This window comes from Python bivittatus, unplaced genomic scaffold (genome assembly GCF_059951505.1).
Source record: "Python bivittatus isolate LINGU-HERP-01145 unplaced genomic scaffold, Pbiv_v1 ctg000330_np1212, whole genome shotgun sequence".
In the NCBI taxonomy this organism is placed as follows: Eukaryota; Metazoa; Chordata; class Lepidosauria; order Squamata; family Pythonidae; genus Python; species Python bivittatus.
Window position 1 is genome coordinate 27,534,579 of NW_028277058.1, and position 72,089 is coordinate 27,606,667.

At 37.1% G+C, this 72,089-nt stretch overlaps 1 pseudogene; it reads left to right on the plus strand.

Annotated features, from left to right (window-relative positions):
* The first annotated feature begins 32,091 nt into the window (after window positions 1-32,091).
* On the plus strand, window positions 32,092-46,001 carry LOC148215921 (uncharacterized; annotated as a pseudogene).
* Window positions 46,002-72,089: the final 26,088 nt, after the last annotated feature.

Here is a 72,089-nt window from a genome sequence, read left to right on the forward strand (position 1 = left end):
AGAAAAATTCCCAGGACAGCCAATAGGAATTTAGAGTAGTACAGTCTGCAGACTTGTTGGTGTGTGTATGTGGGTGTTTATGTTTGCTGACAGTGCACTTTGTGGTAGTGTAAGAGCTTCAGACCAATAATAAACAATTCAGAGTATTTTATCTGCAACCATGCTGCAATAAAGTGCTATCATCATTCAATCAATAAAGGGTTACTTACTTAACATTTTCTCTAGCGTATTTGGATCACCAGCCCTTGAGATCATTTTCTGATATATGCCATAATTAATGAATGGAAGAGCAACTACTTACCTTCAGGAAGAAGCTGCCTGATAACAATAATCCATTAGGAAACTGACAATATCCTCTGATCTATTGCCTGCAAACGAGGGACTTGATGAGAGTTTCATTCCTTCTTCTCAGATCCCAGAAGAAAATCAGCACGATTTGAATATCTCTTAAGCTGTGACACTCAAGAGCTCTGGTTGCATTCTATTTCCCAGAGGACAGCCATCTAGTATTCCAGTGTAGGCACAGGGCTGAAGATAAATGGGAAAAGCTTGAGATAAATTAAGGATAGCTAAGTTAAAATTGTCTCTCTGCTTCTGACTCTCTCATCTGCAGTCTGAAAGTCTGTTTTGCTGTAGAAAAGCTAGATGGCAGGCTGCCTCAGCAAGTTCTTTGGAAGCTACAGAGAGAATTTCCAATGAAGATTTCTTCTTCTCCTTCTTTTTTTTCCCCCTTTTTCATTATCTAAGCTAATGTGACTGGAGCAAAGTCTAGTTTTTCAAAAAGTGCCTGCTGGCATGGAAGTCATTTCATTGTTGCTTTGTTTCAGTTATAAAACACAAAAAGCATGCCACTAGGCTCCATGTTTCCATCTGAATGGAACACTCCAACTTTTCAGATAAAGAAGCTAAGGAGTCACTAATATCTTGTTCTGTTCAGTACCTTCCTGATAGACAATTTTCCAACTTGCCAATAAGTGTATATTTCATGCTGTCAGCTCCCTATTCCTAAATATCATTTCTCACTACATTTGCACATCTCTCTTATACTATTAAAGCAGTCTCTGATTTTTAATGTAATGTTAAACCTCTTCAAAATGAATTTATTTTTTATGTTTAAATGAAACTCAGACACTAAGATGTGTAACAACATGAAGCTTCCATCCTGTTTTTTATAACCACTAGAGCAGTGTTTCTCAACCTTGACAACTTTAAGATGTGTGGACTTCAACTCCCAGAATTCCCCAGCCAGCATCAAAGACTGTGCTTTGAAAATAATGAAGCAACCCCTATGTTTAACAAAAGAACCTTATAAATCTGCATCACATTTTATATTTTTATAAAAATAAAAATGTAGAGTGGGGTGGAATGGGATGGCATCCAATTACATAAATAAACTAATATCAAAGAATTTCTATTGACTACAGCTCAGATAATACTAATATGTGAGAATTATCAGTTGAGGAGATCTCACTCACACTGGAGAACTATCAAAGGACCCTCTATCTTGGCATTAGCCTCTATCAGCAGGAAAGGCTTTCTGGAAACATGCTTATTATCAGGTGTTTGTTTATCTGGTGTGCCATAGAAAACATTCTTCAGTATTACTCCCATGCTATTGAATATACTTGATTAGGAATTGTGTTTGGTTTTGTTTGGGAATGAAGTGTGGTATATATAACTTTCTCCAACAGATTATTCTTGTATAATAACTGGAATGCTTTGCTCTCTATTAAGCAACTGCTAAAATATGTTTAAAATGTTGGTACAAGGATTGCAGAGTGTTTAGGAAAGAAATAAGAAGTTAATATCAAATTCTTAAAGGAGAAAATGAAAGGTTATTCTTTTATTATTATTATTAACAAGCAGTTGAGTAAAAACATTTTTATCAGTTTGAAGTTTTCATTTCTGTGGAGATGAACCATAATTAGCTTTTTAATATACCATAAAATGCCACAAGTGATCATTTCTACCTGGTACTGGACTAGTACATGGGCTGAATACTGTGCATGACTAATGTCACTACTATCTTCTAATATATGTTTCTTTTAAATTAACATCTAATTAAAACAAGCAAATAAATGTATGTGATTCTGAAAAGTGAAATTCAAGCTTCTTCTCTCCAGAATGTAAAGAAAGACAAGTATATTGGAAATTGGGTTGCCGTTTTAATCTCTTTTTCATATTTCTTTTTTTGCTATCAGCTAAGGGGGTCCGGGAGGTCAAAGAAATAAAGATAGCAGCCAAAACTCTGCCCTTTTTTATGTGCTTCTTGATGAATGTGAAAAGGGGCAGGGTGACACATGTTAAAAAACGGTGGGACTTCAATTGCATCAAGTAGCAATCCCCTTGACTTTTTTTACTCCCTGCAGACAATCTTGCAGATACCCCTGCTGACATCTGTTTTACCTGTTACTAGAATATCTAGTTTGAAAGTTATCTGAAATACATGTCGTTTGAAAGATTTTTCCCTATGCCTGCCTTGCATTAGGTTTTCAACTGTTTCACTAGTTAAAAGGAAAAAAAAACAATTTATTTTTGTGAGAATCTGAAGGAAAAAAAGACTACAGCTTCCTTCAAAAGTCTTGTCAAAGGATAGAAAGATGAATACTTCAAAAGCAGCTCTGGGCAAACACTGACATTAGAGATTTCTTAACTTACTTTATGAGTATATTGTAGAAACTAGGAGAAATGTTCTGAACTAATGGAGTACCTAAATTCTTCCTTGTAAATAGTTCTTCCTTTGCTTTGATTTGGAAAAATTGGAATTGAAAAATTTTGAATCATTATTTTTAATTACACAATAAATATACATTGGCCCACCAGGAAGAACAAAGCACATAGAGTACCCTCACTGACTGCTGGCTCAAATGGTCATGTTTTTTCATCAGCTATTGGTGATTTCCTTAGTGCCTTGCTGGAATGAAAATAGTACTCTTCACAACACACTGTTAGTACAATAGACACCTTCCCTTTTACTCTGCTGCCCTCCCCACCTGAAATGCTTGAATGTAGTAGACTTGAATACTTGAAAAGACAACACTACCATACAACAAAAAAATCTCAGAAGCAACCAACAGACTATTACAACCACACAACATCCCTCTGGTACAAAACCAACTAAAGCTCTCCCAAACATCTTAAGCAAACCAAACATTATTCAGATGAGCACAAACACACTGCAGCAACACAGAACAGCAGAAAAAGGAAACAGACCACCTATACAACATCTTCCAACAAAATGGATACCAACACAACTTTATCAAAAAGTTCCTGATCACTCAACCCGCTACAGCACAACCAATACAAGCTATGAAAAGGATAACACCGCCATGCATCAGAAATGTCTCAGAAACAACTAACAGACTGTTAAAATCACATGGCATCACCGTAGCATACAAACCAACTAAAGCCCTCCAAACATCTTAAGTAAACAAAAAACCCAGTAGCCCAAGAAGAAAAAGCAGAAGTCATCTACAACATACAGTGTAAGAACTGTAACAGCCACTATGTAGGACAGACAGGCAGAAGACCAGCAGAGCACATCCATAAACACCAACTAGCAATCAGAAGACACAATGAAAACTCCTTAATCTCACAACACATGGACAGACTCAACCACAGTTTCAACTGGGAAACGGTGAGCATCCTAGACCAACCCAAATCCCAAAATGCTAGGGAATTCCTAGAAGCTTGGGATTCAGACAAATCAGCCATCAATAGACACATAGAGATAAACCACATTTACACACCATTCGAAAGAAACAGTAAAAAAGCTAAGAAGGAAACAAAAAGATCAGAATACATTCTCACCAGCAGCCAACACCCAGATAAGCAATGATTAACACCAAACAAACAGTCAGGCAGAAAACAATCCCTTAATCAAGGAACTACCAAGGAGAAAAACAGACCACCACCAAACTAGCATGGCAAGGTACTGTATATAACAAGGGAACAAACCCCACATTTACTCTCACTGATGATGTTACCTAGTTGGGTAATGGAACATTGGCAAACAACTAACCAAGCTCAGAGAGCACCAAGGACTCCACCTTCACATCTGCACAGCTTTCACATCACTAATTCAGCATTTCTAACCTCACCTTCAAAATCAATAAGTATCTACTGTTGGGGAGATCACAGCCTAGCTGCAAAACACCTTTGGATGTAATTCCTGTCAATGTCATGGTCAGTATATACTAAGAGTATGTGCTAAGACATTACTCCATATACTTAGAAATGAAATGCATCCTTTCATGATGGGAAAACAGGTAAAATAAGACACAATAAGATAACTGTCTCTAGAATTCTCCCATTGTTAGTGCCTCATATGAATTCAACATCTTGCTATTCAAGTCCATTTCCTTGCAACTAAAAAATAACCCGTGAAAATGCGGGATATAACTTTTAGAAAGAAAATAAAATATGAAGTAGGGATGGCTGTATTTGTTAAATTCCATTTTTCCAGATCATATCCATAAAACTACGTTGCTCCAAGATAAGTGCTGTGCCTCTGTATTCCCATACCCCTATCACTCTGCAGCAACTAACTTCTGGTTCAGAAGTTAGTTAACCACAGTGGGTGGTTAACAGTGAGTTAAAACCAAAACAACCAACAATAACACAAAATAACAACAACAAACTATAACAATAACTAATACTGTGTGCCTGAGATGCAAAGAAGCACACTAGCAATATAAATTATGCAACCATATAAATTGATTAAATAGATACATGACAAAACAAAATGGAAAATTGGTACAGATAGAAAAAAATGGATTTGTTTCCCACAAAAGAAAGGGAGATAGAGAAGTAACAGGGTGAACTTTTCCTGAAAGGGATTTCAGTACCTCCAGTTCTAAATTCTTCCTGTCAGAAGGATATTTCCATGGGTAGGCACATGCCTTAAAGACACTAATAATTCAGTGATTATTTTGGAGGGGAGTGGGGTTCAATATTAAAAGAGGAACCATGTACAACAATCTCCTTATACTAGATTGAATTAGCCCATGTCATACATAGTTTTATACTCTGTTGCTGCTGTGAAATAGATTCACAGAGTAATTTCATTCTCACCACTGGAAACAAAATTGTTTTTTAAAACGACTGGCTATATATTTAAGAAAACAAAGGGAATCTCCTAATGTATTCTGAATTGTGTATAGATTTAAATATAAATTAAATAATAACCCTCACAGATATTTGGCACATTTAAAAAACCAACTTTTAAGTAAAAAGGTTTAGTATGGTCAGAGCAGAATTTCAATATTTGAGACATTGAAAAACAAATTAAGTTGACAAAGAAGTTAGAAACAGAAAAGCTGTTTTCCTGTGCCGAACAGAAACCTCATCATCTGATTTAATGATGCTCTCACAATAGCAAATAAAAAGGGTCACCAGTTTGCATTAACACCATTAAAAGTCATTGATAATTTATTTTCCCAAGTGACAGGGTCACATAGCCACATCATCTTTTTCAGTGACTCCCGATAAACAGAAGCTTGTTGGTTTTCAATCCATCTCCTTTAATCTACAACCTATTCAGATTGCACAACTTTATAATATAGAACGTGTAATGTAAGGGAAATGTAATTTAAGGTGCAGTCCTGTGCACGCTTGCCAGGAATCAGCTTTGCTGAACACAATGGAACCTTCTTTATGGTGTGCCTACAATTATGGCATGGGAGATATGTAGAGTTTCCCAGGGCAAGAATGCTGAAAATGTCTATAAGTCATTGCCACCTATCAATAAACGTGGGAAGTATAAAGCAGGTTTTCTATTAAGCCGCAAAAAAAAAAAAAAAAACAGGAGGAAAAGGCACCAAAATTGAACCCAAGAGTTATAAAAGGGGCAGCAGTCTTAACTGTCAGAAGACAATCAACTATTGGAAATGGCTCTAATTCTGGCGTTAAAATGAATATACATTATTTAGCCATGCCTTATCAAGTTTCTCGGAATGTTTTTGGCCATGTTTAAGCCGGTGGAGAAGACCTTGAGAGCTGCTGTCCAGTTGTTGTCCACCCATACAAAGCATGGCAACAGCGATGCCAGATATAAAATCTATTCAGATTTGTCTTTCTTCTGGCACTAGCTCATAATGTTTCCCTGTACTGAGATGTGGCCATATTAATGGTGATTGATATGAGCTAGACCATTCACTGATATATTATATCCTTCTCATTCTTAAAAGGTCTAAATATTTGTATGTATTAGACATACTGTGTGCAAATGTTTGCTTGTTTGTTGTTGTTTAATCAATTTATATAGCTACCCATCTCAACAAGTGACTCAGGGTGGAGAACAACCTTAAAAATAAAAACAATGACAATAACAATGACAACTATAGAAATTAAAATACATAGCATATACATACATATTTAGACTTCATCGGCCATCTCATAAGCTCTATTCAGGCATAAATTTTAATCATATAATCAGAAATATATGAAGGCAAGTGAGGATGAGGGACTAGGTCTGTTTTTATTCATTATACTTTTTTTTATATGCCTCCCCAATCACAAGAATTTGGGACAATGCACAATAACCAAAAAGAACTTAATATAAAATCATATTTAACATAATTAATAATGATCTCCTAACTATGACCTTCAGTCATACTATGGGCTGAAGGTCCATTGGAATGAAAGTCTTCAGGGAATTTCTAAACTAAAGGAGAATTGGGGCAAACTATACTTCAGGGCGTAGAGTATTCTACAGTATGGGAGCCATTACAGAAAAGGTCTGCAATTTAGTTCCCACCCTATGTACATATCTCTTGGGGGCTGGTATTCCCAAAAGGCCTTCTCTTTACAACTGGACTGGATAGGCAGAATCATGTTTGGTAACATGGTGCCTGCTCTATCCTGGGGCCATGCTATACAGGGGCTTTACAGGATATTGGGCTCAGAAACCCACTAGCAACCAATGCAGTGACTTAAGAACTGGTATAATTCTTCCAATAGTGGGTTTCCCTGGCTAACAGTGTGGCTGCTGCCTTCTAAACCGGCTGTAGTTTCTGAGTCATTTTTAAAGAGTGCATTGCAATTATCCAGTCATGTGATGATCTGCATGAGAATCACTGTTGCCAGAGGCAGGGCCAGATAACTGTCAGCCTTCACCAGATGGAAGGTGACTTTATGCAATGTGTATGCACTTTATTGGTTTAGCTTCTCTTACGGCTATGGGTAATCAGCCTCTCATTCAGGAGTGGGCAATCTTTGGGCGCTACTTATTTTTGAAGGATATAAAGGTTGCACTGAATGAAATAGTGATGCAAATACAGTGGTGCCTCACCATAACATAGACAGGGAATGCATTTTTCCTTGTTCCTTCTTTGGAGAAGGGGGAAGGCACTGTATTATTGTTTGCTAAGACTATGTTAACTATGACATATACTGTGCTTTCTTTTTTCAGAATGGCAAGAAAAGATACTGCCAGTATTGAAGCTCTGAGATCCTCAAATAACAGGTTCAGAAGATCTAAGTGGTTGCCTATTCTTGGTCTAACTCTTGTGGGATGGAGCAAATCATTAATCAGTGATCTCCTTGACTGATAGAGGATTTTAGGCAACTAAAGCTTGAATCATGGATATAATTAGACAACGTTTTGATGTGAAATACTAACATCAACCCAGCATCCCAGGGATTCCACAAAACAGATTGTGTGTCCAATATTTACATTAAATGTAAGTATGTGGTGACAGAAAGCAGGGTGGGAAATATTTCACAGGCTCAGCCTGCTGTCTTTCATCCCTCTTAAAATCATCTCTGGTCTCTCTGAATTGCTCGAGTACTTTCTGAACTTTCTATTACTAAAATGTTAAAAATTTACCATGTGATAGGGAGGAAAACAGAATAGGTAGAATTTGTGTTGACTGATTGTATTTTTATTCCAATTCAACCTGGTTTAAGTAGTATTTTCATAAAGAGTAAGGCTAGTATTTCATAAACAGCAAGCCCAGAAAGAAAACCTTTTAATGAAAAGAACACATAACATAGAAAATAGAAAACAAAAACCCTCATTTAAACTTTTATTTTTCAAATTTTCTACTAGGCAGAGAAATGGAGTAAACTCTTCAAAGGCTTTCATTTCAAAGAACTTTGCTCAAAGCATCTCAAAACATTAGTTGCAGCAATATTCTAAGCCAATTTTAGTAAATCCAAAACGGTAGCAATGTTTTTGCAGGCATCAGCTAGAAATACAGAGAGAAGAAAGGAAGAGATCTTCCTGTATTAGTCCCAATTAGATCAGACATCCACACCCTCAGTGCCATTGCCCAATTTAGTCTAATTTGATTGTAGAAGCCTGACACCTGAGCTAAATAACCATAGTATTTCCAAGAAACAAAATTATGCATGGGGTTTCAATGTATAAAAGAAATGAATCAGGGATACATTCTTATAGTGGCTAAACGTTTGGAAATGTATTGGTATTTGGAAGTGTAAGCCAATAAGAAAACAAAAAAGATTAATTGCTGCCTAAAAGAGTGCAAAGACTCTATACATTCTGGGTGATGTGCGTGTCTGTTTATTTGGCTGATTTACATAGCTCAGGACTCATAGGGATACAGAATTAATTAAAATGTAAGGGTTCAGACTTGAAACTGTGGCCAAGTTCTGTGAGCTCTTTTATTTAGACTGCAACTCTCAAGGAATATGCAAAGCAATGCATATGATGGAATCAAACCAGAAAAGAGAATTAAGATAGTTAGTGATGGGCATATCAGAAAAAAGAATGAGAAATGGCTTACTTCAGCACATAGAAGCACTTTTTGTGTCAGAGCATGTAACCAACAAAACAAACAGAGCTTTGTTTTATCACTAAATGCAGGTGGTATGGAATCAAAAGATAGGGCTTTAATGCCAGATAGAGTGGCTTTGACAATAGAAAACACGTTCTATAGCAAACAAGCAATGTGGCAGTCTAGAAGTTACTGCTGGGACCTGAAGAAATAGCTTTGGACTTCCTTCCTTCCTTCCTTCCTTCCTTCCTTCCTTCCTTCCTTCCTTCCTTCCTTCCTTCCTTCCTTCCTCCCTCCCTCCCTCCCTCCCTCCCTCCCTCCCTTCCTTCCTTCCTTCCTTCCTTCCTTCCTTCCTTCCTTCCTTCCTTCCTCCCTTCCTTCCTTCCTTCCTTCTATATAGGAATGTCAATAGGTTGCTTTTTAAAAAGAAAATAGCCAGGATTACACATTCAGCTATGTCATATGTGACACTAATCTCTAATGCACAAAACTCCTGTATTTTCTTTTAACTGATATATTTACAGTTAGGTTTTTGTAACACTGACAAATATTCCAACAGTAAACTTTAATATGAATAATCAGTGCTATGACAAAAATCTCTTCCACATGTCTCTCTAGTTCTTTCAATAACAAAGACATTGCATTTAATTTTTTCCTATTGTATAGGGATGAAACTTTCATGTGTGTGGCATCGGGTTTTTGCATACTCCTTAGTTATAAAATGCACACACACGTGTCAATGTCTTGGGTTCATAGTGCAATCATTTCTCCAACAATCTTCAGCCTCTCTGGTTCAATTAAATCAGGAAGCATGGACACCCTGAGAGCTGAGAGTGGTGAACATAATAAGAGAATGAAACAAAAATGGAAACAGCACTGCTTATCACCTTCAAACAATAACATAAGCTGAATAAAATTATGCAAATAAATTCTAGCAAAGTTCTAAAGCATCCTGGAAATGAAGCTGTGAAGCAGGGTAATCTTTCAGATGCAAAGAAAACTTTCAAATATGGATGATGAGAATGTAAAATTCTTCTATATATTAATTGGGACAGACACAGCACTTTAATTTTCAAGAAACAATTTTCTATTATGTAATTTCCATTATGTACAGATTTGGTGACACTGCGTAGCTTCTTTGCTTTCATGTGGGCAAAATGCACATAGGAAAGCAAGTTTATAAATCCTTTCTGATGAGGTTCAGCTTAATTCCCTGTGGTCATGTTATTGCATAATTGCTCATTTCATTACTTTGCCCTTCTCTGAGAATAAGAACAGGAGGAGGCAGTGGAAACTAATTGTTAACAACTGTTGGAGAAATGATATTGAGTCACTGGACTGGCCTTTTAGTATTAGGGTGGTATTAGGACTCCCAGAAGTACCAAATTCCAGCAGAGATATAAAACAAATTTATATTAGTATGTGTATGTGCTATTATAATAGAATTATCCTCTAAGAACAAATTTTCATTCGATCCTTTTGAGTTACCAAGGGTTTTCCAGTATCCCTTAAGCATAGCCATGCCATCCAGACTACTATGAAAAGAACTGGAAAAAAATTGATTCATCTCTTTATTATCATGTAAAAATCATGTTGTTGCTATATTGGTAATAGGAAGTCATAATCCTAATTATGTAATAACTAAGCATCAGTTATTAAAACATGATCCTGATCTCCGTATGTGTCATTTTCTTTACATGTTGAATACCAACTTTGCACAAATAAAAGAATAGGCAGATGATGATGATGATGATGATGATGATGATGATGATGATGATGATGATATGATATGATATGATATAATATAATATAATATAATATAGTAAAGTAAAGTAAAGTAAAGTAAAGTAAAATAAAATAAAATAAAATAAAATAAAATAAAATAAAATAAAATAAAATAAAAATTGAGTTTTCTCTCTGAAAGGAAGGTAAGAAAAAGGTTTAGAAGTATAAATCAGTCAACCTAATCAGTTGCCTGTATCCTGAAACATCAAACTAAGTCAACCCACTCCTCTTCTCTGTCTTCCTTACATTACCAAACAGAAAAAAACAAGCCAAAGGGCTTATTCCTTCCCTGATGATCCCACATTAACAATAAGTGTTTCTCAACCTTGGCAACTTCAAGATATGTGGACTTCAATTCCCAGAATTCCCCAGCCAGGATTGCTGGCTGGGAGATTCTGGGAGCTGAAGTCCACATATCTTAAAGTTGCCAAGGTTGAGAAACACTGACTATAGGTAACAGAATGTCAGTGAAGAAAATTGGTTTCCAAGATAGATGCAGCATCACCAATTAATACCATATTTAAATAAGACAATCAGCCATTGCTGAAGATTCCATGAAAGAGACATTTCTAAAGTAAGATGAAGTATTTTGTACAATGTATCACATGAAAATGAAGTTCAAAAATAGTTTTAAAAAATCTATTTGCAAACTGTAATCCAGTAATGGATACAAAACGTCAGGAAATAAAATTTCTATTGAATTGCAATGCATCTCCCTTCCCTGGCAAAGTTTATTCAGACTTACGGTATGTATACAAGTCCTTTTTCCAAAAAGGATATGCATGAAAATAGTATTCTATTCTAACTGATATTATTAGGAAAATACTATAAAACCTGCTTAACGTTGCAAATTACAGTAACTTCCTAAATTATCTGCATATCCCTACAAGTTGACACAATGTTTTTTTATTCTCACAGGCCATAAACCCCATGAGCATCTGTCAATATTTCTTTAAATTATTGCTTTGGATGTCTAGCAAGCACTGAAACAGCACATGGAACAACTTTCTTGCATCTGTGCTCAGCTTAATGTCCTATTCCATGACTGAAATGTACTACAGCAATTAGTCAATTTGGTCATTAAAGGAATGTTTCACTTCATCAGGGGTTCAAATTGTGAAGCAATGTGGTACTCTGCTTTTAAATAATGGCATAATTGCACCATTTCACTTTGCTGTATAACCTTTGGTGAAGTGTAGTGCTTCTGTGAGAGCTGATCCACACAGGCAATTTTTGGGCAATGCCATTTGTTTCACAGATTTGACAGTTTCACATGATTTCTCAGGCAGAGGGTCTCATGGTGTAGAAGAAGAATGTATAAAGCTGCCTTCTACCAAGTCAGACCATCAGTATTAACTACACTGACTAGTATCAGCTCTCCAGGGTTTCAAAATGGAATCTTTCATGAAACTATCTGCACAAGCTAAGGGTTAAATTTGGGATTATTTACATGCAAAACAGAGGCTACATCATTTAGTTGATGCCTTGTCTTTCATCTCACAAAATATCAGTGAGCCTTCTGTATAGACTAGTAGAGTCTATAGAAAAAGTATTTTGCAATGAGAATGGTAGGAAATTGACCAGTTTTTACAGTTCATTTTATTTCATATTAGTGTGTTCTAGTCAATCAAAATTTGGAACTTAATCTGTGTAGTATCAATAAGATGCTAGACTCCTTCTCCTTCTCCTTCTCCTTCTCCTTCTCCTTCTCCTTCTCCTTCTCCTTCTCCTTCTCCTTCTCCTTCTCCTTCTCCTTCTCCTTCTCAAGGGCTAATGGTATACAAAACTGGAAGGTCCTACTAATGTCACTAATTAGAAAACCTTGGATAACACTACAATGTTTCATGGAGGTGGGACGGTTGAAGAAATTTTCACAGATTATTTCTAGCTAATGACTAATAGTGGTGATCCTCAAACAGATCCTACACTGATGAAATAGAGGAAACAATAATAGGAATTGACAAAAAAAAGGGGGAAATCTCATTCAGCAAGAAAGTGAACACAGCCCCACAGGAAATAGTTAATAGTTTCAATGGCTCCACAAACCAGAGAAATTATCATCCACCTTTTCAATAATAAACAACTTTGTTTGTAGAGGAATGTTCAGATAGGACCTTCGATAAAGAAGCATGGTGGGCTCTGCCAGAAATATCATGAAGCCAAAAATCACCAATCTATGGAAAAAATGAATACACCTTTCAGCCAATAACGTCAACATGCCATTCCTTCAGTCAGATGTTTCTCACATTTAACCCAATTCCTAACCTCCTTGGCCCCAAAAGGCACCCTACAATCCAAATCTGAATTATCCAGTGCTGATTTAGCAGCTGTGTCCACTAATTCATTCTCAAAAATACCACATGATATGGAATCCATCAAAATCTAACATGAAAATTCTGGGAAGTAGGAATATTATTCAAACTCCAAATTGCAGTTACCACTGATGCCTGTCCTCCAAACCCACCCACTTGTATAGCCTGCAAACCAGAAAGGGATCCAACAGTATCACAAAATTCCCAGGATACAAATGTAATAACCATTCCAAAGCCAAATAAGTTGCACTTAATTCAGCCATCATGATATTAATCCCACTCATCAGCCAAAAGTCCTTTTCTGCTTTCAGCCTAGGAACAACAAATGCAGCCAAAACCCTACCACCATGTGCAGCCTTTGATCCATCAGTATATATTTTACAAAAATCCTTTCTTTACCAAAAAAAGCTGATCAAAAACTAAAGACTTAATGACAAAATTCAATCATGAAACAGAATTCTTCCACACGCACCCCATAAAAACCCTAGGAAGATCTTGAAGCCAGACTAGATACAAGGACATGACAGCCTTTAAGTATCCAATTCAGGCCAAGAAGCAACTGAACAACATGAGCTCAGTGGGCATCCAAAAATGTATTAGAATCACCAAATACTCAACAGATAATGTGCATACTACCCCAAGTTCCAAAAGTCAATCACTGTAACCTATTCCAGTGATTTATTTTTCTTGATGCCAAGAAAGCCACTTGTAATTCTTCTACCACATTCCTAAACACACTACAAGGGTAGTAACAAATGCACCAGAAATAATATGAAAGGCCTCAATTTGAATTAAATCCAACATATGTAAAACTGCCTTAGAAGACATACTCCAATGAAGGGCACAATGTATCACTGAAAGACACTTTCAATCTGCCTCGCATAGAATCCCAGCAATACTATGCAATAATTGAATATGTGATTTACACTTATTCTCAACATTCTGAACATATAAAACCCAAATCAACTTGCAATAAACAATTACATCCAAAATTTTGAACTGAGAAACTAATTAAATTTGAGAACTATACAAAAACAATTTGGGATTTGCCAGAACAATCTTCTGTATATATAAAAAACAAAAACAAAAAACAAAACAAAACAAAACATCCCCACAATCTTAATTTGAAAAAAATAAGCACCCCCTCCCCCAGCCAAAACTGAAGGGCAGCTAGTGGTGAAGTAGAAGCATCTTACAGCTTTTAGATGAGGTTCTTAGTCACTAATAGGTATAGGTGGCAAGTGAATGGGGAAAGGTGGCTCTTACAAAGCTCCTAGGTCTCCAAATTCAAGAATCGCTGATGCATAGAATTAAAGACCTTTGAAAAAGCCACTTCCCTCACCCTCTTCACCTATTACCTCACATAGTCTGAGCAAGGTGAGAGAGATGAAAGGTGAAGAAGAAAGGAGCATCTATACTTGCCAGGTCTCAGACCCTATGGATCAATTATTCCATTTTGTCAAAGTCTAAACCCATTTTTTTCTTTTTTTTTTCCTTTGTATTCTTGAATATTATTTGATTGCTGTCTTGTGTTATGTTATTACCCTAGTTTCTTATGCTTCCTTGGAATAAAGTCTCAAGTATTCATAGTGAGTGGCCCTTGTTTCCAAATCCAGAAGAACCTGTGACCCAGCCTTCCTGGGCTGGGGACAGAACAATACAGACTGCTTGCACAGAAATGATTGGGTCCTACTTCTCAGCACTAAGTGTTTATATTATATATATTAGGTATTGGCAAGATGACATCCACAGGTACCAAAGCTATATTAGCACCACCAGGTTGCATCTGAAAAACCACAAAAGAGGATAAAAATGAAGCTTAAAAAATAGAATGGCAGGAATGTTAGCCTTTTCATGAGATTTTAGAGGTGATATTGCCAATATTTCACAAGATGTGATGATCTCAGAAGATTCCAGCCATACTTATTTATTTTGGCATGTGGTGCTTAGAAAGGTTGCCAGCCTCTGTTCTACATATTCACTGAGAAATAAATGCTACCCAAATCAATGGGGTATGTTCCCAGAATTGAAGCATTCCTTACCTGTAAATATGCATGGGGTTTCAGTGTTTGAATAAACTTGTTTGTGAATGTCTAGTGCTATTGGTAAAAGTTCTGCCCATCAAATTGCTTTGAGAGGCCATCAACATTGAACACCAGATGAATGAATAGCTCTTCCATTTGCTTCACTTCTACCCCACTGCTTAATTCTCAGTCTTTGCCTGTCAATTATATAAGCCTCAATTTAGAGATCCATTGCCTGCATCTTTATCTGTTTAGAGTAATGCACCAAATTGGAGAGGGGGGTGAGGTGGGAAAGTGCAGCATATCTTTTAGCTTAGTAAAAGTGACATTATTTTCACAGAACAGGCCAGTGCATGTATCTGTGGCTATTTTCTCCCTTCTTTTTAAATCTCGCTTTGCCACCTTAATAGAACACTCTTCTCCTTTGTTCACCAAGTGGAATATTAAAAAGCTTTATCTGAGATTCAGTTATATCCAAGTACAAACCATACAGCAGTAATATAAAACAGCATTTCTGTTTTGAGCTCTGCAAAACTCATTGAAATTTGAATGCCTTTCACTTCACCCTGTGCCATTATTTCACCAATACAATAATCGCTGCATTAGCATTCAGCTGGTAATTACTTAGAACCTACAAGGTCATGTGGTATGATGGTAGATATGTCCAGTGGTATTAAGTTCCACATTAATCCTGCTAATTTATTTGTAGGGGAACTGAACAAGTGCTCTTCCAGCTGTATTTGCTTTTTGCAAAAGAGGGAGGCAGAATAGAAAAATAATTATTCTGAAAACAGATCCAGAGCTACTTAAAATATACTGTGCCCATTAATAAGGCACATAACCAAAGAAAGTCAATAATGCAAGATATAAGTGGCACTAATTAGATGTATATGTAAATACAACTATCACTCATAACTTAGTATTTGCATTTTAAAAGAAAGCAGATAATTTAAAAGCTCCTCTCTCCATCAAATTGCAGAGGATATAAAGATGTTTAAATCTAAAGGTACCTTTACATGTAACATTTGCACAGCTCCTGGATAATTCCAAGCCTCTGTGATCCAGCCTGGTTGTGTTCATTAGGCAGCTGAGTTAATTAACTTCTAGTCTCTCTGTATCACAAGTGGAATTACTGTGAGGAGAGTTTTGCTTGGAGGCACCAGGATTGGGGGAGGGGGTGAGTGGTTTCGCATTGGCAGGAACTCTTACTTCAGGCTATTTCTTGGCTTGCTAGTTCTTTCCCTCCCCACAGCACTTAGATACTATACTAAACTTTCGTCAACCTTCTGATAGTCTATAGCAGTAGCTTTGCATTTCCCCCACATAGTGACTGGTTGGGGGAGTATGTGTGTGTGTGTGCTTTAAGACACTGAACAAAATGGAACAGAAGCTAAGCACAATGATACAGACTGGATAGAGTACTAACCAATTTTTGTGTGTTCCCATAAGACAGCTGGAAGAGGTGTTGGAGAATAAATTCTGTGCCCTCAACTCTTCAAGGTTGTCTATAATGAACATAATTGAAAGTTGGTCTGAAAGTGTTTGTGAGATGGAAAAATGGGAGTGGTGTGAAAATTCCCTAAAATGAACTATTAACTATATATCACGTTTGTAGCTAACTGGAGGTTCTTTCAGTTAATGTTAAGAGTATAGGGTCCTGATATTCCCTGCAACCAGCTTCAGAGGTTCCTTGCTTTATCTTGCATTTTAGAATTCTGTCCCCCGTTCTCATCTGTGGTAAATGTTCTATGTTGTTGTCCCATTTTATCTGTTAGTTTGTTTTTAAGATACAGGCAAAGGACCTTCCTAGATTCCCCTCATCAAAATTATTCAATCAAATCATAACCAGGAAAACAAGAGTCCTCTCACTACACGTTGATATTTCCTTTATACCACTTATTAGTTTACCTTAATATGTTTCCTGCCACGGTGTGCAGTGGAATTTATTTTTGTTTTAAAGGAAGAGGATGGATAAAATGCAAACGTCTGTCTGTCTTCACTGCTGTCCTACCAGCCTGCAATGGCCTAGTTTTCACCTATGTGAAGAATTCCAACTTTGAAGTGCTCTGGTGAAGCATTAGAATTGCATTGCTAAATGAATTTCTTTATATACTTTCACTATATATAAAAAGGTCCTGGTGAAAAGAAGTTTAGATGTTACTGAAATAACAATTTTGTTTTAACTGTCTTTTCATATCTTAATAACTTGAAATTTTTCACAGTGGGAAGAATACTGAACAGTTTTGTCATTTTAAAAAATATATATGCATTTTCAATGTTAGTTAGTAGTTACATTACTCCCCAATCTTTTTCCCATAAAAAGAACATGAAGGGCAAATTAAGCTGAATTCACATCACCCACAAATGCTTTGTTTACTCTAATTACTTTAAAATTATTTTCCTAAAGTGTGCTATAGTTGAGTTGCTAATTCTTTTTTTTTTTAAGGGAAAACTTAGAAAGGCCTCATTTGGAATGGTTAATAGGTTCAGATACATTTTTCAATATTAAAATATTAAAATGAAAGTTTTCAGAAGAAATAAAACTAGCAAATGAAGTACGTTCAACATTTTGCGAGATAAATTTGCAAGCTAAAGGCTGAAATTCAAGCACAGCACTTATATCTGGTTCCTCCTTCTCCAGAATATGACCTCAGTATTTAAATTTGGGAATATGTACTTGTGATGCTTCCTGTGAAACCTTGGAAAGCATTCAGTACATTTTCAAACTCACCTTACATTTTATTTATTTATATTATTTAGAGACCACCCGACTCCAGACAACTCTGAGCAGTTGACATTTTAAAAATAAGAAAAAATAAAATAAACAGATAATATATGTTCAGAAATAAAATCATACACAAAGATAATCTACAGGGGCTCAGCAGCCACCTTATTCCAAGGACTAGGGGAATAGCCAAGAATTTAGTGAACATCATCATGGTGGGGGCCATATGGATCTCTTAGGGGGATGCTGTTCCAGAGGGTAGGTGCTATGACAGAGAAGGCATGCTTCCAAGGTCCCAATAGAAGACACCATTTAATCAAGGGGACCTGTAGCCTACCCATTCTGCCAGATCTATATCAACTGATACATAACAGTGCTTTTTTTTTTTCCCCTTCAGTTAAGAACTGGACCCATTCTTGTAGCAATTCCATTTTATTGCAGGTTTACAGTAACAAGCCTCATTATAAAGAAATCTAGCCACTTCAGTAATTAAAGGTAGAGGTATAACCCTAGGTATGAGGGTACATGATGGATTGAAACAAAACATACGGACAGCCTCCAGTGAAATTTATAGTATTAGGGATGATGGTGGTAGAATGATGACGAAGTTAAAATATAATGTTGGTTTGTGATGGTTTCTAGTTTTTTATTATTTTTTATTATCTATGTGGAAACAATGTAATACTGATTAGAAGTTGTTATATTGTAAAACTTGTGTTAGAGGAATATATTGTAATAATACTAATCCCGAGGAATAGGAAATGATAATTTCACTTCTAAATCCGTACAACACAACTCCATGGACCAAATATTTCAGTCCCACCACCTATTGTGATATCATTCCGTCACTGACCACTCTCCTTGCAGGTGGAAAAAAAATGAAAGTCCATTCCCACAAAATGTTGATTCATCTATGAAGCTCACTGGGTAATTGTGGACCAGCTATTATTTCTTGCCTCATCTACTTTACCAGGTTTGTGTGAGGATAAAAGGGGGTTGAAACCATACTGTGTTAATCTGAGTTCCTAGAAGAAAGGAAAAATGTAAATATAACAAATAAGAAAGGAAGGTCAGTAAGGTTTAAAATGTCACAGAATATTAATAAAGTAATTTCATGGCCATTACAGTGTTACACAGAGAAATTCTTCACTGTTGAAAGTATTTTCCATAACTTTTTGCAAGTGTGTATACACATTCAATTTGCTCTGTTTTTTTACATGCTACTTTTCAAAGACTGGAATACTATGAATTGCTGAAAATGAAGTTCATATCTGAAACCATTACCTAGTTTTAGATACAAATACCAGAGATCAGCAACTAAAATAAGTATAATCAATTGTGAACATGAACTGACAAACACTACACAGGATAGACATTGTGTAAAAATAGAGAAATCCCCCTCCCAAGAAGGGGATGGAAGTCATGTAAAACCTCATAATATCTTTATCTCTCTGCTGTGAGAGCTTCAGGGAAGGTTGACTGTATATACTATTTTGATAGATGTGAATATTAAAGAATTCTCCATCAGTATTACTGCAGTTCAGATATTTTATTATTTAATCATTATTCATTCGTTATTTCTCAACTTTTCCCAGGAATTCTTACATGAGGCTGTCCCGCCATTTAATCCCAAAACAACAAATTTATGAGTAGTTTAGGTTGAGAACGTGTGTCTGGCCAAAGTCACCCAGTTGGTATCCAAGTGCTGGTTTGGACATCAGATGCCTCTATTTTTATATGAACATATGAACATAACTTTCTTCCTCTAAACAAGTATGCACAGTCTCTTATATTTATATAAAAATTTATATTCATAATGACTGTATATTAGATAAGAAGTACATTTCTAATATAACCAAATATAGCATTATGTTTGTCATCTTCTAATATATTTATATCTGAGAATCAAGAGCTTGTGAATATGCTGTCTGTAAGTGCCTATACGTTCTTAGTAGAAGTTATAAAAAATTAATATTTTAATACTACTAGGTTCTTTATACACAAGTATTTTGGATGCATTTTAATGTTAAAATACTACATGGATTTAAACCAGTTGCAGTTGTTAATATTCAAAATATTATATCCTTTGAAAACACATGAAATATTATATTTTTAACTGTATGCAGTTAAAGAGTTTGAAGGTGAATATAAAAGGTAAATAAAAGCAATACAATAGTTATTTTTATTAATAAAATATACGAGACATCCTATTTTACTATGCTATACAAGCTAATCCTTATTTATCAAGCAAAGACCATTTTGACTTCTACCCATCATCAATAGCCACAGCATAATGATACAGTATATTAAGTGAGGGAAGTGTATATGTCACTACTGTGCAAAGCACTTTTGCTTGCAATATTTTCCTTTTTCTTTAATTCAGTGGGATGAACCATTTATCATCATTCCTTATATCAACAATGTTTTCAAAATGATGGAACACCCAGGACAAAAACAACTGGAGATTCATGTATCATCATCATCTTGCTATTTTGATTTTTAAAAAAAATTGTTAGAAAGAGTAACAACAATTAACTATTCTTTTGCCATATTTCACATGAGGTACTAGTTTTTTATTCTTTCCAACCCAACAGAATGTTAGACAGAAGTTATAAAAAGCCATTCAGGACTCCGTCAGCAGTATAAGGCAAATCTAGGCAAACAGGACAGAACAGGATTGAACTATATTTGGTGGCAAGAGAAGCTGGCAAAGGAAATACTGAATTCAAAAATGGAAGGGAAAAAAAATCCTCCAGTGCATCTCTATGGGAAGATATAGTGGTTTGGAGTAGTTGGCAATCATTCCACTCTACAGGGTCCTTGTGCCTGGTTATGTGACCCAAAGCAATGCATATGCACCCTGGCCTACAATTCCTAGTACACACACAAACACATACAGAACTAACACATTACTTTGTTAAACATGTGTGTGTATACACACACACACACACACACATACCTTCTACAGCCACTACTGATAAAGGACTTGGAAAGAATTCAATAAATTATACTCTGAATGCTTTCCTACCTTGTATGTGTATGTATGTGGCAGGGCCAGTGGAGGCTATGAGTGCTGGGTCTTGCATGGTTATCTGGGAAGAGTTTGATCCTGTTAAGCCTGAGGCAGTAGACAGAGTTCTTGCAGCTGTTAGTTCGGCCACCTTTGCATTAGGTCCATGCCCTTCCTCTTCTGAGAGGGGACATGTGATTGGGTCCAGGCAGTGGTTAATTCCTCTTTGAGGAGGGGGTAGTCCCACCACCTCTTAAGGAAGCAGTGGTGCATCCCCTTCTCAAGGACCATCACTCAATCCAACTAGTCTGGACAATTTTTGCCCAGTTGCCAATCTTTTCTTTTTAGCTAAGGTTGTGGAGAAGATGGTCACACTGCAGCTTCAGAGGACTCTGGATGAAATGAATTATCTAGACCCTTTTCAATTAGGATTCAGACCTGGGTAAGGGACCAAGATGGCCTTGACTGCACTCCTGGATGACCTCTGGCAGGATGGGGGTGCTGCATCCATCCTTGCTGCTCTTGACCTCTCAGCAGCTTTCAATACCATCAATCATAGATCCTTCTGGACCAGTTCTGGGAGTTGGGGGTAGGAGGCACTGTGTTGTGCTAGTTCTCCTCCTTCCTCTGGAGCTGGTTTCAATTGGTGTTGATGGGGGGGGGGGAGAGGACCAGCCAATGGCCTCTACTTTGTGGGGTCCCACAGGGCTCAGTTATCTTTCCCCTCCTGTTTAACATCTACATGAAGCTGCTGGGTGAGGTCATCCAACAATTTGGAGTAAGGTATCACCAGTACGCTGATGATACCCATATTTACATCTCTACCCCAGACTGCCTGAGTGATGCTCTGGATGTCTTGTCCCAGTGCCTGGAGGTTGTAGGGGCCTGGATGGGGCACAACAGGCTTTAGCTCAACCCAAGCAAGATTGAGTGGATTTGGATGTTTGGACCTTCTAGTACCAACGATCTTCCATCTTTGGTTGTGGATGAGGTGGCACTGCCTCAGACAGACCCAGTATGCAACCTGGCAGTCCTCCTGGACTCATGGCTCCTGCTTCAACAGCAGGTGGCAGTTGTGACTAGCAGGGTCTTTGCTGGACCAGGAAGCCCTGTTCACTGTCATTCATGCCCTTGTGATCTCCAATCTGGACTACTGCAATGTGCTCTTTGTGGGGCTGCCCTTGAAGAACATTCAGAAACTTCAACTGGTGCAGAATGCGGCAGCATGGGTAATAAATGGATCTAGTTACTAAGTGCATATAACATGACTACTTTCTGAACTGCATTGGTTGCCAATGTGTGCCAATTCAAGGTGCTGGTTGTCACCTTTAAAGCCCTTCATGGCTTGCTGACTGGGTTACTTAAGATATAATCTCTCTCCGGTTGTTTCTACCTATCTGATCCAGTCTTCCAGGATGGGTATGCTCTAGGTTATGTTGCCTAATGAATGCAGGCTGGCAGGGTCCAGGAGGAGAGCCTTTTCTCTGTAGCACCCTCGCTCTGGAGATTAGATTGGCCCCAGCCGTGCTGGCCTTTTGCAAAACCCAAAAAGCCTAGTTCTGGGGCTGGGCCTGAGGCCCCAAGTGTGTGACACCAGGAGTGTGTGTCTCCTGGTTGTGTTATTGATTAATTATTGTTTCTCTCGGCTGCTATGTATTTTAATTTTTGTAGTTGTCAACGTCATTGTTTTTAATTTTAACATTGTTTGCCACCTAGAGTCACTTGTTGAGGTGGGCAGCTGTATAAATTGATTAAATAAATAAAGGTAAATAAATGTGTGTATTTAATCTATATATTTTGGCAAAGTACGTCATGAATCAATGGCTTTTTTCAAAAAAATTAAGGATATTTTATCTAACCTGTTGACTATAGGTACTATTTGGGAAACAAAATACAAAATACTTGAAGAGAGAATGCTTTAAAATTATATTTATTTCTACAGATTTGGGCTATCTAAATCATTTGGAGGGGTGTTTTGGGGGTGTTTTGGTGACAATCTCAGAGGGCAAGACTTCAAGAGAATGTGGTGCTTTCATCACTTCCCAAAGGGCTCCTCTCAATGATTCACACACAGTGAATAATTGAAACTTCAAGGAGAATATTTGCAATTTGCAAAAATCCAGAGGTATGCTTAAATCCAATGTCTTCTGTCTATTAAAAAAAAAAAAAAAACATAAAAACCCATTATTTAACCATGGCAGTATTTTAGGTGGATATATCACATTTCTATCCTGGAGGGTATCTCTGCAGGGAATTCTCTATAATGACAGCACTTGAAAGGTTAATGGCATTCATTGTTCTACTAATCTATCCTTTGAACCACTGATTAGCACTGAATTTGATTTGGAGCTACTTATAGTTGAAAATACATTAATCTAGTCTTTGCAGCTGAAATCTTATGTTACTAGATGAAGATACACTGTTAACATACACCTAAAAACAAAAACATCCATTACAAACTGCTAATGCTAATTATCCTCCTATAAAAAAATCCACACAATTGTAAAATAAAAAGTATTTACTTGAAAGTTGTTAATGCCAACAAATAATATATTCTCTCCTGTATAACGGTAGGCCTCAAGATTACAGGCTTGGATTCCCTAAAGTATTCATGGCTTATTTTGTTAGTTTGTTATTGTGTCTAAGCTAGTGTTTACAACAAATCTCCTAATGAAAATCATAGATTAGAGCATGAACCTGCATAACAAGCAATATTTGTTTAGCATAGCAAGCCATTAACCAGCTTTTCTATTTAGCTTCTGGTGGAATTAAGAATCAAACCATATCAACATAACATCTAGGATAATAGTACTTAGTTTGACTTGTTCAACAGTCATTTTCCAAGGAGAAAGTTCATGAACATTTAATGTTTTTTTTAGTTTTCAATCTCTTCTGCTGTTTGTTTTGGGGAAGGCATTCTAATCTTCCTCAGGATTTCCATAGCTGAACAAAAATCAACCTAATGAAAGACAAGCAAAAAGCCAATGCGAGATTCAAGAGGTGAGGAATATGGTTGATTGACATGTTGATAGAGTTAGCAAAGACTGGCCGCTAAACTGGACAGAACCCATTCATTTCAGTAACAGGGACTGCTACAATTCTTGAACTGAAATGAATGGAATAGCTCTGGAGATATGCAGATCACCATCAATTCATCAACAACGAACCCACTTATAATCATATATTATTCCATTCTGGGTCAGTTTCTCAATTTATCCATTCACACACACACACACACACACACACACACACACCTGGAAAATCTGTAATTGCTATCATATAGCTTTTAGATACATCTTTCCATAATATGCCATGCCAATTTTTCAATAAAATGTACCCCCAATGTATGCCTTTTCCCATAAGCACTTACCCAATTTTCCAGCATTTTCACCAAGTATATGCTGATTTTAATGTACCATTTAATGATTTTAATGCAACATTTCCAGTTGAATAAAATTTGCATGAACTTTTTGAGGATGGTGGATATTAATAGACTGTATTTACTGCCACTGAAAGTTCTGTCATGAAAACCTTTTGGATGAATTATATCATTTCAAGGTTCAAAGCAAAAAATGTTGTGACTTCCCTTAGTACAATAGAACACAGACCTTTCCATTTTTGTTAGTATGACTTCTAGCTTCCTTCATTTTGGACCAAATCATCTTATTAATGATAACATTGCTTAATTTCCAGCTAACCCAGTCTCATAGTAGCAGTGAGTCATAAGACAGTTTTGTGGACAAAAAGAGACATTTGCTATTACAGAGCAGTTGAGACAGATGGAAGACTGGATGGTGGGGGTTCTTTAATAGTGACTTTGGAAATGGATAACACACTTGCTTTTCTGTTTGTTTGTTTGTTTGTTTGTCTTTGCTTCCTTTCTCCAAAGCACCACTAACCTGCCTAAGGAGGCTAGTCTCCTTTTCAACAAATAAGCTTTGCTAATTTACAAGGCAGAGGTGCACAACCTGAGACCTAAGGCTACATCTTATCTCTGAAAATTGTGCAAGGGGTACCAAGTAACTTCCAGAAATTGTAATTCAACTGGAAATGTTAAAAGGAAAATGTTGCTAAACTGAGAGCTTATTTTTGCCTGGGTCTCAGGACTATTTACTCTCAGCATACCACTCAAAAGGCCAGAAGAAGTTGCAAACCCTGATCTCAGGGATTTTACAGTACTCTTACTGGAAGCAAAACTGCATATTATAATACCCATCATATGTATTTATACTTTTCAGGGACCCTTCTTTTCCAATAAACCTTGCTAAATTACAAATCATTATAAGTGTCTGGAGAAACTCAGAATTAGGGAGAACATAATTTGAAAACAACCATGGAACAACATCAGATATATTATTGTTAAAACACACACACACACACACAAGATGGTATTTTGATGAAGGTGGAAGAGTTTAAACTTTGAAATAATCTGAATGATGGAGGATTTTTGGAATGCTCTGATTTTAAAAATGCAGAAGATCAAAATAATCACATAGTGCTTTGTTTCACTGTTCAAATAAGTGTACCTTTTACACATAATAAACCAACTGCTCTCAGCCATGTGTCATAAAACATGAGGAAAGCTAGGTAAAATCATCTATCATAAATATTCTGAGCATTATTTTTGCAAAATACTGATTTTTGTTTTATACAACTGTCTTTTTACCAAGATAGGCAAAATCTCAAACCCACTTCCAGATCGTCAAAGCTGCAATATGCGTGAGTGATCATGACATCCAGAAATAGGTAACACTGAACTCTTAATAACCTATTTCCTTGTCTTAAAATGGGAGAAAACTAGCTTTTAGCTTTGACTGTACTGATCCTGAGATTATATTTTTACCTTGTACACATAGCTATAAATCTAATCAACATAAATAGGAACTTAAAAAATTGTATTCCTAAATTTCATCCTGATGGGTATTACCTCTGAAAACAGTTCAGAAATATTGCAGATAGACTACTGAACACAGCTGGTCATATGGAACACGTGACTTCCCTATTAAAATAGCTCCTCTGCTCTGGCTACTGTTCTGTTGCCTGGCACCATGCAAAGAATTAATATGATTTATGAATTCCTGTACAGTTTGGATTAGACTATTTGAAAGAGCACATTTTTCCCCCTTACAAACCTGCTTTAATATCTACAGGAGATATTAGTTCCCTCTATCAGAGGAATCTGTCACAATGAGTTATCAGTAAACAATTGCCATCTTGGTCCCTGTGGCAACTTTATCACTTTGAAGAAGTTTGGAACACAGTCCACACAAACACACAAACTCTCCAAGAATTTGGTATGGGTTAACATAGTTTTTAGCACTTATTGTCAACTCCCCATTCCATTGTCCCATTTTATTTCTTATTTAATAATTTAATAAGTTATTTTCTTTTAATTTGAAGCCAAGTTTTGTTCTCATGTTCCAGGCAGTTCTAAAACTTCCTCACTGCCTTGCTTTTGGATTTGCCTTATCCAATTGTATGCAAGGAAGAGCAAGAAGTCCCTCACTCCCAGGAAAGGGAGATTGAGGAAAGGTATGAGAAACCTACTAATAAAACAGAAGAATGCACAGCAGTCCTCTTATGGTATAGCTTAAAAACCACACTTTCAGGAAGTAGAACAATGGTGGGAATAAAATTAAGGGGGAGAAAGCATTGCTTAGATATCTAAATTATAGCTGTATTTGCAGCAGAGGTAGGTGAAGAAAAGCATGTAATTTGCTGTGTGACACATTATAAAGTGAAAGTAGAAAAAATAATTATGAAAATCTAAGATCGAGAGAATCTTGGTCCAAGAGAAAAGGGTAAAATAAGAAATCAGCATAAAAGGTAGAATAAAGACTAGTCCCAAGTAAATCACTCCAAAATCAGTGAGACTTTATAGTCTACATAACAATATACAACTGAGACTTTTAACAGGGAGGATGTAATAAAAGAGCAATAATAAGGAAACCTACTTCCAGAAGCCCCTTCATGCATCATTGCCTTGTCATGGTGAAGGGACTTGCGTAACTCAGTTAAGCCATGAGCTATACTGTGCAGGGCCACCCAAGACGGACAGGTCATGACAGAGAGTTCTGACAAAATGTGGTCCACCGGAGAAGGAAATGGCAACCCACTCCAGTATCCTTGCCAAGAAAACCCCATGGACAATGTCAAAAGAATAAAAGATATGATGCCGGAAGATGAGCCCCTCAGATCGGAAGGGTGTCCAATATGCTACTGGGGAAGAGCGGAGGGCAATTCCAAGTAGCTCCAGAAAGAGTGAAGTGGCTGGGCCAAAGCCGAAAGGACATTCAGTTGTGGATGTATCTGGAAGCGAAAAGAAGGTCCAATGCTGTAAAGAACAATATTGTATAGGTACCTGGAATGTAAGATCTATGAACCAAGGCAAGCTGGATGTGGTCAAAGATGAGATGACAAGATTGAACATCGACATCTTGGGAATCAGTGAATTGAAATGGATGGGAATAGGTGCCCATTATATCTACTACTGTGGGCAAGAAACCCTTAGAAGAAATGGAGTAGCATTCATAGTCAATAAGAGAGTGGAAAAGGCAGTAATGGGGTACAACCTCAAAAACGACAGAATGATCTCAGTGCGAATCCAAGGCAAACCATTCAACATTACAGTAATCCAAGTCTATGCCCCAACCACTGATGCCAAAGAAGCTGAAGTTGACCGCTTCTATGAAGACCTACAACACCTTCTAGAACTAGCACCAAAAAAAGATGTCCTTTTCATCATAGGGGATTGGAGTGCTAAAGTAGGAAGTCAAGGAATACCCGGAATAACAGGTAAGTTTGGCCTTGGAGTACAAAATGAAGCAGGGCAAAGGGTAATAGAGTTCTGTCAAGAGAACAAGCTAGTCATAGTAAACACTCTTTTCCAACAACACAAGAGACGACTCTACACATGGACATCACCAGATGGTCAATACTGAAATGAGATTGATTATATACTTTGCAGCCAAAGATGGAGAAGCTCTATACAGACAGCAAAAACAAGACCAGGAGCTGACTGTAAAATTTAGGCTTAAATTGAAGAGCGTAGGAAAAACCACTAGACCACTCAGGTATGACTTAGATCATATTCCTTGTGAGTACACAGTGAAGGTGATGAATAGATTTAGGGGATTAGATTTGGTAGATAGAGTGCCTGAAGAACTATGGATGGAGGTCTGTAACATTGTACAGGAGGCAGCAATTAAAACCGTCCCAAAGAGAAAGAAATGCAAGAAAGCAAAATGGCTGTCTGATGAGGCTTTACAAATAGCTGTGGAAAGAAGGAATGTGAAAAGCAAGGGTGAAAGGGAAAGATATAAGCAACTGAATGCAGATTCCCAGAGAATAGCAAGGAGAGATAAGAAGGCCTTCTTAAATGAACAATGCAAAGAAATTGAGGAAAACAATAGAATGGGGAAGACTAGAGAACTCTTCAAGAAAATTGGAGATATCAAAGGAACGTTTAGTGCAAAGATGGGTATGATAAAGGTCAAAAAAGGCAGGGACCTAACAGAAGCAGAAGAGATTAAGAAGAGGTGGCAAGAATACGCCGAAGAACTATACAAGAAATATCTTAATGCCCCTGATGTTCATGCTGATGTGATCACTGACCTTGAGCCAGACATCCTAGAGAGCAAAGTCAAGTGGGCCTTAGGAAGCATTACTAACAACAAAGCTAGTGGAGATGACAGTATTCCAGCTGAGTTATTTAAAATACTAAAAGTTGATGCTGTTAAAGTGCAGCACTCAATGTGCCAGCAAGTTTGGAAAACGCAACAGTGGCCACGGGATTGGAAAAGATCAGTTTACGTTCCAATTCCAAAGAAGGGCAATGCCGAAGAATGCTCAAACTATCGCACAATTGCACTCATTTCATATGCTAGCAAGGTTATGCTCAAAATCCTACAAGCTAGGCTTCAGCAGTATGTGAACCGAGAACTACCGGATGTACAAGCTGGGTTTCGAAGAGGCAGAGGAACTAGAGATCAAATTGCCAACATTCACTGGATCATGGAGAAAGCACGAGAGTTCCAGAAAAACATCTACTTCTGCTTCATTGACTATGCAAAAGCTTTGATTGTGTGGATCACAACAAACTGTGGCAAATTCTTAAAGAGATGGGGGTACCAGACCATCTTACCTGTCTCCTGAGAAATCTGTATGTGGGCCAAGAAGCAACAGTTAGAACCAGTCACGGAACAACCGATTGGTTCAAAATAGGGAAAGGAGTACAACAAGGCTGTATACTTCACCCTGCTTATTTAACCTATATGCAGAGTACATCATGAGAAATGCCAGGTTGGAAGAATCACAAGCCGGAATTAAGATTGCAGGGAGAATCATCAATAACCTCAGATATGCAGATGATACCACCCTAATGGCAGAAAGTGAAGAAGAACTAAAGAGCTTCTTGATGAGGGTGAAAGAGGAGAGTGCAAAAGCTGGCTTGAAACTCAGTGTTAAAAAAACTAAGATCATGGCATCTGGACCCATCAATTCCTGGCAAATAGAAGGGGTAGAAATGGAGGCAGTAACAAACTTCTTTTATTTGGGCTCCAAGATCACCGCAGACAGAGACTGCAGCCATACAATTAAGAGATGCTTGCTCCTTGGGAGGAAAGCTATGACAAACCTAGATAGCATATTAAAAAGCAGAGACATCACCTGGCCGACAACAATCTGCATAGTCAAAGCTATGGTTTTTCCAGTAGTAATGTATGGCTGTGAGAGCTGGACTATAAAGAAGGCTGAGCGCCGAAGAATTGATGCCTTTGAACTGTCGTGCTGGAGAAGACTCCTAAGAGTCCCCTGGACTGCTAGGAGGTCAAACCAGTCAATCTTAAAGGAAATCAACCCTGATTGCTCATTGGAAGGATTGATAATAAAGCTCAAGCTCAGATACTTTGGTCACCTAATGTGAAGAGAGGACTCTTTGGAAAAGACCCTGATGCTGGGAAAGATTGAAGGCAAAAGGAGAAGAGGACGGCAGAGGATGAGATGGTTAGATAGCATCACTGAAGCAATGAGCATGAAACTAAGCAAACTCAGGGAGGAAGTGAAGGACAGGAAGGCCTGGCGCAATATGGTTCATGGGGTCACGAAGAGTCAGACACAACTTAACTTCACAACAACAACAACAAAACTTCCAGAAGGGGGGGGGGAGAATAAAAATCTAGTATTGCCAATGTAAGCATCCTTGGACACTTGTATGTACTCAGCCAGAATAATGTTGCCAGAATAGATTATTTATAATCTTTACCCTTTATGCATATTATTTTAAAAACAACAATAACAACAATGAAACAGTTCTTGAGATAAGAATGGAAGAAATATCAAATAACTGGGATCACATGGTACTTCATTCCTGCATTAATAAGTTTGGGCAATTTTGGTAAAAAAAGGTGCAATCAGACCAGCCTAGGAGTTGATAACATGAACTGTCCAATTTAATGGCTGAGCAGTCCTGAAAAGAGCCTTCTGAATCCTACCTGGAGGGGTGATTCATCTTTTGCTAAAATGTCAATTAACACTGAAGAGCCATCATGTGTTAAATTATTTTTCATTTATCATAACTTTCTGAACCCTACCTTCATTCTTATGAAAAATTGAAAATTTTGTGCCTAAGGGTCATGCATATATCATGCTCATAGGAATTTCCTAAAAGACTTTTGTCAAAATCACAGAGGCAGAACAGGAGGTGAAGCAAATTGACCCCTCCCTTCAGTAGAACTACTACTATTCTTCTTCTGAAATGTGTCAGGTGGTCCTAGGTATAGCTACCTATCTGCTTCCTGTTCATTTTTATAATAACGGACTACCCTAATATACAGGGGGAAATGTGCAACTTTTCTTGTTGGTGGGGGTGAATTCCCAAAATATAACTGCTGTTCTTGCAAACCTAATCAAACAACAAACATATATCTCTGAATATATTAATCTGAATCATGGCAAGTTAGATTCCCCCAGAAAGAGCCACCAGTCTGCAATTTCATTATTTTTTTATTATTATTTTAAATGTAGAGCTGTCCTGATTCCAAACATCTCTGAGAGGCTTGCACTTTTTTAAAAAATAAGGAACAATAAAATATGAAAAAAGATCATGTTTATCCAAGAAAAAAGAAAGAAAAAAAATAAGAACACAAAAAATAAAAATCAATAGGAGCTCAACTGTGAAGGAATGGTTGGATGAAGGGCGTGCTCGAGGAGATAATCATCCCCTTAGCCCTCAACAGGAGTGTGGGAAGTTTAAGAAGGTGAGACTGGCACCAAAGGAATTCACAGTGTTGTGGCTTGCTGGCTTGGGAAGTTAGATTCAGTCTGGAGAGATTCTGTCTTGAGGTAGAAGCTAATAAATGCAACAGAACTCTATCTGTGCTGTCTCGGGGAGTTCTTTGGGCTGAACCTGACATCAATCTCTCCAGACTCATACTACCATCAAGAGAGGGGAATTGGAATTATGGCAACGGATCCCCAGGGGGCAAATTTGACACCCCAGTTGTTGGCGGCAGCCCTGCTACAATATCAACAGCAAGTGGAGATTTGCATAATCTCCAAAAAGCTATGGGGCAGTTAATACAACAGCTCGCATCGGGAGACCAGTTCTCACGAGAACTCCGAGGGGAAGAATGGAGATGGAGGGAGGGGTGATGTGAAGGAATGGTTGGATGAAGGGCACGCTCGAGGAGATAAGGATTCCGTTAGCCCTCAACAGGAGCGTGGGAAGTTTAAGAAGATGAGACTGGCACCACCCTAAGGAATTCACGGTGTTGTGGCTTGCTGGCTTGGGAAGTTAGATTCAATCTGGAGAGATTCTATCTGGAGGTGGAAGCTAATAAACACAACAGAACTGCATCTGCACTGTCTTGGGGAGTTCTTTGGGCTGAACCTGACATCAACTACCACCATACCGCAAGGTTTTCAGAAACTTTCGGAACATCATCAGAGTGGAAGCCATACAGATCTCTGATGTTCTAGAGAGCAAGCACCCTGATAGAGAAAGTGTGCTTCCTAGGTCCCAAAAAATGACACTGTTAATTGAGGAGACCAGTAGCATACCTACTCTGTCCAAGTTTATTGGATGAGCAGAAACTATTGGAGTTAAGCACTCCCTCAGATAACCAGGCCCTATGCCATAAAGGGCTTTATAGGTAATAATCATCACCTTGAATTGCACCTGGATCAACTGGCAAACAATGCAGCTGGTGAAGCAGCAGTGACACACAGGCATACTATGACATGCCTATCACTGCCCACGCCACCTCATTCTAGACCAGGTATACTCTGTAAGTGGCCTTCAATGCAGTCTCATGTAAAGTGCATGGCAAAAATTCTTTTGTAAAGTGACTAGGGCATGATGAGGCCCTCCTAGTTTAGGAATAGGAGCAACTGGCATACTAGATAGATCTGTGCAAAGGCTCTCCTGATCACATCTGCCACCTACTCTTCAAGCAGGAACTGAGTGTAAGACCATACCTAAATTACTCAACAGTATCGAATGGGTAAGTGCTATTCTATCTGAGACTAAAGATGAAAAGGCCACATATTCAGGAGCTGAATATATCCACAACAACTCAGTCTTGTCAGGATTGAGCTGGACTCTATTCTTCCCATCCAGACCTGATCAATCTCCAGACACTGGGACACAGCATTGACAGCATCATCTGGGCAGCCCAGAGTCAAGAAGTATAATTGATTATCATCTGCATACTCATAATACTGGACACTGAACCAATGGATTACTTTATCCAGAAGTTTCATGTAGATGTTAATTAGAATGGCCTTAACAAGCCCAAGTGAGACCAGGATCTAAAAAACAGGTGACTGAATTCACAATTTGAAGGACCTTGTGCACATCATGAGGAGTCACAGAATCAAACTCATTCTAGATAACTCCACAAGACCATGCCCCAGGAACCTTAACTAGACTTGCCCAGTTGGAATCCAACTCTCAATGGATCTGAGACACTTTATCTATTAGATAGCTTGAATATTCTATGGATATGGATATTCCTGCTGCTTGATCCTCGCCAGCAAGGCTATTGGCAGAAGCAATAAGGATGGAGAAATAACATTTTGCTGCTCTTCTTGCCACAATGTAATTCTGAATATGGGCTCTTACCCAATCATGAGTATGGCACTAAAATTTACTTCTCCTTTTGGGGGAAAAAATAAAAGCTATTCCTTTTCCATTAAATTAAGTGATTTTATATATATATATATATATATATATATATATATATATATATATATACATACATACATACATACATACACACACACACATACATACACACACACACACACATACACACATACATACACACACACACATACATACACACATACACATACATACACACACACACACATACATACTCTGTGTGTGTGTGTGTGTGTGTGTGTGTGTGTGTATAATTTAGGGGAAAATCTTATTTTTAAATATTCAAAACTCCAGCTGTAGTAAGCTTATAGAAGAGGTAAAATTTAGTTATTTGATCAATGTCTATAGAAAATGTTTCTAATGGTTACTTACTAATCTTCAACAGCATTAGGTTTAGAAGTCCAAAATAATCTAGGTATGCTGTGTATGCCTGGCTGTAGTCATTTTCTAGTGAAAACTCTTAATCAGCAAGTTCCTACATAATGTACCAAGGAGATAATTTCATTATGAGTATGAAGCTGATTACCAATGATAACTGAAGGTGAACATGATCTCATCCTAAGGTAGAAAGGTAAGAGAGAAAAAATTCTTGTCAGCTAATGGAACACCTATTTCTTACAACATGAAAAAGAAGCTACGATCCTTGAGGGGTAAGAGAGAAAAGATCTCAGCATGAAAATATCTTCTGAAGCTCCAGCAGCACATTTTAATTGCCTTCAATTCTTGTTAAGTTGAGATATTTCAGAAGCTTTTAAAATTAAGTTTTAAGTGTATAATCATAAAATATATTTTGACATTTCTGTGCCCTCATGACAGCTTTTTAAGATATATCTTAAGGGCATTAGTTACTATTTTTTTCTTCCTAACACATACACACACAAATATATTCAGCAGATGTTGTCTTGAAATTTGATAAGAAAATAATGACCTGCTTCTTAGTAAGGAGGTAAGAGGTGAAATTCCAGGAGGCTGTTATGAAAGAAATGAAAATTACCAGATGTTTTCTATTATCACCCACAGTTGAGGTGCTGCAACAGAATTATCTTATCACCAGTCAATAGTTGAAATCATAATTAGGCACTGCTTGCTTCTGATTATCGAGAAGATGAAATTCACCCTTGTTAGCAATATTAATTTTCATTATTTGGTATAGAGTGTTAGCTAAAAGCCAGATACCTTTTTCAGGGTATTTTAAACTGAATGCTGCCAGTGGTGGAAAGAAAGATAAAAATTTGGAATTAAATCACAAGAGATGATGAATCCATGTGAAAAATTGGGCCCTTATCTTCTCAATCCTGAGCTTGTTAAACGTAGCAGAAAGTGAAAGAAGGATCTGCCTGAATAGGAATAGACCTTTCTGTGTGATTAGGGTCTTGATAAAGTAAGATTCTTGACTACATAGAGGCAACTTTTTTCAGAATGTCTTTCTTAACATTGCAGGTTCAAGGACTTTTAGGATATGACTACTGGGCATCCTACTTTTTAAAAAATTCCTATTCTAACTAGTGAAAGAGAATTTGCTTTCTTTCAAAGAAAAAGCGAATTTAATGGATAGAGAGTGGTATTCCTGCACCTATCTAGCTATAAAATGGCCAAGAATGTGTGTAAATCCTGACATACATTGTATAAACAACTCCCCAGTGGCTTGTAGTCTGTTTAACTTCAATTAAATCTCAAGAAAGGACATATCAAGAGAACTCAGTTCTAATTTAGCTTTTTTCAAAATGGACAGCCAAAGAAATTTCTGAAGAACAGAGAACATCAACAGTAGTGCCCTCTGCCACATCCAAAAATAAGGTAAATTCAAAAACTACACCAAGATAAAGACAAAAATTCCTGCGCACCCTGGCAAGAAGAGAGAAAACTTTGATAAGAAGGCTTCACAGTGCCAAAATGTATTGATTTTTTCCCATTAGTTCTTTTGAGAACTTCCTAACCCTTCTTGGGTTTTGGTAGAATTTTTAAAATCTCAGACACTGGAATGATGGGGTAATCTGGTTACAAAAGATATGACATATAAGATCAATACATTCTGATAATTTATCATAACTTCTAAAGTTTACGGGAACTGAAGTTCAAAATAGGGCTGCCCATTTTTAGGGTTAGAAGATAAATTAAGTGGGAACAGAGAGAACAAAAAGGAAGCTTTTTTACACATGCTACTTTACAGAATAACAGCACTGCAATGCAAGATACTGCAGTGCTGAAATAAAGAACAGTACACAGGATTAATTTAATCATCTTCAGCAGTACAAACAAAATTGTTTAAATGTCTTATTGATCCATAATATTACAGTTGGAAAATATAAATTATGTAACTTCTATGCATCCTTTCCCCAATACAATAAATAGGACTTTTGTTTGGTGGGCTGTGGCAAAGAGGTTATTGTCAAAGAGTGCCACTGGTGAAAAAGAAATAAAATAGATTTTTTCCCCCCAGCTTAGGGCTGTTTCATTATTCCAGACAACACTTTGTATTGATCCTCCTCTATTTATTTCTAATTTTGTTGCCTTTGATTGAACTGAGCTCTAAATCTTCCCATGGCATACATGCCGTAAGGATGCAACATTGCTACAAGAAGTCCAAGGTAGCAATGTTCTCCTTTTATGCTCTAATTTAGTCTGCTTCACAGCAGATATAGGACTCTTAAAGAGCACTTTAGCAAAAAGACCAGCAATATATTATATAACTTCAATTCTTAAATAGCAAATGCTACACTAATTACTGCGTACATTTGAACTGCCACCTAGGAGTGGACCAGAAAGCTTTTTTAAGGCCTATTGTTTTTTTAGGCCTACTGCCCAGGCTTGATCCCTCCCCTAGTATAGCTCTTCCACTGCTTTGCCCTATGACTGTGGCCAAAATAAGTTGAAGAATCCTTGTCTTCCAGAGGGAGCAAATTGAAGCAACATGTGCATTATTTCTTTCTACAACAAATTCTGCACCTACAGAGCTGGCATTCCAAATTAGCTCCTGGAGCTAATGTCTGTCTGTCTGTCATGACTCCTCACAATTCTCTGATATGAACCTCCACAAGGAACCTATGCCAGCCTGTGTTTCCTCAGTTTTACCCCAACACTCTAGCTACCAGACAAAATAGCTCTTTTCAAAGGTTGCAGGTAGAATATCATCTTACAGTGTAATTTGGCATGGAGAACTTGGAAATGGAGAATATTGAGCCTATTTGTTTATGAACTTCCTATATTTCTTAGCCATCTTTCAAAACATGGTCTTCCTGAGGTAGTTTACAAAGATACTTACATTTTTTTTTACAAAAGGTTAAGCATGCCTAAATTGCTTTTGCCATAACAATTTTGCAGTTTTCTTAAAAACAAAAAAAACAAAGAGCATAGGATGTTATTAAAATGAGTTTCTTTAGTTCTTTCCAGCTCTTGCCTACTGAAGAGAAAACCAACTTTCTGATGGCCTGTGCTTGACAATAACACATTCACTTTTATTTAAACAGCCTTTGTCCCAAAAGCTGACTCATAATTATATGAATATTAACTGTTTTAATTGTTTGCTTGCAGTTTTACAGATAATTTACTTTTTTTCTTATTTTGTATTTTTTTAAAAAAAATAATTTACTCGATTTTTATAGTTGATTGCACACTATTACATGTAAATGCATGATATAAATTGAAAATCAGAGCAAACCAAAAAAAATAGAATGATTTAAAACAAACAACCCACACTTTATAGTTTTATTCTAAGTTTAATTCAGAGTTGGAAGTCAGAGTGATAGCAAAAGGTGTAGCCTTCTTCCTGTGAATATGTACCTTAAATTAACTAGCAATGTTTTGGAATTCCTATTCAATAATTGTTAAAGCCAAACATATACCTATGATTTAATGTTGCAGACATTAAATTAAGCATTAAGGAGTCATTGCAGCACAGAGTACCATCTGCTTATCTGGTTGCAATCAATTATTTTAATGTGAGATCATGTTTATTTACCTCATGCAAAAACAAGTGCTATGGAACAGTTCTAACTGATTCCCTCAAACTATTTCTGTGTTTGGAAAAAATAATGGCATTTGTTTTTCATGCCACTGCTTTGATCTGACAGCAATATTTGAAGAGAACCTTAAGAAACAGAAATATTTCAAAATGCTGCACAAACACTAGCATATACTAGAGCTTAAATCCAATTTGACAAGGTGAAAAAGTCACAACTGCTACCTTACTTAAAACATCTGTTAATTATTTCATAAATTAACCAGAAATAATTGTTACGTCCTCCAGAAATCCTCTTCTTGTTCTAAGGCAATCAAAGTCAAAATAAATTCCAATATGAACATGAAACTACAGATATATTAACAAAGTACTTGAAAATTTAACAGTGATTGCTACCTCTATAAAATAAAAGAATCCAGGTACTAGATTGGGAGGGCTGTTTGTTTTTTATTATTTATTCATTCAGATTGGACAGTACATTTTCATACAGTACACAATTCACTTACAGAGCTAACTGCCATAAGATGCATTAATGGCCCTTAGTTTAGACAGCTTTAAAAGAATTATGTGGCTTTGAAAGGAAGGATAGGAGTATCAATAGCTATTAGTTGTCATTATTAAACCTCTGAATACCAGATCCTGAGAGACAGTTAATGAAGATGGGTAGTCCCATAGCTTCCTGTTTCTGGTCTTTACAGAGATTTTTATCTTGGTGCTGTGGAAAACAGGTTGCTAGACTACATGAAGCCTTGGTTTGTCTCAAAAGACTGCCATTGTGTTCTAAATATGGTTTGCTGGATTTTCATTGCTATCTACCCCATCAAGGCTGCACAACCTCTGGCCCCAAGGTAATATGTGGCTTTCAAAAGACAAAAGGGGTAAATGATTGAATAAATATGAAATAATAAGACTAATTGGCTCACAATTAAAGTATTATAATTAAATACAAATTAAAATATATTTCAGTTAAATTAAAATTAAATCAAATTTTACTTTGTTCTGGCTTCATTCACTTTATTCTGGCCTCGCAAGCCTGGCCCTCAGCCTAGAAAAGGTTATGCACCTTAGTATTAGAGGAATTACTGGAGAAATGATTTGCTTCCAGTAGTCAAAGAATTAGTTGGGTAGCTCAAATGTACTATGAAAAGTATCTGTTTTTCTTCTGCTTCTTGATCTTCATTTTCAGTTTGCACCCTTCCTGCTAAGTAGCAACTTTATACCCATGAAATTTTCCCCAGTCCTAAATATCCTATTCAAAGAAGGCTTACTTAGTAGAGGAGCTAATGCCAGCTGCCATGTTTTGTACACATGCAGAAATGGTAGTTGGCATTTGATACATACACCAAACACTCCAAGAAGCTTTTTTGAATCTTATGCAAAATATGCCAGCTGCCATGTTTCCACATGCATCCACTTCAATCCCACCCCACTTCCATCTGCACACTATGTCTCAAACTTTTATACTGAGCAAGACTCTGCATAATGTTTATATTATTGCCATGCATTATTTTATACTTTTGCAATGTGCTTTACATGGGGCTGCCCTTGAAGACCATCAGGAAGCTACAGCTGGTTAAAATGCAATGGTACAAGTGGCCATGTGTCACTACTACTATGTGAACTGCATTGGTTGCCAATTGGCTTCCATGTGCAGTTCAAGGTGCTGGTCACCACCTATAAAGCCTTGTCTCCAACAGTTTCTCCAGTCCCCATGCCTCCCCATTGAGGTAGAGTAGATGCACTCCATGTCCTTTCTATTAAACATTGTTATCTTGTGGGACTGAAAAACCAGTGCTTGTTTGTCACTGCCCTAGCTCTCTGGAACATCTTCCCAAAGATACAGATGGCACCCACTCTTCTGGTATTCTGGGAAGTTCTTAAAACCTGGCTCTGTCCACAGGCCTGAGGTTAATGTGTTTGGGAGGCCTGCACATTTTGGTTGTGGTTGTTGTTAGTCAGGGCTGTTATGTTTTTAACTATTTTAATGGTGTATTGGATTTTGTAAGCTGCCTGGAGCAGATGATGATGATGATGATGATGATGATGATGATGATGATGATGATGATGATGATAATGCCAAATCCAGTCTAAACATCTTGCTGACTGTGTGACCAACAATAACAACAACAACCCCCAGTGAGGAACTACCTTGATGTGGTTGTGGGGCTTGAGTGCTTCAAGGAGGATAGAAGCTATGCCAGAGGTTCAACCATACTGGACAGGTCTCATCAGAGGAGCTAGATGAAGAGTGTCTCTCCCATAAACAATATGGTGAGATGTAATTTACAGAAACCTATACCGGATCAGTCATCACCTGTGTCAACAAGGACCACACTAGGTGTTCTAGTTCCTGGACGTCTGGTGACAAGTGGGCTACAGGACTCAGGACTGTTGGCTGAGCAATCAAGGCCAGCAGCTGCAGGACTACTGAAAGAAAAGTTGTTTACCTATCACAAATATATGAAGACTGAAAACAAAGAAATAATGATTTGCTATTACAAATCAAGTCCAATAAGAAGAGAATATCTGAAAAGAATGTACCTGTTCTGGAAAGAAGAACATCCAGAATCAGAAGTAACAGAACAGAAGCCAGCAGATCAATGTGAATTTATAATACAAAATAAAGTATTCACAGAAGTAGAATTAGAAGAACACCAAAGGTCTACCCAGGGCAAAGAAACTGAAGCCTCATCAGAAGTAGCTCAGACTGTAGAGGCAAACCAGGGGGAGTTGACAGTAGAGGAAGCCAGCATAGCTATTGAATCGTTTTCATTTCCAAATCCGGCATCCTCTCCTCTGCCTTCTCCTCAGAAAGAACAAAGCCCTCTAACTAAAAAACAAGAGGGCTGATTGAAACAAAGAATAACTGAGCATCTAGAACAGCACAAAAACAACAGAATAAAGTTGCCTGCATTGAAGCTTGTTACAAAGAAACAGCTAGCACAAGTATTAAAAGATGCCAATACTGTAATATCAAATATAAGCACCAGCTCACTGCAAGAAACAAACCAACCAATGTACAGTACAGCTGCAGTTATAACTAAATACCTTGGATGCAAAATCAGCAAACAAGAAAAAAAGCCAAACAGTGCACCACCAAAATGGAAGATCAGGTTGGAAAATAAGATCAGCATGCTAAGATCAGATGCAAGCAAGCTACAACAGATGAAAGAAGAAAAGCTGAAGAACAAAAAGACCAAAGAATACCTGATCAAGAAATATCACCTAGAAGCAAGGAAGATCAAAGAAGCACTTGAAATAATAAAGCAGCAAATAACAACCATTGCCAAGATGCAAAGCTCAAATTGCACACTATAGGCAGAATCTCCAATTTCAGTCAAATCAGAAATGTTCCTCCCAATCCATCAATGGAGAGCATGCAATGAACCAGTCAATACCTGACAAAGAAGAAACAGTGTAGTTCTGGGTGCAGCTGTGGGACAACCCAAAGAAATATAACAAGAATGCAGCTTGGATAAAAGGAGATGAAAAAGAAGGTGAAATTAAAGAACTTGTCATAACAGCAGAAATGGTGGAGAAAAGGACAAGGAAGATCAAGAATTGATCAGCACCAGGTGAAGATGAACTGCGTGGTTTTTGGTTGCAATATCTGACTGCTCTGCACTGACTCATTGCCAAGCAGTTTAACAACGTACTGCAAGGAGGTGAAATTGAAGGTTGGTTAACATCTGGCAAAACCTACCTGATAATGAAAGATCCAACAAAAGGAGTAGTACCAGGCAACTACAGGCCAATTATCTGCTTACCAACAACTTTCAAATTGCTAACTGGTGTTGTAGCTGATGCAGGCCAACAGCACCAAGTTGAAAACAAGCTCTTTCGACCTGAGCAGAAAGGAAACTGCCCAAACAGCAGAGGAACAAAAGATCAGCTCTTAACTGACAAGATGATTTTGAAAAACTTCAAGAGAAAGAAGACCAACTTGAATGTAGCTTGGATTGATAACAAGAAGGCATTAAACTCCCTGCCACATGACTGGATAATCAAGTGCTTAGAAATAACAGGAGTCAGTAGACACATCAGAAGCTTTGTGCAAAAATCAACGGCACAGTGGAAGACACAATTGCTGGTCAATGGTGATTGACTGGGAGAGGATATCAAGAGAGGAATCTTTCAGGGAGACTCACTATCACCACTACCATTTGTCATTATATTGATTCCTCTGTCAACAATACTGAACACATCAGGCCATGGCTATGAAACATCAAAAACATCTGCCAGGCTATCCTATCTCCTTTATATGGACAATCTGAACCTGTATGGAAAAACACCATCTGAAATAGAATCACAGCTCAACACTGTCCAAATATCCAGCCAAGATATTGCAATGGAGTTTGGACTGGACAAATATGCCACTCTGACCATCAACAGGGGAAAAATAGTGAAAACTGGAAGAATCAAGATGCCCAAGGGAAATAACATCAAGAGTCTGAATGAAGAAGTTCACTACAAATACCTGGGCATCCTTCAAGATGACAACATCAAGCACATTGAAGTCAAAAAGAAAGTAGTGAATACATCAGAAGAGTCAAAAAGATCTTAAAGTCCAAACTCAGCGGAGGAAATATCTTCATCCACACAGTGACATTGACAGACTCTACTTACCAAGGAGCATAGGTGGGTGTGGAATGTTGTGAGTACACCAGACAGCTGAAGAAGAAAAAAGGGCATTAGAAGAATATCTGAAGGGCAGTGAAGAAGATGCACTGAAGCTAGTACACCATGAAGGCTTACTGAATACCAAACAAACCAAACTGTACTATAAGAAAGACCAAATGAACAATAGAAAAGAGACATGGCAAGGGAAAATATTACATGGCCAGTACACACACACACGCACACACACACACACAATAGCAGGCAAGGCAGATAACAACAAGACCTGGCAATTGCTAAGAGCAGGAAAGTTGAAGAAAGTGACAGAGGGACTAATTCTGGCTGCACAAGACCAAGCCTTAAGAACAAATGCATATAAAGCCAGAATTGAGAAGACAACAACAGACAGTAAAGGCTGACTCTGCAGAAAAGGTGAAGAAACAGTGGACCACCTAGTCAGCTGCTGCAAGAAGATTGCACAGAGTGACTACAAACAACAGCAAGACAAAGTAGCAGCAATGGTGCATTGGAATATCTGCAAGAAATACCATTTGCCTGCAAGCAAAAACTGGTGGGACCACAAAGCAGACAAAGTAATAGAAAATGAAGGCGCTCTGGGGGTTTAGAATTCAAACAGATAAGCACTTGCCACATAACACCCCAGACTTAACAATTGTTGATAAGAAAGACAAAAAAGTCTGCATGGTGGACACTGCAATACCTGGAGAAAGCTGAATAGAACAGAAAGAACTGGAAAAAAAATACGAAATACAAAGACCTGCAAATAGAAATAGAATGACTCTGGCAAGAAAACAAAACAAAACAAAACAAAGATAGTGCCAATAGTAATAGGCGCCTTTGGTGCAATCCCAAAACATCTGGAGTACCACTTGAAGACATCGGCACTGAGAAAATCACCACCAGTCAATTGCAAAAGGCTTGGAACAGCTTACATCCTCTGCCGATACCTTTAACACCATCAAAGAACATCATCTGCCTGTCCCAGGTCCTTGGGAAGGACTCAAGAGGTGGATAAAAATGCCAAATCCAGTCTAAACGTCTGGCTGACTGTGTAACCAACAATAATAATAATCTCCTCCATGGATACCCCCTTGTGTGGGGGAGGGGCTTGTAATGTCTGATGAGGTTGAAAGCTCTGCTGGTGGTAGTGTATTCTACCAGAAGGGTCACCGTGCCAGACAGGTCTCAGCAGAAGAGCCAGGCTAAGTATATCCATCAACCCATTAACTATGGTGAAAAAACAGAAAAATAATCTTATACCAGATTGGTCGTCACCTGGGTCAACAAGGACCGCGTCAGTTCCTGGGCATCTGTCGACAAGCAGGCAACAAAACTCAGGAGCTATGGCTGGGCAACCAGGGCTTTGCCCTGTAGGGTTACTGGAAGAACAATAACCACAGACAAGACAAGACAAAAGTATATTGTGTTTGAAAATTGCACCATTGTGGCCTGCTATTATAAACAGGAACCAATGAAGTGGGGCTACTTACAGCGAATGTTTGAACTGTGGAAAGGAATTTATCCAGACTTAGATATCACTGAACAATGATTAGCAGATCAAAGGAGATTCATTAACCAGAAATAAAATATTCAGGGATGCAGAACTGGAAGAGATTCAGAAATATTTTGAAAATGGAAGACCCAAAAATTGATTAGAGAAGACCCTAATTGTTGGATAACAACAATTAGAAATATAGACGAAACAGCTGATATGAAATACAGAAATGATAACTTAGAAGAAGTAATAACAACAGAAACAGTGCAGGTCAGCACTGAAACAACCTATGAACTGACTCTTTGACAAGTAGAATTAAGAGAGAAATTTATGGCATATGCAGAATTACCAGTAGAAAAACAGACTGCCAGCACTGAAAGTAATACCCAAAAAGACCTGGCACCTACAATGAAGGATGTGGATAAGGTGCTTGCAAGGATTAAAATAACATCTATCGAACAGACCAATCAGCTTGCGTACAGTACGGCAGTGGTGATTACAGACGAACTGGGTATCAAAATTAGAAAACCAAAAGCAAAATCATATTCAATCCCAAAGTGGAATATCAGACTGGAGGCCAAGATAAAGAAATTAAGATCAGATGCAAATGATTTAAAGAACATGAAGAAATAGAAATTGAAGAATGTAAGGATCAAGACAAGCCTTATAAAAAGTATTGGCTTAGCACCAGAAAAATTGAAGAAAACATTTGTTGCTTTATGTTTGGAAAACATAAAGCAACAAATAACACCAATAGCTGGGAAAATTGAATGCTATGAGGCATGATTCATCTAATTTAAGCAAAATCATGCCTCATAGCATTCAATCTGGTCTGATTGAAATAGAAATTCTGAAAATAGAAAACCAAACAAAAAGAAAACAATCCAGTTTTGGAAAGATCTATGGGAAACTCAAAAAGACTATAATAAAAATTCTGGATAGATAAAAGAATTTGAAATGAATTTAGTAAAAATTAAATGGAAGAACTAATAATAACAGCAGAAATGGTTAAAAATTGAGTGAAAAGAATTAAAAACTGGACATCTGCTGGAAATTATCAATTGCATGGCTTTGGGCTCAAATATCTGACTAGCTTACATCCAGTTATAGCTAAACAACTTAATGAAGTATTGCATAAATGAGATATCAGTGATTGGTTAATAACTGGCAAAACTTATCTGATTCAAAAAGACCCAGTGAAAGGGACAACACCAGGAAACTATAGGCCAATAACATGCTTGCCTACAATGTTTAAATTATTCACAGGCATAATAGCAGACATCCAAGATTATTTGGAAGAAAATAACATCCTTCCAGTAGAACAGAAAGAACATAAAAGGAAAAGCAGAGGTACAAAAGATCAACTTCTGATTGATAAAATTGGTATTGGAGAATTGCAAAAGCTGCAAAACTAATTTACATGTGGTCTGGATTGATTATAAAAAGGCATTTGATTCATTACCACATAGTTGGATCATCAATTGTTTGGAAACTACTGGTGTCAGCAAAAACATTAGAATCTTTATTGAAAAAATAATGAAGCAGTGGAAGACAAAATTGGTGGTTGGAAATGAAAAATATGGGCTTGTCAACATTAGGAGAGGCATCTTCCAGGGTGACTCATTATTACCCTTACTATTTGTCGTTGCTATGATCCCACTTTCTGTGATTTTGAAGAAAACAAATCTTGGCTATCAAACAGCAAAAATGCTAATAAAATCTCACATTTGTTTTATATGGATGATCTGAAGCTTTATGAAAAAACAGAAATCGAAATTCAGTCCCTGATAAATACTGTAAGAATTTTTAGTACAGATATAGGAGTAGAATTTGCCCTAGAGAAATGTGCTACAATAGCAATAAATCGGTGTAAAGTCATGAACAATAATGGAATTGAAATGCCAAATGGCCAAACCATCAGGAGCCATAGGAATGAAGCCTACAAGTATCTGGCCATTTTACAGTTGGATAACATCAAGCATGGACAAGTTAAAAATGTAATTAGTAAAGAATATATCCAAAGAGTGAGAAAACTGCTAAAGGCAAAATTGAACCATCAAAGCCATCAGTACCTGGGCCATACCTGTTATATGATACACTGCTGGAATTATTAACTGGACACAAGCTGAACTGGACAGTTTGGACTGAAAAGCAAGAAAACACATGACTATTCACTATGCATTACATCTCATAGTAATATTGATAGATTATACCTGCCCCACAAAAATGGAGGCAGAGGTTTACTTCAGGTCAAACAAATTGTCGAAGAGGAAAAGCATGCATTGGCTGATTATGTAAAAGATAGCCAAGAACAAGCACTGATGCAAGTTAAAAATTGGAAGTTATTGAATGTACAGGAAACAAAACATGAATATCGAAATAATGTAATAAAAACATGAACAGAATGCTGGTGACGAAAAGCATTACATGGTCAATTTCGACAAAAGATCGAGGGGAAAGTGGATAAAGATAAAACCTGGCAATGACTTACAAGTGGAACATTAAAAAAACAAACAAGGCTTGATTTTGAATGGCTGCTTACGAGCAAGCTATTCAAACTAATGCAGTCAAGGCCAGAATTGAAAAATCATCAAATGATTCAAAGTGCAGATTGTGCAAAGAAGCAGAAGAAGCAGTAGATCATATACTCAGTTCGTGTAAGAAGATTACAGAAACTGACTATAAAGAATGGCATAACACAGTCACTAAAATGATTTACTGGAACATCTGTAAAAATTATCATGCGCCAGTAATGAAAAATTGGTGGGAACATATAGTTGAAAAAGTAGCTAAAAATGAGCAGGTTAAATATTGTGGGATTTGCAAATACAAGCTGATAAAGTCTTGGCGTGTAGCACAGTAGATTTAACTGTGGTTGAAAAGAAGAAAGTGTGGATAATTGATGTGGCAATACCAGGGAATAGTAGAACAGAAGACAAAGAATTGGAAAAGATCACAAAGTAGCAAGATCTGAAAATGGAAGTTGAAAGATTATGGCATAAACTGGCAGTGGTAGTCCCAGCGGTTATCAACACACTGGCTGCCATACCAAAAAACTTTGGACAAGACTTAGAAAATCTGCACATTGACAAAATTTCCATCTGTCAATTACAAAAGGCCACATTGCTTGGATCCACACATATATTACACTGATATATTATGACATCCAAGGTTCTTGGGAAGAACTCAATGCAAATGAAGGCCAACACTAGCTAAAGAACTGGCAGCCGTGATTTCATGTCGTTGTGTATATTCTTATTCTTATTATTCTTATTCTTATTCTTATTCTTATTCTTATTCTTATTCTTATTATTCTTATTCTTATTCTTATTCTTATTCTTATTCTTCTTATTCTTATTCTTATTCTTATTCTTATTCTTATTCTTATTCTTATTCTTATTCTTATTCTTATTCTTATTCTTATTTGGATGCCTCACCTACCATCCAACTCTTCTTGCCCCACCTGCTGATTTTTATTTATTTATTTAATATTAATTTCCCACGTCTGGGAAGGAAAACCTTTTTTCTATTATTATTTTCTAAATCTGGGGAGGTATAGAGAGTAAAGAGGATGACCTTGATGGAGAAATGGAAAATCCACTAGCAAAGCAACAAAAAGGGAAACATTGTTTAAGTCCAAATGATGGGGGGGGGGGAGCATTATGAAAATGTCTCAGACACCCCTCCAATTCACAGGAATATAAAAGAAAGAGGAGGGGAAGCACAATCAGGCTTGCAAGATTATGTTACTATAGCCAATCTAAATGGAAGGAATTTTGAGTCTTCCATGGAGTTTATTTCTTAGTCTAGTCTGATTCTTAAAGGCTGGCAGAAGGGGCAGGCCTTCCTTCACACCCACAAACACTCATTGAAGGACTTCTTTTTTTACAAGCTGTGAAAAATATTATTCCATCTGGTTGCATAACCTACCCTTCTTTCTCTGAAGGTAAGATTGCTTTTGACTGCCATATTTCCTGAAAAGCTGGAACATTACATTATAGATAGATGTTAGAATGCTCATTATTGAGACAAAAGCAATATTTTACTCCTCAGAATCAAACTTTTATCTTTTTTTGTCCCTCTTGGGGTTTCAGAGAAGTCCAGGTCATTGCAGCCCTTGAGGTTCCTACCCATTTTTTAAAAAGGACACACAAGAACAATTTTAATCGTAAAAAAGTGGGAGAATTTGGATATTTTAAAAATTAAATTGAATCTGTGGACTCCTTTTATATTTCAGGCCTTGATCAAATTGTCCTCTTGGCTTCTTCTCTAATTGCCTCTTCTAGTTTGAAATACTGGAATGTTTATGAGCATTAGGTTTTCTGGTGGAAATATATATTTACCTATTAGTCACTTATTTGTTCAGCTAAAGCACTGTTCCCAGAACAACTGGGAGATGGCTGAAAAGTACAGCTGACTGTTCTTTGCCCTCTCTTTTGGTACAAAAAAAAAACACCAAATGCATCAGTGGATTATAACAAGCATTAAGGTCCATTCTAATCCCAGCTCTCATTTGGTTTATTCTTTTTTCTGCATGTATTGGTCTTGACAATGAAAGCAAGAGTCCCTGTTCAATAATAACAGTTACAAGGGTAAGCAAAATTTAAGACTTCAGGGCCCACAATTCTGCCTCATGACCTTCAATCAGGCCATCTGGTGCTGTGATAATGAATGGGAAGTGCTTAATATTTTAGGTCCATTTTTGGCATTTTTTTCAGGTTTAATGAATAGGAATGGGAGACCTCTGGGAAGCAAATCACTCCCATCCCGACTCTTAAACAAATCCAACCCCCAACCCCCACCCAGTCCCTGCTGGATTTACAAATTAAACCAGTTTTCTTTACATTAACATCTTCCTGACATGTAGATGTCAACTCCCAGACTTTAGCAATGATCATGTTATCTGCAGAATCTAGAAATGAAATATACAGAACTGAGGGACACAAAGTATTACCCCAATAGATGGACCGGACCAGGAAATCAACACCACAAGAAGGCTAACACTACTTTTATTGAGATTGGCTATCATAATGGTATCTTACAAGTCTGATGGTGCTATACCTGCTCCTCCTCCTTATAGTTCTGTGAATTAGGGGATCATCTGTCTGAGTCACTTCCAAATGTTATCTGGCTGTCCTGAACTTTAAAAATGCCTCAGCCTCTTTCATCTAGGCAACAACTCCTGCTTATCTCTATCAGGGTCATCTTCCTTACTCTACACAAGGTTAGGGAAGGCTGAATTAAACCACTGGCAAATGTCTCACCTCCTTATTCACAGACTGGTCGCAAATACTCAGTATGCTACTAAAATGTATCAATATTCTTTGTATGCTACTAAAATGTATCAGTCCCATAAGACCTGATCTAAAGTAATGAGCAAGACTCAACGCAAGAGTCTTTACAGGGCTGTATCACAATAGCAAATTTACCAAGACAGACACTCTTTGGTACAGTGCCAGACTAAATCTACAGTTCCAGTTCCCTCCCAGGTTAAGGGCTATTTCCTCATCTTTTGAGTGCTTTATTACTTAATTTGCTAGTGGAAAGCTCCTTTATGGAGAAACTTGTAAGTGAATTTTTTTTCACCACAGCTGGAATACAAGCTTTGAAAATGAAACTGCTTATCATGTTGTTTCTCTTTCTATTCAATATAAATACTGAATCCTGTTGTGAGATCATATTCTGCACTCATTTCAACAACAGGATGCTTAAAATGGAATACAAAGAAGAGTATGATTTTTCCAATGTACAGTTCAAATGCAAAAATCACTTAATAATGCTTATTTGACAGCTGAATGGAATGTAATTAGTCCCTCCCCCCCAGCAATTTTTTGTTTAGTCTTGGATTCTGCTGTGAGGAAGTTATTTTGATCCAAATCCAATAAAGAATTTTATTGTTCTGGAACATTTGAAGAAAAAAAGGAACAGACATTTTAATATTTAATATTTGAGTTTTTAAAAATACATTTGTTAGAGGGAGATGGGCTATCTTGGCTTGGGATGAAGTTCTTGTATTGTATTTTCAGTGACTGTTAGCCAAAAGTCCTTGTAGTACTAGGTTTTGGAGAGTTCATTGAAATCAGTTTTCTTTTTAGCTTTTGCTTTGCATATTTCTTCTGAACTCTAAAGTCTTATTTTACTGTGGCCAGTATGCTATTGGTGAAGGACTTATGAAATGCTCCCCTTTCAGGTTGCTGTGAAATGTTTGCAAATCATTTTCACTGATAAAATCATTTATGGTCACACGGACTAGACTCCACATGGACAAGATGAAATCATGTGACTGTGGCAAAGTTTTGCAAAGATAACTGGGATTTGTTTGGTACTGCAGACTCTTAAGGAAGTGGACACAGTTGACTACTAATAAATCTTTGTTCTACCTGGCTCCTTTAAGTAGTTGTATGTATGGTTGGATTCAAGAAGTTTAATGCTTCTTGGGGGAGGCCTAGTTCCTTCTGCATTGAAAGAGACAGTAGATCCTCCAGAAGAAGTCATTTCTTGATCAAATCAACTTCTGCCTGCTCTCAATTCTGCTGTTTTCAAGGAAGATTTTGAAAGGGTGATCAGACTGCAGTTGAAGAACATTCTGGAAGAAGCTTATTCCTTTTCAGACCTGGCTATGGGATGGAAACTGCATTGGTGGCTTTTGTGGATAATCTCCACCAGGACTTGAAAAAGTAAGGTGAGCCCTTTTAGTTCTATTAGATTTTTCACTAGTATTTAACGCCATGATCATGGTATCTTCTGGGACACCCTCACAATTGCTATTTTGCAATGGCTCCAGGCAGTAATGATGTGGATGGGCATTTGAACCCTTGGCCACTCCTGTATGAGGTACTTCAGGCCTCAACTCTATCCTCTACACTTTGACATTTATTTGATACTATTGGGGAAGGTCATTCATTGATGTGGGGTGGGTATCATTAGTATACTGATAATATTAATTTATATAGCTTAACCCTGGGCTGAGCAGGAGATATAATCGATGTGTGTATCTAGATTTTGCAGGCAGTAATGAATTGGATGGGATGAAACAAGCTGAAATGAAACTAGCAAAATGCTTGTTTAAAATCCATCTGACTCCTTTTTGACCCTTACACTGGTTCTGAATAGAGTTATACATCCCCTGAAGGAACAGATGCCCAATTTTGGGTTCTTCTAAAGGTATGAATTCTGTTTGATCAGCAGGTAGAATGTAAAGCCAGGAATGCTTTTGCCCTGTTTTGACTGATGCACAAATTGCAGCTCTTTTTGGAGCAAATGGTCTTAACCAGTAACTCATGCTCCAACATTTTGAGACTGGGTGACTGGTTTAACCTACAAAGTTGCATGAACTTTGAGTTCTTGATACCTACAGGACCATCTTCTTGTAACAGAAACTTCCTTCCTATGTGGATTATCAGCCCATGAGGGCATGCTTTGGATTCTGTTTCCTTTGAAGGAAAATGTGCTGAATTGATCCCAAAATTTGTTGAATAGAGAAGAAATGCATATTATGTAATAAATAAATGAGTAAACAAACAATTACTATAGCCCTATTGGAAACCATCCAGATGGTTTATATAGACAGTTTGAATATCTTTTTTATTTTATATGTGGGATCAGATGATTAGGCTGGATATTTTAATCAAGTGTTGCATCCCTTTTTAGATTGTAATATTGTTCCAGCTATATTTAATTCCTCTACAAGGATGAGGTTACAAGCTTATATGTTGGAGTTTAATTTGGTTAATACATGGCAACTTTTAAATCCTTTATAGCAAGAATATCCTTTTTTTTTTTTTTTTTTTTTTTTTTTGCAGCTTCACATCAGATTTGTTTCTGACTTAATATTGGGAGCCAGGGGGATAAATCTGGTAAATAATTAACCCCTGGATTAAATTATTTAATCCAAAGTAATAACATTTCTGTCATGGAGTCTGAAGAAAATTTTTCCTTCCTTCCTTCCTTCCTTCCTTCCTTCCTTCCTTCCTTCCCTCCCTCCCTCCCTCCCTTGAAAGTTGGAAGGAAGAAGCTCTCTTGTTCTCTCTCTGCTGGAGAAACAGAAATTCTTGGAAGTAAATTTTCTCCTTTCATTTCTCTGGGAGACAAATCTACTCAGGAGTAATGCTGCTTTTGCTGTTCTTCTCTATGTCTTAGGAAAACAGAGTTTGGCTTACTTTTACAATCCCTCCCTGCATGAAAGGGTCACATTCCTTTTCTCTCAGCCTAGGATTTACAGTCAGTTTTTGCATCACTTAAAGTGTCTGCCTATCCCAGCCATTCTCTCTTCCCTTCCCTCTAGCCAAGTCCAACCAGAGCACATAATCATCCCTTCATTGGCAACTGGGGATTGCAGGCCTTTGGCCAGGTTCTAATTCTTCTTTTCCTCTTCAGTTACTCCTTTCCTTGCCTTTTCCTTCCATCCAGCTGGAGTTTCCTTTACACATGTGCCACTGGTGTGAAGCCCTCTGGATCAATTCTTACTGCTGTCCTGTTTCTCTTTCCCCTTTCTTCTGCTATTGTCTCTGCTCACACCTTCAGTCCTCTTTTTTAGGCTTCACTGTAGGTTCTTCTATTGGGTTAGTCATAAAGTTACCTTACTGAGTCATGTTCCTCTTATTCAGCATGTCAGCTATGTCAATGGACCAATTCCTCAGGGTAAGGAAGTTGAAGTAGGGGATTAGCCTGTAAATTAATCAAGCCTTTTAATCCCTTGAACTATTACAAGATTTTGGATTGTCTAAAATTGTAAAATGGCAACATGCTCAGTTAAAACTTATTTTGATTTCACCAGATGCTTTAGCAGCACCAAAAGCTCCTGAACTAATATTAGCATTGAAATGTGTTTTGGACTACTCCAGATCTATAGTATTTTAAATAGCCTATTAAATAGGTTAAAGTTATTTACAGGAATAGTGGAATAAGAAGTTTTAATACCCCATATTAACAAATCGATGACAAAGGGTCTTAAAGAACATTAAATAAGTTTCTCATGTTCTTATAAGGAGGCTGATTCAACAACACCCATGTCTGAAAAGGGCTGGTTGACAATTTCCTTATGCTGTAAAATGTAACATGACATAAAGGGCACTTATAATATGTGCTTGCATCTCCACTACTTCATTTTGGTTTAATATCCACACATTTGTTAATATGATTTGGTGGAAAATAATATGATATAAAAATCTAGATGTGATTTCTATACCAATAATTTGGAATTTATCATCATATGAAGAACTATGGATTTACTGATCATGGGACATAGCAAATCATTATTTTATGATGGAAAATGCCACCCCTAGTGTACACTCTTGGATGGATGGTATGTGTTTGCTCCCTGCTTATGAATGAGCTCCTGACTGATATAATGAAAAGATTTATCAATATTATTCTGGGTTGTCAAGGTTTAATGCAGTGTGTAAAAACTGGGCTATCTTTTATATGTATTGAAATGGCTTTGTTTTGTTTTATTTTTTATTTTTATTTTTTTCTTTTAATGATTTTGGTTCTTTTCTTCTTTTTGTCTACTGAGCAATGAAAATACATACATACATTAAATAGAAAAGTCTATCACACTCTCTTTTAAGAAATCACTCCCTCCTATATGCTTTCATGGCTCCACAGAATTTAAAGGAGACATAAAATGGGCAGGAAGAGATAATTCTGTAAATTCACATTTCACCCCAAAAACTTCCTCCAGCTGCTCCTTTTGCCAAGATTGTGTATATCTCAATGATGTTTTTACTTGATTTCATTGCCATAAAAAGCCTATGGATCCAACAGATTCCTTTTTTTCCCCCCTCACCTCCAGATTCCTGATTATTTTTTTCCATTTCAGCAAAAGCAGATAAAATCACAAACAGAAAATAACTGGCAGACTTGTTGAAAGCTCTTGCTTTCTTTTCTAATATACTTTGATGGGATTAAAGAAGAAATTAGCTGACTAATTTAAGGATGTAATGGGGCCTTTGAAACTTCCTTTCCCATTAAAAGAGAAGTTGCTATTGAAAATTGCAATGGAGAAATCTGTCTCTGAGGCCTTTTTCATTTTAAAATTAATTAGTTAGTGTACCATGAATAAAATTTGTTATAATTTGTGTGCCTCAGTGGCTTGTAGATTAAACCTTGATTCAGTAATTCTTCTACAGTACATTGGATGCATACGTTTGTAAAATCCCATGTGAATCCTAGTGGAAGCAGTGCAGTTTTGAAAACCCAAACATTATATGACATAATATATTGCCCTATACTAAAGATGATCTGGCATTTCTCCAAAATATCTGTCTAAGGAAAAGGGTGTTTTGTTTCTCTCATATTCCACCAGCCCAAAAATAGAGAGCCACTCAAAATATTCTCCATTGTATCTGTGTGCACCCGCATGTGCACGCACACACACGGGGGGAATTACCATTTGCACTCTACAACATACTGAGTTGTAAAAGATACAGGCTGACAACATAGTTATTACACTGGCAATGGTAACAAAAAAGCAAAGGGAAGAGAAACCAGAGGAAGGACAATATGTCATAACCATTGCTAATGATGAGCCCTGGTATAGTTTGCAGACTCCTTTCCTAAGTTTCTCTTTCCACATCCCAACTTTACTCTTTTGAGAAACTATTTGTTTAAAATTAAAGCTGATACCCCAAAGATAGTATAACTCTGCTTTTGATAGTTCCAATCCCCAAACCCTCAGGAATGGTTGAAAAGCAATTCATGATTGCCTTTGTTCCTGCTGATTTGAAATGCCAAGAATAAGAAATGAAATTCACTATCCTTGACTTCCCAGATATAAGATTTTCACATCGCTTGTTATCTGACTTCTTTAAAGGTACACATGCCAAATAAAAACCCAATAATATTTCTCCCTAGTTCAGCCACATGGCTCCTTTCTAATTCTTTATTCATATGGAAGCCTCTTTCTGTTTTTCAAACCATGTGACTGTCAGCAGCTTCACATATAAATGGTACGTATCTTACTCATGGGCCATTTCTCTATTAGTAATGGATTAGTAATTATTATTATTTAATTAGTAATTAATAAATTATTATTAGTAATTTCTATATAGCAACTCCTAGCACCACCGAGCCATTCTTGAAGCAATACAAGGCCTGGGTATTATGATTATGGTTGCATGATTCTGGAAGATCCTCTAAATGTCTAGTGGGGATCCTGCCTTAGAAATGTAGGAATTTGCAAAGTTCTGAGATGTGGAGATACAATAGAACTAGAATGATTATTTTCTTAGGTTATCACAACATTAGAATATAACCTTAAAGCTGAATTGTCCTTTTGAGAGACAGAGAAAATGTAAGACTAAGATTACACCTGTGGTTTTGATCTTTAATAAAATTACTTTAGAAAAGGAACACAAGGATTCAAATTCAAGAGAATAATATATACTAAGTCTTATTTTCTGCTTCCAATAAAGTTTTTATTAAATTTAGGGCTTCTATATTACCAAGTGGATTAGTCATTTTTATTAAGCTGTTATTATTCAAATAAAATAACTCAACAAAGCATTATACAAATTTCTCTAGGTATGGGGATTTTCTGTCCCAATTACTGCTATTTATTCATTTCCATGGTTGTTTGTTTATACTTAATTTCTATCCAACACTCTCTGGGTGGTTGAAAAATAAAGGTTAAAACCAGAAAATATACAACTATAATTAAAACTGATATTAAATCAAACTGGAAAGAATCAAAATACTGTAGAATGCTAAAAAGACCACAATATAGTAGCTAGAAAATTCCAGTTGGTCTCTGTTCACAATGTCTCCATAACACATGGAGACTCTGTATATATTTCCCCTAATTTACATAACTGTTGAATTATATTAGCCAAAAATCTATTTAAAAAAAAAAACATAAATCACCCTGCTTTCTTCCTTTGACATACAAATTTCTCCAACGCAGGCATTTTAGATGCAAATCCTCCTGATGTCAGCTCCTTTTAAATATGTAATTACCACTGATGTTCATAACTTTCGGATGCCGTTTGTGTGTGTGTGAGTGAGAGAGGCAGAATTTTTTTTCAGGGAGGAAACAACACATGCTGCAAAATCTGATGGGAACAGAATGCCCACATTCTTTTAACAAAGGAATTCATGGCAAAATTATTTTATATCCCTCTAAGTGGGGTGTTGCCACCACCCCACCCCAGAACAAACAGAAAAAAACACCCAACAACCCCACCCTTCTCTAATAGCTTCAATTTATTCATTCAACATTCATGTAGGAGAAAGTCAGCTATACATTCCAAGTCTGTTTGCATATATGTAAGTTCCATAAGTGTGTAAAACACTGACACCCATAGCTGAATGTAATCTACATCCAACTATGTAGGGCTTTCAAGGTTAACACCAACTTTATTTATGTAGATATTTCTAAGCTTTTCTACTCTAAAACAGCTCCAAGCATTGGATATAAAATATTGGGCCTAAATTAATTGAGAGCCAATAGAGATGACAGGATAATAATATGATATCATGTCACCTGGTTCTAGTAAACATTTGTGTTATCCTGTTATGCACTAAAGTTTCTGGACTGGTTTCAAAAGTTGTGCCACAAATTAAATGTTGTAATAATCCAGATGAGGGATTACCAAAACATATGGGAATGTACAAAGAGATATTATAGCATGTTATATTTCTGTCAAGATAGGGTTGTTGTTAACTTACTTTGATTACTTCAGTTACAATATTCCTTTGGGTAGGATCACTACCCAAAGCAATGCTTCCAACAGATGCTATAAATCCAATAGAACATTCCTCCAGAGACACAACACATGTGTCCTGTGACTCACCCTTTGGACTCTTATAGTTGCTTCTAGCAGATGGCAGGTGGTTTCATCCTGCAGCTTGCTAGGCCTGGGGGAGATACAGATCTGAAGTGTCCAGCCTTCAGGTCTTTCTCTGTAGACATTTGGCCTGCCCTTTGCAATATAGAGTGTACAGCAGTGTTTTTCAAACTTGGCAACTTTAAGATGTGTAGAATTCCCTGGGAGTTGAAACCCACACATCTTAAAGTTGCCAGATTTGAAAAACACAGATCTACACTCAGCCTTTTACAGTGCTGCTCTCTGTTGGCTCTTCTACATTCTGACCTTGCCATAGAATGTTTCTCACCATCACCACTTGGAGAGGTCAACATCATTGTTAAGTAATAGTTGGTAAAATAAAGCTATTGTTAGCCACAGGGGTCACTCTAGAAACATCGGTTTCTCCAAAGGCATTGGATCAAAGAGTGAAAAGCTTACCCTCTAGAACAAGCCAAACACTACCTACCTGACCAGTTGAATTACCTAGACCTTGTCTAGCTTGAATACCAGTTTATTAATTCTCTTCAAGTCCATTTACCAGCCCTGAATGCTGCTTTGTCTAGATTAGATGAAAAGGGAAAAACATCTTCATATTGAGGACATCAAAGTTAACATCTCCGCATAATCTTTCCCAATGGTTTCATTGAGCCAGGAAAACACTATGATCTTGACAAATTTCCAGACTTCTTTTTCACTGCTATTTGGAAGCTTCCTCTCTCTGCTATTAAGTCACCTATATGCAATCCCCAACTGCAATTAGAGTTTACAAGTAATTAGTAGAGTTAAAGTGTGGTGCAAAGGGAATTGTGGAAAAAGAGTAAAAGGTAGAACTTGCTGAAGAAATCAGTGGAAATAGGACCTCTGGAGACTGGGCAAAATAAACAGGAGGTAAGTAAGCAAAGGGAGAAACAGATTGGTACTGCAAACATATGAGTGACTGGCCAGGACAGTGAGTCTGAAAGAGATACAAGCTGATCTGAGCAGTGGTAAAAAGAGTACAGTGGGGCATGGGACACAAGGGGCAAGTGTTCAGCAGAAGTAAACCTAGGCCAGCAACAAGACATGGTGAGGAAGAAAAGAAGAGGGGGGGAAAGGAAATGTAGAAAAGCAGTTTAAAGAGAAAAGAAGAATAAGGAGAAAAATAGGGAAGTCTTTTTTTTCTTTCTCTGCAACAGGAGAGAATAAAGGATGACTCATCAGCAAGCAAAATGATGGAAGGAAGAAGCAGAGTGCTGTAGCTCTTCTCCTGGCAGGGATTCCCCTCTCTACTGTGACAAGAAGGGGAAACAACCTGGAGAGTACAAGGAAGCAAGAAATTTTGTTGGCAGCAAATGGCCAACAGAGAAGACAGTCTGGAAGGTCAGTTAGTGAGTGAAACATGGGTCTACAGCAATATTTTTCAAATTTGACAACTTTAAGATGAGTGGACTTCAACATGCTAGCTGGGGAATTCTGGGAGTTGAAGTCCACACATCTTAAAGTCGCCACGTTTGAAAAACACTGCTCTATAGCATGAAATGAACAGCAGAAATGGAGAGAGGAAGAGTCCAGAATCTGGAATCCAAGAGGTAAAGAGAAATGGAGAAAAACAGTTCAGGTAATTCAGCTATGGGGAGGTGGTCAGCCTATTTAGTATGCTAAGATGTTGCAGCTCCAACTGTTTAATGATTTTACAAGGGAGGCCAGATCAGCTGGCTTGAATGAGTATTATTGTTTAATGACCTCATGCTTCCAGAGAAAAGCATGTATGACAGAGACAGAAAGAAGACACAAAAATGGATGCATGTATGCAGAGGGAAGGGTGGCTAGTTCCATAACACTTGTTTCTCTGAAGGCAGAAAAGGGATTCAGTAGTGATCTCAGTAGTGCTGTTTAATGTTCTTAAGTGTGAAAGAACTTAAAGGAACTATGCAATACCTATTTTTTTAAACTGTATTTTTGTAAAGCTATTTGGATAGTATTAGTAGTAAATCTGTTTATTGTTCAATACATAAAGGTGTTTTTTTAATTCAATTTCTTAGGGAGGGGGAAGAAACAGTTGTTTCTTATCAAACTCCATCACGGGTGAGGGCACATGGCATCATGTTTGTTTTAACACATAGGGATTTGGGGAAAGTCCAGTGGGATTCTTGGGGACCAAGTTCCCTAATTCATAATTGTGGTAGAACCTGGTTTAAAAGGGAAGCTACATATAGATTCATATCTATCAGCAGAAATTGATTACCTGACTTTGAGTAAATGAAGCAAGGTTCAAGTAAAAGAAAGCAGCAGAATGCCCCCCCGAAAAAGTGTTTTTCAAATGCCAACAATTAGTATTTATTACAATCCTCTGTTTTTGGGGAACACAGCATTATACCTAAGGGAATGAAGTATAACCAATGTTTTACAGATTGAAAACCTCAGAACAAGCTAAAACAACTTAGAGAAATACTAACTGCTTTTAGTATACATTAGTTTCAAAAATACAAATTGACATTTTGGAGAAATAGTTTCTGCTTTTGCATGTTTTTCTCCCTAAGGTCAAATACATCTAATCTGTCTGTGCAGTTAATCAAAAAGTTGTAATGTTAGACTGTATACTGTATTATATTTCCATTAAGATGAAATGTCAGTGCAGAACTGAATCTAAGAGCAAACTCTCAAATACATTTTTATTAACAAAAATAGGAATAAATATGGAACAAAAATATTGAATGTTGTCCTGAAATGAATCATTTGCTTAGAACATTTAAAGACTATTAATAATGTGTTTTCTGCAATACATTAAGCATTGACACTTGAAGATTCTTCCTACCTCTACAACTTCCATAGGATGTAGTACCATCAATCAAATACTTTCAAGCAATCACAGCCTCATGGTATGGATGTTTGGGCTCTGGATGGATGGAGGAAAGGATAGAAAGACAACCATATGCACACCCCAAAATTTCATGGTTCTACAAGAAGAAAGGTGTGTTTTTGTGGCCGCTTCCTGTATCTGCAGGCAGAAAAAACAAGAAGGCAGAAAGGTTTGGTCTGGGTCCCCCTTTTATTCTTTTTTAAACTTGGGACTGTTAGGCAATGTGCCAGCTGAAGTTTAGACGTTATTTGGAAAGCAAAGGGGTGTGGGAACACTGAATTTGTAAATGTAGTTACAGAATGTTCTGTAACTATGTTACACTAATTGTTTGTAACATAGTTACAGAAATGGAAAAACGTCTCCCATTGTTTCCTTGCTTTTGTTTTAGCATGATAGAATTCTTTCGAGAACTGACATGACATTTACATATCTATGAAGTCATAAGTAATTCTGTTCAAATGGGAAGCTACTATATATACAACATTAGGCCACAGTCACATCATTCATGTCATATCTAGTTGGGCATCTTTTCTTTCTTTAACTTTGGCTGTCATGGTTGCTTCTAAAGAATCATATGGCTTGCCATATTCCCCAGCATTACTCTTCTCATATAATTATAATATTTTTAATTAAGATATTTTGACTTTGGATAGATGATTCTCATCTGGAGAATTGGGTTGAATAAGGCTAATTTATGCCAAATATCCATGGTGATTTTATAAACAATCCTAAATCAATCTCCATGCTGGTTCAGGATCACATATATATGTTGCCCCCACACCTGAACTTGATTAAAGTATTCTACTGGTGGAGTCCACTATTATTCCATCTGTCCAAAAATGCAACCAGAGCAATGTTACATCATGACTTTCTTCCAATAGAGGAAGTAGAGAGGAATATGATAGCTCAGTTAACTACCTGTTAAAATATCTCGGAACCATTCTAAATGACACATAAAGAACATTTATGCTAAAGAAGTATGTATCTCCCTTCACTCATATTAAACTGAAAAGCCTGTGTACAATTTTAAGACTTTTTCTGTCCACCTCAGTATATCTTAACAATGCTTTCTCATTTTTATAGTTTTTGAAAGTAAGATAGCTCTGAATTTGACACATAGGTTTAATTCCCTCTTAGGAGAGTTAGAATGTCTATAGTTTGTTAATAGAAAGACTAGGGAAAAGCAGAAATAAAATGTTCCTCCTCCTTTTTCTCCTTCATTATTCTCATCAAAATCATATTTGTGTTTCTCCTATTATGCTATTCCCCCAAATTTACTACCAACTATAGGCACTGGAGGAATCTTTGCACATGCTCTGGGTCCCATCAATTAAACAGTGTTGCCTGATACTGTGTTGAGACCAAGATGGTGTGTCTTTTCTGTCACAGTGCCTGCCCAATGGAAAAGCATGATCTCAAGATTCAGCTAGCCCCAACCCTGCCAGCCTTTCAGAAGGCTTTGCAGACCTGGATCTTCCTCCAGGAACTGAGGCAGGTAGACAAATGAGCCTGTTGTGAATGTAAATATGATTATGTCTTGTTCCTGATGTGGTATGCATTTTCTTTACCATTATACTGTTTCAGAGCAATTGGTCATCCTTATAAATGTAATAAACAACTTTTTGCTGTCACACATCTTTCCATTCCTCTGAAATATCCATGATTGTCCATTCTAAAAATAGAAAGAAATTAAGAAGTATTTCCTTGTGAGATTTTTTTCCCTTGAAATTAATTGAGGCATGTAAAGCCAAGGCGAGGGGGACGCAGTGGCGCAGCGGCTTAATGACACTGAAAGTTGCCGGCCAGAAATGGTCGACGCTTCAGCGGTTCGAGTCCAGCCTTCACGTTTACAGGGTGAGCTCCTGTTTCCTCCCCAGTTCCTGTCAACCCAACAGTTCGAAAACTCACATGAGTAGATAAATGGGTATTCTCACTCCGGTGGGAAGAAAAATGCTGGCGGCGCCTTGCAAAAAAAAAAAAGAGTCGGGAGCAGTTGCTGGTAAGCGCGAAAAACCGCGCGCGCCCAAAAAGGGCGCGAAGCAATGGAAAACCCACCACCTGTGCTCACCAGCTGGGCTCTGCTCTAGGAAGGAGGCTCTGGCAAACCACTTCCAAAAAACAATTGCCTTGAAAACTGCAAGGACTTGTCCAAGCAGTAACTGCAGGGTCAGCAATGACTGAGCGCAGACAAAAAAAAAAAAAGCCAAGGCAGCTACTGATGGCTGAAAAGATCATTGCTCAATCAAAGCAAGGACCTACAGATACCTTTGGCTACATTTTAACTAAATAAATGCAATAATACCACATTATGATGGAATGCCAAGCATCTATAGGAACACAGAGAAGGCAGCAAGGCAGTTAAGAGAGGGGACAGGGTTGTTACATAAGAGATTCTTCAATCCAGGGGAGAGGGAAAGCATAAGAAAAAGACTCAGAATAACTCTGCTTTAATTACATAGATATAAGATGACCTGGAGAATTGTTTTGTAAGGTTTTCAAAAGATTCTGTCACATTACCCCACTATCAATAAAGCTCATTCAAGAAATCCAAGTGGCTCTTGTTTCCTGAGCTTGTCAGCCTCACAGGGGTTAATACACACTCACCAGCAGAATTTAACCAATTTATATTGATAGGTGATATGATTGACAATGGTTATTTAAATAAGTGCTTAAATGGACATATATTTTTATAGATAGATGAACAGTTTTGCCATTTGTTACTCTGTTCTGTTCTGCCTTTATATGCACTGAAGAAACTGATATCCAATTATACTTTTTAAAAAATATATAGCAACTACTGTGAACTATGAAGACTTAATATAACTGAATATAGTATTTATGTACATAATGTTCCACTTCAGATGTGGGGGAAAATCTATTACATTTGATTGAAACCAAATTATTAAAAATAAATCTTCTAAAAAACATGAACACATACACAAGAACACATGTCACCCTACCCTGTATTCTAGGAAGACTGACTCTTAAAGCAATAGCACTTTTTTCTAAGCTTACACTGAAATTTCATTCAGCTTACAATCCAACTACATTTTCTTCCTTAATATTTCCAACTTTGGCATTCTAGTCTCCAATCACAAGCAGCACATCTTGCTTGCAAGTTCTGTTGATTTCAAATTGAACTTGATCATAAAACCCAACCTCTTCTTTTTTTGCATCAGTGTTTGGAGCATAAATCTGACTGATTGTCATATTAGAGAGTTGTCCACAAACTCTAATTGATATTATTTAGTCACTGTTTGCATTGTAACCAAGTGCTATTCTTGCTAACTATAAAAGCAATGGCATTTTTTTTTTAATTCCCAAGTCCTTAATAGAAAACAACGTGATCTTCTGACTGAAAGTATCCAATCCCAGTCCATCTCAATTCAATGATGCCTAAGAAGTCATTCTGTAGTTGTTTCATTTCATCTTTAACTGAATTGAGCATTCCTGTGTTCAGGCTTTTTGCATTCCATGTTCCCACTGTAATTCTGTCTTTTCAGCTTTGGATTTTCATTTCCTTGTATGGCAACATCCACAACTAGATGTCCCAAAGGCTTTAATTCAGTCACCTCATAAACACACTCTGTACTCTGAAAAATCCTTAGCTCTTCCCTCAGTAGCATGTTGAGTGCCATGTGACCTGATGGACCCATCATATGGCACTATATCATCAATTATTTTATTATCTGTGGGGTTTTCTTGGTAAAAGTACAGGAGTGTTTTATCACTGCCTTCTTGCATGCAGCATGAATTGATGCCTTTGCCACTAATGTGATCATCTGCCTCCAGCATCTTCCTGTATTGCTGCTGTTCAATATAGGGGCCTGCTCACTTTGGCTGGGCAGCTGGGATGACCTTCATACTTTGGGTAATCCTGCTAGGAATATCAACTGTTGACATAAACTCCCAGTGTTGTTTGCTCATCCCTCCCAAAAACATATTTCCCCCCCCCACCCCCCACCACAATGAGGAAGCACAGCAGGACTTGTGGGGGAGGGGCAACAATTCCTTAATATAGAGAGAAAGTTATGAACAAAAAAATCTACAGCAGGCTGATCCTGAAAATCTATTCATGATTGAAAAGCAATGACAAACTGCTTTTGTATTGTTGCAATCTTACTCAAGCAAGGCTTGATTTTGAAGAAAAGAAACATAGTGTGTTATGAAAAATCCCTAACAACAAATGTGCCTGTTAAGAAAAGTGTACAGAATGATATATATGATTGGGGAAATAATTGTCAACATAAATTTTCATAAAGTTTTTATTAAAAAAAAATATCAAACAGATGCACAAATTAGACAAAATTAAGGGTGGAAAAAGGAGAAAGTGAATGAAATTCAGTTTAATCTGTCCCTAATATATGTTTACAACTGACTGATTTAAATTCTCTGGACAAGGTTCAGAGAGTTTTAAATCAGTCAGTGAACTCACACATATCCAAAGATTACTAGCCAATATAGAACAAAAGAAAATCATCTTTCAGTCTGGCTGTAGGGCTATCATCTATTTAAAGATGTCTGATGTGGAAAAGGTCCTGACTAAGCAAAGCAAAATACACTTGTTTAAATCTTCAAGACATCTTTAATGCTATATAAAAGGATTATAGCTTTTATGAGTTCCTTTTAATAGTATATCAATATTGATTGTATCTTGCAATTACATACATTTTCCCAGTCTCCAGGGTGGGAATGTGTAGCAATTTTGGACTAGGCTAGGTTTAAGTGATATAATAGATTCTCTGTCTGTCTGTCTTTCTCTACTTGCATCTAACCATGATAAAATCATACATCTTTTTTTCTGCCAAGTCCCCATGGCACTACTGTTTCCTTCGCCCATAAAAGGAGACAGGCCTAATTCATTGTTAATTATATATGGGCTAAAGTAACATTTTCCCTCATAAGCTCACAGCATCCAGGGGTAGTAGCAAGGTCTACAGAATACCTTCTTTGCCAACTATTCTGTTGACATCACAGTCAGATAACTCTAGAGGGTGGGATCTAGCTGGTGCCTATTGTCCATTTCAGAATGGCATGATGTGGGCATGTCTCCTCTGCTCTGTTTCCATTCTGCTTGTCCCTTCCAAATGTCTGGGCACAGCTCCTACTCTTCAACTATTTGTATAGGCTGCCATGTAGACATCGTTATATTCAACAGACCTGTGGTGCTGCGGAGTTCCAAAACAGCATTACACCCTTGCTCATCTGCTTTACCATGCTTTCTGGCATGGTTTCAGAGAGGGAGATGATTACAGCAAGCATGAAAGTTTCAGCCAGCAGATTCATCTCTCATTTGGTTTCCGTTGGAATCCGAGCTGAACATCTCTTTCTCCCTGGAACTGACTAAAGAGTAAATTAATGAATAATGAAATATTCAGGTGATCAGTTAAAAAACATCTTTGACTGGTTCTAGGTAGAATAGCAGAAACAAAAATTACTTGAAATGCTAATGAAATATATCATTATAATAACTGAATTACTTAAACTGAAAGTCAAAAAGATTAAAAAAAAATTGGAGTGCCCCTGAAATGGATGCATTACATGGCTTTTGGATCAAACACCTCACAAGTCTATATTCCAAGTTGATAACAGAGCTCAATGAGTTTTTGCAGACTGCAAATAATGAAGAATTGATGATATTTGGAAGAATTTCTAGTACAGAAAAAGGCACTAATCCTGGCAAGTGTAGGGCTATTACTTGTCTTCCCACAACATTTAAGTTATTTACAGGAACCATGGCAAACTTAATATATTTTATTTAGAAAAAATATACCTTTCCCTGCTGAGCAAAAAGGAACTTCCAAAAAGTCAAAGGCACAAAACCCCCATCGCTATTTGACAAGATGATCCCACTTACAAATAATTTAAATGCAACCAAGTGGCTATCAACTCTCAAAGGTCCAAAAATCATTCATTTGCTATATATGTATGGCCTAAAACTATTCAAAAAATCAAATCTGAACTTGAATCTCTCCTGAATACTGCCCATTTATTTATAGGAATGAAAGTCCATATAGACAAATATGCAACTTTGACAATTAAAGGAAGCAAAATTGTTGAAGAAGATGGATTACATCTAATAAGCTGTATGTCTGGAAATGCCGTCAGACAATTGGTATGAGTAGAAGAATATAAATACTTAGGATTAATAGAGGCTTCTTATAAGAACAAGTTAAAAAGAATACTGGTTCTAATTATATAAAATTAATCTAAATTTTTTTGAAAACAAAATTAAATGCAGGGAACATAATTAAAGCCATAAATACTTGGGCTGTTCTAATTATTGGATGTACTGCAGGTATAATTGATTGGACACAAGGTGAATTAGACATACTTGATAGGAAAACAAGGAAATTAATGACCATGAATGATGCTTCCCACCCAAGAAGTGATGCTGAAAGGCTCTATTTTGCCAGAAGTAAAGGTGGGTGGTGATTACTTCTAGTAAGACAAACAGTGGAAGAAGAGAAAAACAGCTTGAATGATTATATCAGGCCCAGTAAGGAACTGCAACTGGTGGAAATTTGTAAAGAAAAAGTACTGAATACTACAAAAATCAAAAGAAAAAAGGAAGCAGGCCTCTGTCTTTTGGAAAAAGCTAAAGCTTTAACTACCAATACTGTGCACAAATATGCAGAAGAGAAACCATTTCATACAGAAAAGCACAGAAAAAAATGGAGCACACCATTTAAACTCTTGCCATTACAACTGTCTTTTGCAAAAGCACTGTACCCACTGGTTGTTATGTAAAGCAAGGGAAAGGAAAACAAAGCTAGAGAAATCAACCAATCACATCACTTATCATGCCTTGTAGGTGCATAATTTGGACACCCCAATTTGGCAGTAAATCAGAACAGAGGCAACAGAGTATGGAATGGCAATGGGAACAGAAAATTTCAATTGAGTATAGTTTTCCATCAACTGAAGGATGGGGAAATAGCATTTCAGCTAGGCTGTAGGGAGCCCAGAAGTTATAATAGTAAATGGAATTGTATATTCAGGATTTTGTTTTCCTCCACTGCAGAGAATTTCCTAGTCCCAGGTCAAAAGCACAAAGATATACAATTATATTACTGAGGATAAAAGACAGTGCTGATTGTTTTTTTAAAAAAATCCCTTACTACAATATTTCTCTAACAATTTAAAAGATGGATCTAAAAATAACAATGCATTTTATTTCAAGCTTTATATTTGTGAAATTATATAAGGGGAGAACTTCCAGTAATTTTCCATGTCTTCTTCTGGAATCGTTTTTCAACTTCCCAATCCAGCCTACAGCTTTGAGAGTTCATGATGATCTCTCATCTTAGAATTAACCAGGTTTGACCCTGCTTAATTTTGTTGAGATTACCCAAAGTCAGCTAGATGCTGACACTTATCATTACAAGTTCTGACCAGGCTGTAATCAAAATAGAGTTGCCATCTCAAGCAGAAGATTTTTGGGGAGTTGAGCAAAAGGAATTGTAGAGAGGACAAAATGCAGCTATATTTCAAATGCTGTATGCTATCCTCCTACACCAGCCTGATGCCTGAAAATGGTTAAGGACAATATCTCATCTCTACTCTTGCAGTTAAATAAATTTGCTGTCAGCCAAGTATCTAGAAAAGGAGTTTGCTGTTTTGTCCTTCAGACTGGGCAATAAGTGCCTTAGACTGTCCCTGAGCCACATTTGGACTTCCACCCCACTCACATATGAATCTAATCTTAGGGGCTCTAGTAATTAACAAAAGGAGACCTGAATCCACACAAAATATGCATTCAAAGATTACAGTTCTTTGCCATCCAAATTTCCTTTGGTAATTATAGGAGCAAGCAGCAAATGCCATGAAAGCAGAAGCAACAATTGTCTGTGTTATTTTGACCAACTGGAGCAATCCCAACTACTAATATAGTAACATGTGAGAAGGTAAAGGCTAAATGAGCAGGAGGTGTTCTCAGCTGTTTTCATGCTAAGTGGGATGGGGTCTTGGAGGGAGCAAGTGACATTGCATGTATCATAGTATCATCAAGCATATTTTAAAATGGCACACATACATAACTTGCATTATTTGCATGATAACCCTATGATGCATGGGACATTATTTTCCTGACATTATGGCTTCTACCAAGTACTTATAGATGGGGAAAAGAGGTGATGCCATCCTGACACCAAGGCAATCAGATCGTATTTCATCTGCCCTATCAAATCATATGAAAACACAAGAATAAGCCTATTCTTATTCATGTGGTTTATTCATTTCACAAGCTACTGTGAAAACACAAGAATAAGCCTGTGTGGCATTGCAGAGGAAAAACCTACTTGCTTCATTATACTATGCACTAGATGCAGATGTCAACTAACTATATGACATTATACACAATTTTTGTGCATTGCACATAGTGTAGTACAAACGGGTTTGTTTTATATCCAGATGCACACTGAGTCAAAATAACTGCATCTCTATGTAGCTTTTATAATGAAGTCACATTCCTTTTCTTTTCCTCTGTAAAATAGAGGAACACTGAGGGATTTATTTTTTCTCAGTGTACCATCACATAACCAAACCTAGCTATTTGGTTATGTGAGGGCGTGATATTCTCGTAATAATATGTATTTTTCATTAGCTGAAATTACATCAGTGAAGAAACTCTTATAAGTAAAAAGAAAACACAAAACATGGAACAACAATGGGTTGATAAAGGAAAGGGAGAAAAATAACAGAACAAGCTCTTAGAAGTAACCTGGAAATAAGAATTTCTGAAATTTCTGTGAAATTTGGGTGCCATGGGTAGAACTGGCCCAATACCCTTTGCTAAAATTCATCTATGAAGAAAGAAAGGAAACTTAAAAAAAATTATTTTATTGCATTTTTAAGAAAAAAAATAGAAAACAATTTACAGCAGCAACAAAACAAACAGAATAAATTAAAAAACAAAAATAAAAAACTGCAACATGCACCCATCCAACAGATATTCTAATTATTAAATTTTACAACCAAAAAAGAAAGAGCAAAATTTAAGAATTAACGTATTTAATATTATGTTATGTGTGTGAGTGTGTGTGTCAAATTACCCATAAAAATATCAATTATAGTAATTAATATTTTGTCTTGGATATTTTCATTTATTTCTTATTAACAAAAATACTCTCTTAATTTTCTTTCAAATATAGTTTACTGAGTGAGAGTAAGGACCCTGCCAGGCTACCAGGCTTTCCATCTCCTAGCTCTTGTGGATCCCCTTTAAAATATACTTAAGACTGACCTGGAATGTTTTGATTATTTCCCAATGTTTGCAGAGAGCAAGACACTATGAGAAAGGGCAATTTTTTGCATGTTTATGCATCTAGGAAATTTCCAGTCAGTCAGTGCTCAGTTACTGACCAAAGACCAAGAACAAATTGAAATTATTATTATTAATAATAATATTAATATTGATTAAGTTTATATGCCACCTGACTCCCAGTGACACTGAGCAGGGTTTTTTTTAATTGATTGATTGTGCCATGAAGTTGTTTTCAACTCCTGGCAACCACATAGATACATTTTCTCCATGACGATCTATCTCTAATCTGTTCTTTCAAGTCTTCTAATGGTTACAAATTGTTAAAAACTTTTAAAACAAGGAAACAACATCAAGGACACAAAAGCAACATAAAACAAAATGAACAAAGATGGGCAAGAAAACAAACCCAGATGGGAGTCAAAAGAAGAAGAAAAGAAGAAAAGGGGTGTCAGTCATCCTTGCCAAAGCCCTGAGCAAAGAGCCTGGTCTTCAGGACCCTTTGAAATCCCAGTAGAGTGGGGGCTGTTCAGATCTTGGGGAGAACCTCATTCCAGAGGTGCTGCTACAGAGAAGGTATGCTTCCAGGGTCTTGATAGATGGCATTGTTATCGAAGGAATCCAGAGCATGCCAACCCTGCCAGATTGGACTGGCTAGGCAGATACTATGACTTATCACGCCTAAACACACACTTCCCCCTCCACCTTTTTTTGAAAGTAACTTCTGTTTGCTTAGGAATATCAGAAGGCTATTGTGTCTACATTTCACTGTTTTATCAAGGAACATGTTGTATGCTGGGATAACAGGAGACAGGGCAGAAGAGCACCGAGTGCTCATTCAAAGCAAACCAGCACTAGACTGTTGATTCTGGATTGGCAGCCATTCCCTTGAAGCAGTTTTCTCCTGTTAATCAGAATGATCAAAGAAAATTCAGAATTTATTGCACCTGAAGTCTCCAGCTATGACCCTATCCAGAGTTCTTCATCAGACTTAGAAAACAAAATGGTATCTTCATCAGGAAGAGCTCTGAATAGCAAATAGCACCTGGGAGGTTTGGAACTGGCTAGGCAGGAAACAAGGAGCCTTGGAATGAACTAGACTTATAAACAGAAGCCAGATGCCACAAATGGCTAGCATAAGAGCCAGCATGTGAAACAAGCTCCAAGCAATCTATTACAGGAATGAGAAAAAGAAGTTCAGAGTTTGAACCTTGGAGCATGTGTGTATGTCTATATAGCTAGTTATCACACTAAAACTTTAGGTTGTTAAAAGCTGCTATTCATCCTCACTAGCTTCCTTGTCTCTGTAATAAAACATCTTACCAAAGTTCTGAATTTCAGTTAGAGTACCAAGTTCCAGAAAAAAATATTATTGCAAAGAGTGTTAACTTCCAACAGTACCCACTCCTGAAGTCTAGCCAAGTTATTTCATACTCAAAATATAAATATGACAATAGCAACAGCAACAGCAATGGCAACAAGAACAATAAAATCCGCTTAAGACGGCCATCCTATGCTACTCACATACAATAGCAACACTGCTTCAGTTCAGCAAATCTCCTGTTCGGTGGGGTTCATCCAGTGCAGTAAACCATGTGGGCTTCTTTGTTTTAGCTTAAAGTATTTTATGAAGCCAGCCATTGTGGCTTTTGCAATAGTTAAGTGTGTTTGCAGTCAGGGTTTATCATGTTGTGTGAACCTAGTTAATTTGGATAGTTCCAGCATCAGAACCACCAAATCTCTTCCAGGGAAGGCTGGACAGAATTGGGTAGAGATGGAATTCTCTCCCCTCCATTACATCATTTCCTGCATTAAAATTTATAGTATTACTGCCAGTGATTTAGATAAAATAGCTAATTTTATCTTTTTTTAGATAAAAAAGTTCAGCAAAGTATACTTAACTATAAGCACCATAAAATAAGTGACTAGAGTTTTGTTCCATAAAATAGAACGCATTTATACAATAGAATACATTTTCAGGTGAAAGTTAATATTTGTTGTTGAATGATTTTTCTTCTGACAGAATAAATAATTGTTTTGCAGGTAACCTTGAAATCCATGAATTTCAGACTACTTCAAAAAACAAGAAAATGACTGAAATAGAAATTGGTGCTTTAGATGAGAATACAAATATGACTGACTATGATAAACTTTTCAGTCTTACTGATTTCTCAAAGCCACAGAAACAGTTGTTACATTAATATTCACTTATGTTTACATTTATTAAAGACAATTAAAATATAGATTTAAAATATTTGCCAGTATGTTCAAGATACTAAAAAAATCCCAAATAACACAATCCCAGGCTATGTTAATTTCATGCATATTAATGAAGGAAGCAAATTGTTTATTATTTTTTAATCCATCCCCTCTTTCAGGGAGCTTTATAAAGTGATATGGGAAAGCACTTTCATATTGTAGCATTTCACTAATTTTTTTGCAACTATTGTCATTCTTTGTAATTACTCCAAGTAATTATTTACTGTACTTACACTGAGCAATAATAAATGAAAATGATGAATTTGTTTTAGATGAGTATCAATCAAAAGTTATTTACAGTACAAGATTAAACACAATAAAAGATCAGCATACAATACAGTAACTATAAAAACAAATGTTGAAATTGTGAGAAAATACTAAAGTAATTAGCAGCTAACAATTAATAGCATGAAGGAGGAACCAGACATTTTCTAACAGCAATAGCTACTGATAAGAGTTTTGTAACCTTCTTAGAGGCTTCTGAAGAGTGGTCATCCTGCAGAAGGGTTACAGCCTCCTGCAACTCCTAGAGTTCTTAACAATCAGAAGTATTAAATTTGATCCCCATTGGGTGTACAATGGACATTTTAATAGCTCATGTAAGACAGATTCTACCTCTGAGTGTGAACAGAAACAATTTCAGCTTTCATATCGGACACTTATATGGTGTCATCTAAAGCAACTGGTTGTTGCTTTAGATGAGTAATGCTAAGCATAATTAGTTGAAACAAGATAAAACCATCTTTCCAAGTCACCAAATTTATAATTGATCTTAAAAGCCTATACCCATTATTGTTTTAATATCCAACACTAATGAAATGTTTTAGAATACTTAGCACTATTCAAATTTTTAAAAATTACTTCTTAGTAAGCTGGCTGGCATTTTAGTGGGGATGGAAGAATAACTTTACTGAATAAATAGGTGCCTAATTAACCAGTTATTACAGCTGGGTGAACTGTTCTACTCAACTGGAAGAGTTTTTCAGGATCTGCTATTGCTTAAAAGAAGTATATTTACAGTCCTATACAACATTCTCACTTTTATTTTCAATAATAAAATATATATCCTGTTGTTTTAATCTTATAAGCCTCCCAGAGTCACTTGGGTGAGATGGGTGTGCTCTCTCTCTCTCTCTCTCTCTCTCTCTTATATGAGTCATAATTTGACAAAATTTACCCAATAACAATTTTGTTGTTGTTCAGTCGTTAAGTCATGTCCGACTCTTCGTGACCCCATGAACCATATTGCGCCAGGCCTTCCTGTCCTTCACTGCCTCCCTGAGTTTGCTCAGTTTCATGCTCATTGCTTCAGTGATGCTGTCTAACCATCTCATCCTCTGCCGTCCTCTTCTCCTTTTGCCTTCAATCTTTCCCAGCATCAGGGTCTTTTCCAAAGAGTCCTCTCTTCGCATTAGGTGACCAAAGTATCTGAGCTTGAGCTTCATTATCAGTCCTTCCAATGAGCAATCAGGGTTGATTTCCTTTAAGATTGACTGGTTTGACCTCCTAGCATTCCAGGGAACTCTTAAGAGTCTTCTCCAGCACCACAGTTCAAAGGCATCAATTCTTCGGCGCTCGGCCTTCTTTATGGTCCAGCTCTCACAGCCATACATTACTACTGGAAAAACCATAGCTTTGACTATGCGGATCTTTGTCGGCAAGGTGACGTCTCTGCTTTTTAATATGCTATCTAGGCTTGCCATAGCTTTCCTCCTAAGGAGCAAGCGTCTTTTAATTTCATGGCTGCAGTCTCCGTCTGCGGTGATCTTGGAGCCCAAATAAATGAAGTCTGTTACAGCTTCCATTTCTACCCCTTCTATTTGCCAGGAATTGATGGGTCCAGCTGCCATGATCTTAGTTTTTTTAATGTTGAGTTTCAAGCCAGCTTTCGCACTCTCTTCTTTCACCCTCATCAAGAGGCTCTTTAGTTCTTCTTCACTTTCTGCCATTAGGGTGGTATCGTCTGCATATCTGAGGTTATTGATGATTCTCCCTGCAATCTTAATTCCGGCTTGTGATTCTTCCAGCCTGGCATTTCTCATGATGTACTCTGCATATAGGTTAAATAAGCAGGG